Genomic DNA, 72,089 nt, shown 5'->3' with positions numbered 1-72,089 from the left:
TGTGGTGCGAGTGTGGGGTGCAGGGCTCACCTGGTTCCACGGGTTGGCAGAGTAGAGTAGGGCCTCGAACCGCCCCTGCTGCCATCTGGCGAAGGAGGAGGATAAGTGAGGTCCGGTGTTTGGCCATCCGCAACTCTTCGTGCCCTCCTGGGACCCAGAGAGGGAAAAAACTGCTCTCCTGTCGAGATTTCCAGATTCTGGGATTCCACTCGAGCCCTACCCTCTCGGCGGCCCGGTAAAGCATAGCTGCCACTTCGGGATCCGACTCAGGCTTTGTCACCGTCCCAGAGGGCGGTAGCGCAGCCGAATCGTCATCCGACAGCTCTCCCTCTGATGCTGAGATCGACATCTGGTCAGGGGGAGTCCCACTAGATACCGCAGGTACTCTCCTTGAAGAGGGCCCATCGCGTTCCATGGGTTGCTCCACTGGATTGGAGGTGCAAGAGGAGTGGTGGTCCCCAGAGGGTTGGTTCCCTGTGGGGTTTGCCACCACTGTGACCCTCAAACCACCGGAAGTGGTTCTCATCTGACGGCCGCCAGAACGAGCCCCAGATCGCAGCCGCGGCAACTGGTTCGCAGCTCCGAGATGGTCATATTCCCGCAGTGAGAACATGACTCATCCACAAAGGCCACCTCAGCATGCTCGACGCACAGACACGTGAGGCAGTGATCGTGACCATCACCCGTTGCCAGGTAACGCGACCGCACCCAGAAACGCACGGGTGAAACGGGATCCTTAAGGACGATCCGTCGTCTTTATAAAGACGCACCCGTGAAGCTCTTTTAGAGAAATTTGCTCTTTAGGAAATGCTCTTTTAGTGCTGAGGCGCACAGGGGAATTGGCCGTTTGCAACATGACAGGGGTAGTGCAGCCTGAAGTGTGCAATTCACTCGACACAGGAACAACCGCTGCTGAAGCGCTGTCTCGCAAACACACTAATCTTCCGAGAGCGTGCTGAACTCGTAGTTCACAGCAGACACAGTTGAGCAGAGCGATACTAACGCTCGGCTCCGAAGCGAAAAGCTGATATGCATTGCACCTGCTGCCCTCTTATACTCACGCAGTGATCAGCAGCAGCTGGATGCAATAATTGCATGCCTATGTGCATTGGCTCGTTTAGTTAAAGGTGCTGTAGGGAACTTTTGTAAAAAAATATTTTTTACATATTTATTAAACCTGTCATTATGTCCTGACAGTAGAATATGAGACAGATAATCTGTGAAAAAATCAAGCTCGTCTGGCTCCTCCCAGTGGTCCTATTGCCATTTGCAGAAAGCCATGCGCTCCCGGTAAAAAATAACCAATCAGAGCTGCGGCCCGTAACTTTGTTTGTGTTCAAAATGTAGAAAAATGAACATAATAAGCGAGTACACCATGAATCCATTTTCCAAACCGTGTTTTTAGCTTGTCCTGAAACACTAGGGTGCACCTATAATAAGTGTTTATATTCGGACTATTTTAGATTGCTTCGGGGGTACCGCGGCGGAGTAACCCAGTACCTTTGTGATTCTTCATAGACATAAACAGAGAGAAGTAGCTCCGGCTACGATGTTCTTCCGCAAGACGCAAGCAGTTCTGTTTATTAACCGCTAGAGCGTCAAAAGTTCCCTACCACAGCTTTAACACTCGAAGTAGATTAGTCTATCAAAGCGATATCCCATATTCGTCGGTCACCGACGTGGCATCGAGAGTGACCGACTGAAAGGCAACTTTTATTATTATTTGAGTGCAATTAACCAATTTCGGTAACACTTTAGAATAAGGTTCCATTAGTTAATGTTAGTTAATGTATTAATTAACATGAACAAACAATGAATAATACATTTATTACTGTATTTATTCATCTTCGTTAATGTTAGTTAATGAAAATACAGTTATTCATTGTTAGTTCATGGTAATTCACAGTGCATTAACTAATGTTAACAAGCAAAACTTTTGATTTAAATAATGCTGTATGGGTAAATCTTGAAGTTAACATGAACTAAGACTTATAAATGCTGTAGAAGAATTGTTCTTGCTTAGTTCATGTTAAAGAAAGTAGTTAACTAACATGAACTAATGGAACCTTATTCTAAAGTGTTACCCTAATTTCATTTGATTCATTTCACTGTTCGGTTTTACAGTGAGGGGTGGGAATGGGGTGAAAAGCGATTCTTAAGCCTTGCAAACATTATTGGCAGTCTGAGTGTCAAAATGTTCAGTAATTATAATAGTGGAGAATCTGAGCTGGATAATTTATACTCGACCTACGCAGGACCAGAAAACTTTTCACAGTGGTTTTCACTTTATAATTCAACGTTAATGATATTATAATGTCTCTCTGTGTAAAGGGTGTGAGTTCTAGTTCTGTGATTTATGGATATAATTAATGCATCTAACATCTGATTTTGTACAACAAATAAACAATGACATGTTTCTTAAACTGATAGCTGGCTGACTTTTCTTTTCGATTTTTGTTATTATACTTCATGGCTCATCTTAAGCATTACAAATTAATTAAGTTTGCAAATTAAATTTGCTACAGACATGAATAATGCCTCAAATCATATGGTTTTTTTAAAAGTGGTATGCTATCACTTTTGAAAGTGACATACAGCCAAATATGATCCATAGCCTACTCAGAATTCATGCTCTGATTTAACCCATCCAAAGTACACACACACCCATAGCAGTGGGCAGACATTTATGCTGCGGTGTCCAGGGAGAAGTTGGGGTTTGGGCCTTGCTCAAGGCCACCTCAGTCATAGTACTGCTGGCCTAAACAAAAATAAATTAAAATCTATATAATTTATAAACTATAATCTAAACTGAAATTAAAATGAAAATATAAGAATCAAACATATGAAATATTAATAAATATTATAATAGTTTGTAAATGTTTCCTTTATTATGGACAATGTGTCAATGACCATTTATCACATTATGAAATTGCTGAAAGGAACATAAGAATGAAATAATAATGAATAGAAAAATTCCATTAATAAAAATTACAGAAACAAAATTACTAAAAGATAATTTAGAATTTTTAAATATACTAAAATAGTAATTATCAAAGAAGATAATAATAATAATAATAATAATACATTTATATATATATATGTATGTATGTGTCACCTTTATTTTATTTATATAGTGCTTTAAACAAAATACATTGCGCCAAAGCACTGAACAACATTCATTTGGAAAACAGTGTCTCAATAATGCAAAATGATAGTTAAAGGCAGTTCATCATTGAAATCAGTTATGTCATCTCTGTTCAGTTGAAATAGTGTCTGTTTTAATTTGCAATCAAGTCAATGATATCGCTGTAGATGAAGTGACCCCAACTAAGCAAGCCAGAGGCGACAGCGGCAAGGAACCGAAACTCCATCGGTGACAGAATGGAGAAAAAAACCTTGGGAGAAACCAGGCTCAGTTGGGGGGCCAGTTCTCCTCTGACCAGACGAAACCAGTAGTTCAATTCCAGGCTGCAGCAAAGTCAGATTGTGCAGAAGAATCATCTGTTTCCTGTGGTCTTGTCCTGGTGCTCCTCTGAGACAAGGTCTTTACAGGGGATCTGTATCTGGGGCTCTAGTTGTCCTGGTCTCCGCTGTCTTTCAGGGCAGTAGAGGTCCTTTCTAGGTGCTGATCCACCATCTGGTCTGGATACGTACTGGATCCGGGTGACTGCAGTGACCCTCTGATCTGGACACAGACTGGATCTGGTGGCCACGGTGACCTCGGAACAAGAGAGAAACAGACAAATATTAGCGTAGATGCCATTCTTCTAATGATGTAGAAAGTACGGTGTTATGTGAAGTGTTCCGGTTCCAGTTTACCTAATTAATGCAGCCTAAAAATCCTTTAACGGATTTGGATATTAAAAGCATATTAGTATGTTATGTGTATGCCAGGTTAAAGAGATGGGTCTTTAATCTAGATTTAAACTGCAAGAGTGTGTCTGCCTCCCGAACAATGTTAGGTAGGTTATTCCAGAGTTTAGGCGCCAAATAGGAAAAGGATCTGCCGCCCGCAGTTGATTTTGATATTCTAGGTATTATCAAATTGCCTGAGTTTTGAGAACGTAGCGGACGTAGAGGAGTATAATGTAAAAGGAGCTCATTCAAATACTGAGGTGCTAAACCATTCAGGGCTTTATAAGTAATAAGCAATATTTTAAAATCTATACGATGTTTGATAGGGAGCCAGTGCAGTGTGGACAGGACCGGGCTAATATGGTCATACTTCCTGGTTCTAGTAAGAACTCTTGCTGCTGCATTTTGGACTAGCTGTAGTTTGTTTACCAAGCGTGCAGAACAACCGCCCAATAAAGCATTACAATAGTCTAACCTTGAAGTCATAAATGCATGGATTAACATTTCTGCATTTGACATTGAGAGCATAGGCCGTAATTTAGATATATTTTTGAGATGGAAAAATGCAGTTTTACAAATGCTAGAAACGTGGCTTTCTAAGGAAAGATTGCGATCAAGTAGCACACCTAGGTTCCTAACTGATGACGAAGAATTGACAGAGCAACCATCAAGTCTTAGACAGTGTTCTAGGTTATTACAAGTAGAGTTTTTAGGCCCTATGATTAACACCTCTGTTTTTTCTGAATTTAGCAGTAAGAAATTACTCGTCATCCAATTTTTTATATCGACTATGCATTCCATTAGTTTTTCAAATTGATGTGTTTCACCGGGCTGCGAGGAAATATAGAGCTGCGTATCATCAGCATAACAGTGAAAGCTAACACCATGTTTCCTGATGATATCTCCCAAGGGTAACATATAAAGCGTGAAGAGTAGCGGCCCTAGAACTGAGCCTTGAGGTACTCCATACTGCACTTGTGATCGATATGATACATCTTCATTCACTGCTACGAACTGATGGCGGTCATATAAGTACGATTTAAACCATGCTAATGCACTTCCACTGATGCCAACAAAGTGTTCAAGTCTATGCAAAAGAATGTTGTGGTCAATTGTGTCAAACGCAGCACTAAGATCCAATAAAACTAATAGAGAGATACACCCACGATCAGATGATAAGAGCAGATCATTTGTAACTCTAAGGAGAGCAGTTTCAGTACTATGATACGGTCTAAATCCTGACTGGAAATCCTCACATATACCATTTTTCTCTAAGAAGGAATATAATTGTGAGGATACCACCTTTTCTAGTATCTTGGACACAAAAGGGAGATTCGAGATTGGTCTATAATTAACTAGTTCTCTGGGGTCAAGTTGTGGCTTTTTTATGAGAGGCTTAATAACAGCCAGTTTGAAGGTTTTGGGGACATATCCTAATGACAATGAGGAATTAATAATAGTCAGAAGAGGACCTATGACTTCTGGAAGCACCTCTTTTAAGAGCTTAGATGGTATAGGGTCTAACATACATGTTGTAAGTTTAGATGATTTAACAAGTTTATACAATTCTTCCTCTCCTATAGTAGAGAATGAGTGGAACTGTTCCTCAGGGGGTCTATAGTGCACTGTCTGATGTGATACTGTAGCTGACGGCTGAATGGTTGCAATTTTATCTCTAATAGTATCGATTTTAGAAGTAAAGTAGTTCATAAAGTCATTACTGCTGTGGTGTTGGGAAATGTCAACACTTGTTGAGGCTTTATTTTTCGTTAATTTAGCCACTGTATTGAATAAATACCTGGGGTTATGTTTGTTTTCTTCTAAAAGAGAAGAAAAGTAATCAGATCTAGCAGTTTTTAATGCTTTTCTGTAGGATATGCTACTTTCCCGCCAAGCAATACGAAATACCTCTAGTTTTGTTTTCCTCCAGCTGCGCTCCATTTTTCGGGCTGCTCTCTTTAGGGTGCGAGTATGCTCATTATACCATGGTGTCAAACTGTTTTCCTTAACCTTTCTTAAGCGTAAAGGAGCAACTGCATTTAAAGTGCTAGAAAAGAGAGAGTCCATAGTTTCTGTTACATCATCAAGTTGTTCTGAGGTTTTGGATATGCTAAGGAATTCGGATACATCAGGAAGATAACTTAAAAAGCAGTCTTTTGTGGTAGAAGTGATGGTTCTTCGATACTTGTAACAAGAAGTAGAATTTACAATTTTGGCTATATGAAGTTTACACAGAACTAAATAATGATCTGAGATATCATCACTTGGCTGAATAATTTCAACACTATCAACATCAATTCCATGTGACAGTATTAAATCTAGAGTATGATTTCGACAATGAGTAGGTCCTGAAACGTGTTGTCTAACACCAATAGAGTTCAGAATGTCTATAAATGCTGATCCCAATGCATCTTTTTCATTATCGACATGGATATTAAAATCACCAACTATTAAGACTTTATCTGCAGCCAGAACTAACTCGGATGTAAAATCACCAAACTCTTTAATAAAGTCTGTATGGTGCCCTGGTGGCCTGTATACAGTAGCCAGTACAAACATAACAGGGGATTTATCATTAACATTGGTTTCTCTGGATAATGTTATATGAAGCACCATTACTTCAAACGAGTTATACTTGAAGCCTGCCCTCTGAGAAATCCTGAAAACGTTATTATAAATTGAAGCAACTCCTCCCCCTTTGCCTTTTAGACGCGGCTCGTGTTTATAACAATAATCTTGGGGGGTGGACTCATTTAAAATAATGTAATCATCAGGTTTTAGCCAGGTTTCTGTCAAGCAGAGCACATCTATATTATGATCAGTTATCATATTATTTACAAAAAGTGTTTTCGTAGAAATGGATCTGATATTCAATAAGCCAATCTTTATCATTTGTTTATCCATATTGCATTTGTTTTTTATTTGTTGAACCTCAATTAAATTGTTAACCTTAACTTGGTTTGGACGTTTTTTGTATTTTCTAGTTCGTGGAACAGACACAGTCTCTATAGTGTGATATCTAGGTGAAAGAGTCTCTATGTGCTGAGAATTAACTGACCTCTGTGACGGGAGGCAGCTAGCAGACGGTCGGTTTAGCCAGTCTGTCTGCTTCCTGACCTGGGCCCCAGTTAGTCAAGTATAAACACTAAGACTATTTGCCATATTTCTAGACAGAAGAGTGGCGCCACCCCAGGAGGGATGAAGACCATCTCTTTTAAACAGGTCAGGTCTGCCCCAAAAGCTCGTCCAATTGTCTATATAACCTATGTTATTCTGTGGGCACCACTTAGACATCCAGCCATTGAGTGATGACAATCTGCTATGCATCTCGTCACCACGGTAAGCAGGGAGGGGACCAGAGCATATTACAGTGTCTGACATCGTGCTTGCAAGTTCACACACCTCTTTAAAGTTATTTTTAGTGATCTCCGACTGGCGAAGTCGAACATCATTAGCGCCGGCATGAATAACAATCTTACTGTATTTACGTTTAGCATTAGCCAGCACTTTTAAATTTGCCAAGATGTCAGGCGCTCTGGCTCCCGGTAAACATTTGACTATGGTGGCTGGTGTCTCTATATTCACGTTCCGTACAATAGAATCGCCAATAACTAGAGCACTTTCATCAGGTTTCTCAGTGGGTGCATCACTGAGTGGGGAGAACCTGTTTAATGTTTTGATCGAAACAGAAGAGCGGTGTTTTGACCCACGACTACGCTGCCTCACCGTCACCCAGTTGCCCTGCTGCAGGGGCTCTGCTGGAACCGGACAATGTACAGGAATCCCTGAGCTAGACGCATCCAAAGCCATATCTAGAGCCCTAACATTCTTACTGTCCTCAATTAAAGTTTGGATGCGTGTCTCTAATTCTGAAATCTTCTCTGTCAGCCTAACTGTTTCCCTGCATTTATCACATGTGAATCCCTCATCAGCGACAGAGATAGATAAACTGTACATGTGGCAATGTGTGTATGTATGTATGTATGTATATTTATTTGCTGTAGTGTTTCAGTAGGAAATATCAGTTTACATTTCAAAACAGTCCTTTGGCCATTCATTGTAATAATCCAGTGAGATTTTTGTATTCACAACACAGCCAGTCCTCCACACAGTGATCTCAACATCTGTCTGGGATAACAACAGAAACAAATTAAAAATAATGTAAAAAATCCTGAGACAGACTCAATCCAGAAGAACTGTGGCAACGTCTCCAAGATGCTTCAAAAAAACTTTCTACAAAGCTACCTGAAAAACTATGTGCAAGTGTACCTGGGACAAAGCTGTTTTAAACGCAAAGGGTGGTCACCCCGAATGTTGATTTAATTTAGTGGATAGAAGTTAATTAATAAATAAAATTTATGTTAGCATCTTCACTTTACAACATTTTTACACAAGTGCCCAAAACATTTCACAGTACTGTTTTTCAGCTAGGTTTCTAGAAACTTCTTGGAGACTCCTTGTGCATACAAAAATCTCACTGGATTATTAAAATTAATGGCAAAAAGAATGTTTGGAAATGTAAACTGATATTTCCTACTGACACACCACACCAAAAGATAAAACTAACTGGCTTATTTTTTTTTTATTTTTTTTTTTTTATTGTGAAAATACTAATGGCCTAATCCTTTTGCACAGTAGTGTATGTCACAGGTTTGAATCTCAGGGAGGAGAATGTCATAAATACTTTTTTGACCAATTACAAACACCTTAACAACTAGCAACTGAATAGCATTGACTTGGCAACCATCCAGAAAACTGCATTGTGTCATTGAGTTTTGCACAGGTAAGCACTATGTGATTATCTGTTTTGTTGTGTTGTGTCTTAGTATGTAAACCTTTAAACAAATTGAATGTATTGCCAACGGGCCTAATTAATACAAACACTATATCATAATTATTCTAGCACACAAATGATCCACGTGCAGACAGAACATAACTGGGCTAAGGGAATCCACTGGGACTGTAATGCAACACAGTTATTATTATATGTGTGGTGTGTGTGTGTGTGTGTGTGTGTGTGAGATGTGTCATGGTGAGAGAGCCGCTCAGTGAGTGGAGCTGCAGTCCTATATTTCTCTCAGTGCTTTATGGCCGCAGTGAAACGAAGGTTGTAAATGCATCTCAAATACGGCCCCGCACTTAGACAAAGGTTTTTCTCAGAGGACAAACAAGAAAGTCTGAGCATCTTGTCAGATGAAGGGTGGGCAATAGGAGTCTAAATGAGATCATGTCACCTTGAATCTATCACTTTGTAAAACTGCCCTCTATATAGGATAATGTGACCCAGGCTTGGTCGCTTCTGTCTGGACAATTGGGTGGAAAATCAAAGGATTACTAAAGACCACATCTGGGGGATGTTTCTGGAGGAGGGTTATTATGAGAATATGGTGACCAATCTGTGATTTAAACTTTCAGATTTTAAAAAGATTTCAAATAATTTTTCACTTTCAAATAAAAAAAAATAATTCCATATTCTAGGCATATATATATATATATACACCCACCTAAAGGATTATTAGGAACACCATACTTATACTGTGTTTGACCCCCTTTCGAAGTGGCATTGATTCAACAAGGTGCTGAAAGCATTCTTTAGAAATGTTGGCCCATATTGATAGGATAGTATCTTGCAGTTGATGGAGAATTGTGGGATGCACATCCCGGGCATGAAGCTCTCATTCCACCACATCCCAAAGATGCTCTATTGGGTTGAGATCTGGTGACTGTGGGGGCCATTTTAGTACAGTGAACTCATTGTCATGTTCAAGAAACCAGTTTGAAACAATTCGAGCTTTGTGACATGGTGCATTATCCTGCTGGAAGTAGCCATCAGAGGATGGGTACATGGTGGTCATAAAGGGATGGACATGGTCAGAAACAATGCTCAGGTAGGCCGTGGCATATAAACGATGCCCAATTGGCACTAAGGGGCCTAAAGTGTGCCAAGAAAACATCCCCCACACCATTACACCACCACCACCAGCCTCCACAGTGGTAACAAGGAATGGTGGATCCATGTTCTCATTCTGTTTACACCAAATTCTGACTCTACCATCTGAATGTGCCAGGCAATCTTTCCAGTCTTCAACTGTCCAATTTTGGTGAGCTTGTGCAATTTGTAGCCTCTTTTTTTATATGTAGTGGAGATGAGTGGTACCCGGTGGGGTCTTCTGCAGTTGTAGCCCATCCGCCTCAAGGTTGTGCGTGTTTAGGCTTCACAAATGCTTTGCTGCATACCTCGGTTGTAACGAGTGATTATTTCAGTTGTTTCAGATATTTCAAAGTTGCTCTTCTATCAGCTTGAATCAGTCGGCCCATTCGCCTCTGACCTCTAGCATCAACAAGGCATTTTCTCCCACAGCACTGCCGCATACTGGATGTTTTTCCCTTTTCAAACCATTCTTTGTAAACCCTAGAAATGGTTGTGCATGAAAATCCCAGTAACTGAGCAGATTGTGAAATACTCAGACCGGTCCGTCTGGCACCAACAACCATGCCACGCTCAAAATTGCTTAAATCACCTTTGTTTCCCATTCTGACATTCAGTTAAAGCATAAAAATGAAAAAAAAAAGAAGTCATAATTATGAAAAAAAGCAGAAATTATAAATAAAATTGTCAAGTTTGACATAATTAAGTTATGACTTGTACAATTTAAATTTCAACTTAAGGCATAATTTCGAAAAAAAGAAAAGAAAAAAAAACTCAAGAGCAACAAGCAGTCAAATAAGAAAACTTACATGATTAAGTGTTGCACGTCTAATGGCATGACCCACAATAATCATTTTAAATTCATCCAGTATATAGCAGTATTTTTAATACATATTCATTCTGTTGACTTCTAAAGCTGCATCTTAACCAAGATTAAGGTTTAAAAGTGACTTATGTCAAACATTCTATATAGGCTGTTTCTCTGTTTCTCAGCACACACACACACACAAACATTCAACGTCAAGTTTGATATTATACTAATAAGAATAAAAGTGCTTACCACAAACAAATAATGTGTAAAATAATCTATTTTTAATAAGAATTAACTATTTTATAAATATTTAATGAATTATTTTCATAATCCACACTTCCCTAACAGCATCCGCCATCTTTGATTTATTCTGCTCACTGAGCTTGACGCAGTGTATTCTAGGTTTCTGTTCTCTGCAAAGGGAACATGTGCTGTTGCCTTGGAATTCAACCAAAATCAGCTACATCTGGAGGCAGTATAATTATGCTTTATAATTATGCTTCCTTCCTACCTTTTGGAACAGTCTGCACATCAGGTGTGCGCCTGTGAAGAGGCAGCTCACTAGATCTGAGCACATCGCGTTGGTGCCAAAGCAGTTTTTCAGAGAATTGTGTCGGTGAGCAAGCCATGGGCGATAAAGGCAAAATGAGATAATCATACCATTAAATCAGATGACTGAACTAATTTTTAAAAAATACACCAAACTCAGACATATAAGACTTTTGGCTCATTTTACAATACTCCTACTAATTTGGGGACTGGTGGTCACAAGAATAATAGCTGTGCTGGGAGAGATTTGTTCAAGTGGCAAAGCATGGCAAAATGGCTCGCTGCTGTCTCTCAAGACAAATTTGTCTCAATTTCTCCATCAAAGTCTCAAAGCACCCTGACAGTCCTATTAGTGGACCACATTCAATCACAATGACTGTGTACGTGAGGTGTGAATGATTGCCAGAAGATGAGCTGAGAACATCTGAATTAAGAATAATCAGGACCGAGCCAGACTGAGACATCTTTTCATCTCAAACCTCCATCAGTGTGAGCAAACTCCACTTTAGATAAAAGACTGTATTACACAGTTTAACCTATGGCTGCTGTGGGTCTGCTCTTCAACATGCAGCTCTGTGTGTCACATCAAGATTCAGTTAAACCAGCTGTCACGCTGATAATGTTTGAGTTGGTATTGAGAGAGATTTATATTTTGGCAGACACCATGAATCAATCAACCAAATTTCTAAGTGAATTAATGGTGACAGGCTGGCAGCAGACATGATAGATTTTGTCATTAATTCGATCCAGAGCTTAATTCATCTGAAGACTGAGGAGAGCTTTGAGCCCAGGATACCTTTGAGACCTACTCTGCTCTTTACTATAACCAAACCTGTAATTCATTCAAAATGTCTTTACGTCTTTACAACCCTTGTGAATACAAAATGACCTTACATGTACTGAATGTGCACTTGTAGTGTAATTCAAATCTTAAAAGTGTAATATAAACATATATATATATATATAAACATATATATATATATATATATATATATATATATATATATATATATATATATATATATATATATATATATATATATATACACTTAACACACTTAAAGGGGGGGTGAAATGCTCATTTTCACTCAATGTCCTGTTAATCTTGAGTACCTATAGAGTAGTACTGCATCCTTCATATCTCCAAAAAGTCTTTAGTTTTATTATATTTATAAGAGAAAAATAGTATGTGCCGATTTTTTTTGGAAAAACACGAGCCGCTGGAGGTGTGACGTGTGGGCGGAGCTAAAGAATCACGAGCGCGAGTAGGCTTTTGCGTTGAGAGCGTTTGGAAGTTGTGACATTACCGTGAGGAAAAAAAACCATCATCCAAAACGTCTCCGGTTACTATCGTAACCTCGGTTCCCTGAGAGGCGGGAACGAGACATTACGTCAGCTAAGACGTATATGGGAACTCTTCCCTTCTCCACTTTCACTCCACTTTCACTGAAATCTTATTGGCTAACGCCAGCTGGGGACAGCTGGCCAATTGACGCGAAGCATGCAAATACTGGCGGGTAAGCGTGCAGTATAAAATGCATGGGCGCGAAAATTACGTCAGAATCACGACTGAACGCTAGCACAGCTGATCAAACAGCGACCACGGCGGCTAACGTAATGTCTCGTTCCCGCCTCTCAGGGAACCGAGGTTACGATAGTAACCGGAGACGTTCCCTCTCGAGGCGGTAACTCAACATTACGTCAGCTAAGACGTATATGGGAACTGTATAAAATCCCGCCGTGAGAGCAGTGAAGATAAGCCCTGAACGGAGTCAATCACCCTCACACAAGCAGTACAGTTCTAGCCAATGGCCGTGTCGCTAAGAGTGCTTGCATCTGATAGGCGGAACTAGGCCAATGAGACATCTGCTCCGACCCTAACAAAATATGCATAACTTCAAGCAATATAACGAAATCTGCACTAACCAGGGCAGACACAAAGCACTCAAGCATGAGAGTTAAACAGAGTCGACGGCGTTCGCGGTGACTGCTGCATAAACCATTTAAACCATAACACAGAGTTAGCAGCCATGGTAACTACTGTATAGCTGGTTATAACAGCTTTAATGAATAAAACTTAACTCACCGAAAAACATGTGACGCTACAGAGGGTACATCCAGCTTGTAAAACCTGGCGATTGTGTTCTGGGAAGACCAGCCAGCAGCAAAACATAATACTGGACAGACATACCTCTAGACCAGGCCCATCAGGAAGCATTTATAATGTCCTCGCAGAATGAGCTCTGATGTTGAGGGGGTAATCCTTCCCCTGGCATTTGATAGCGTCCACGATCCAGTGAGAAAGTCTCTGTTTAGAAACAGCACGTCCCTTATTACATCCACCAAGCACACGAACAGCTGGTCCGACTGACGAAAGGCGGCCGAGCAATTCATATACATCCGTAAAACCCTAACAGGGTCCCGGCGCTCTGAGTATCAGCGTCGCGCGAGGCTGACGGCTCAACAGATAAGGCGGGCAGGGAAACAAAACGGTGTATGAGTGACTTCGAAACGAAACCCGGTCTCGGCCGGAGAGTGACATTACAGTCGCCAGGCCCGAAACCAATGCAATATCGTTCACCAAACACTCACGAAATTCTCCAAGGCACTTCGCTGAGGCGAGAGCAAGAGGCAAGGCAGTCTTCAGGGAAGCTCCTTAACCGCAATCGAAGCTAATGGCTCGAACGGTAATAAGAGATAGAGCCCTCAAAACTAGAGCGAAATCCCACGGCGGCACGGAGGGCGGCCATGAAGTACACAATCTACTTGCTCCCCTGAGAAAACTGAATACCAGAGCGTGCTTACCGATCGTTTACCCGTAACCGGGGAACGAAAGCGGCAATAGCGGTCACATACACCTTCAGCGTGGATGGTTTCAAACTCCCGCTATCCAACTGTGCTGTAGAAAGCGCAAAACATCCGACACGAAACAGGTCCCCGGGTCAATATAAATGTTCTCGCACCATTTTGTGAAAACTCACCACTTCTGCGCGTAGCAGCGAATGTTTGATGATGCTCGCGTCTCAGTAAGTGTGTTTAGCACTCGTCAGTGCAGAGTGTCCCGCTCATTAGGGTCCCCGCAGCGGCCACACATGAAGGTTCCACAGCTCGGGGCTGGGGTGTTATATTGTGCCATTCGCCTGAGACAGCAGGTCCTGCTTGAGGGGGATTCGCCATGGGGGAGCCCTCAGTAACTCTCTCAGGTCCGCGAACCAGGGCTGATTCGGCCAGTTCGGGGCCACGAGTATAACTGATGCTTTCTCCTCCCTGATTTTGCACAACACAGGCAGAATCTTCACAGGAGGGAATGTGTAAGCCTGGCTTCCGGCCAGCGCGATGTCAGAGCATCTCCCAGCAGGGGGGAGTGAGATAGCAAACGTGTTCTCGCTCGTGGCAAACAATCCACTTCCTCCCTCCCAAATCATTAGATCTGATCTTGGGTGAAGCCAACATCTCCTTAAGGAATCCCGTTCCTCAAAAGCATGCTCACTCCACGGTTCAAAGTACCGGGGATGCGCGACGCTCCTATGGAGATTAAGTGTCGGTCCGCCCACAACAGGAAACTCGCTGCCTGTTTGAATAGAGCTCTGGAGCGCACGCCGCCCTGGCGATTTATGTACGAGACCACAGACGTGTTGTCGGTTTGAATCAGTACATGTTTCCGCTCCAATTTCGACCGAAAGGCTTGCAGGGATATTAGGACACCGCTTCCATTATTCCAAACGGTTTTGTGTCACCTTCTCTGTGACTCCGACCACAGGCCCAGACGCACTGCTCCCCGGCCTAGATCGCGTTCGCAGAGAAAAGAACTCCTGGGCTGAACATATCCGGGCTGTTCCACGGTCTCAGAGTGCTGACGCAACTGTGAATGACCGTAAGTGCTTGTGGACCGAAGACCACGCCCTCGGCGGAACTCGAGTTACAGCCAAAACTGTAGCGGCCGCAATGTAGCAGACCCAGATGGCACACTGAAGAAGCCGCCGCCATCAGTCCCAGAAGCCTCTGAAATTCCCTCAGTGCAAACGACCTGCCCAGTCAGAAACAGCGCAGAGTCGATGAAATGCTCTAGAGAGAGATGGGCTCGCATCGCCATCGAGTCCAAACATATTCCCAGATATGTTACAGTCCGACTCGTAAAAACACGCTCTTCTGCATATTCACACGCAGTCCCAGCGTATCCAAACGGCGAAGCATTGTTTCCACGTGACTGATAGCACATCTCTTGAGTGGGCTAAAATCAGCCAATCGTCCAGATAATTCAACATGCGCATTCCGCTCGATCTGAGGGGAAATTTCGCTCTATCGCTCTCTCTCGAGCAGACTGAGAACTTCCTGTCGCAGAACAGGACGGTTTTGGGGCAAAGTCAGTGACGGGACCACGCCATTGAAGCGGGGAGGTCTGCGTTTGAATTGGAGAGAATATCCGTCGTGAATTATTCCCAGTATCCACGGTGAAACGCCCGGGATAGCCCTCTTACCGTCCATGAGATGACACGGCGGACGCGTTACGTCTACAGCCACTGATGGCTTATTTTAATTAGGGCCCCGCCCCCGCGAGGCTGGAAGCACTGGCGGGAGGGCGGGCGCGTCGCGAAATGGTGTGACACTCTTGCGCCATCATGAGGCCATTATAATCATGGACTGTGGCTCAGCGCTGTTTGAGACAGGGCGAGTGACACAACGTTGAGTGCAAGAATTTGTATATATGCTTCTTTAGTACAATTTTTACTCACAAAAACATCTAAACACATATAGCAATCGTCACCCATAGTGATGTGGGGGACATGATGCATGTGTCTTTGTGGTGTTGGCACTCTCGCTCCTTCGCGAGGCCATTATAATAATAGGTTGTGGCTCTGCACTGTTCTGAGACAGGGCGAGTGACACAGTGATGAGTGTAAGAGGCAGTAAAGTTCTTTCGCTGATTGTATACCTGTTTTTATTGTGGAACTCACACAAACAGCATTCAAACAGACATAGCAATCGTCGCCCGAAGAAACATGGGGGACATGATGCATTTGAACATTGAGGGTGACACCGTGTTTATGTGGTGTTGGCACTCTCGCGAGGCCAGTAATCATGGGTTGTGGCTCTGCACTGTTCTGAGACAGGGCGAGTGACACAGAGATGAGTGTAAGAGGAAGTAAAGCTCTTTAGTTGATTGTAACATGCTTTTATTGTGGAACTCACACAAACAGCATTCAAACAGACATAGCAATCGTCGCCCGAAGAAACATGGGGGACATGATGCATCTGAACATTGAGGGTGACACCGTGTTTATGTGGTGTTGGCACTCTCGCGAGGCCAGTATAATCATGGGTTGTGGCTCTGCACTGATCTGAGACAGGGCGAGTGACACAGAGATGAGTGTAAGAGGCAGTAAAGCTCTTTCGCTGATTGTATACCTGCTTTTATTGTGGAACTCACACAAACAGCATTCAAACAGACATAGCAATCGTCGCCCGAAGGAAATGGGGGACATGATGCATATGAACAAGGCGCTTGGGGGCGGGGCCTCCCGCTCACTCACTCTTTCACCGTCAGGGAGACGGCTCGTATGGCGCGCTGGCTCTCTCGCGGCGCGGGGTCCTCAACTGACCCTGACGTTACCTTCCAGGCTCTTACCACTGCTGGTTTCGGCAGAAACGAGCGTCCGGTTCAGAGCGGGGTGCCACTGCGGGTTATTTTAGCTGGTTTCAGAGCCTGGCCCGGTGCATAAGAATCTCGCAGAAGAAGACTGGGGTGAGCGACGGGGTATCACATGGCTCATACTTTGGCGCGCTTTCTGCGTCTCTGAGAATAGCTCCATGACGTCACCAAAGAGGCCGGAGGGAGCAACTGGAACGTTTAGGAGCGGCCTACGGTCCGCGTCTTTCAGGACAGCTAGTGAAGCCATAGGTGCCTGTAAAGATGACCATGAGCTCCGTGAAACAGCTGAGCAGAGCGCTTAATAGCAATCAGCGCGAGATCAGTTGCCGCGTGCAGATCCTGATGACGTCAGCGCTACTGTGCCGCCGTTTGCCTGAAACACCTTGAGTATTGCCCTGGCAAAGAGCAGAAGCTGCACTCGCTCTTTCTAGACTGTGGTCCGGACCAAAAGCAGAGGGAGACGAGCACAGGTGTGTGGTAACAGTCTCCTAGACGGGGGGGGAGGGTTTCCGTCCCGTCCACGTGCGTGATATGGCCTTCGTAGCAGAGTGGGTGCGCGCCGATTGGGGTGCAGCCCACGATTTCACCACGAGCTCTTGCATGCCTAAATGCCATCTGGTAGCAGCTCGACTGGAGGAGCCACGAGTCTAGTTACCTATCACAGGCTCGTCATGTGCGTTGCGAGCGAGACTCAGCTCCGTGACGACCTTTCCGAAGACCCTGACGAGCTTCTCCTGGAGGTCTCAGGGCCCTCTTGGTCGGGGCGGTCCCACTGAGAGGCCCAAACCTTTTTCGACGTCGAAGCGACATGGAGTCGTTTTCCTCGCCAGCTCCGAAGAGGACGAAGTTCGCGGAAGCTATAGTCCACCACGCCGACGTCAAACTCGTCTTCGGGCGGGGGAGGGCCCACCAGCGGCTCGCTGGCGGCAGTGGGCCTCATTCCCGCCGTCCTCCGAGCCACTCTGGCTCTGAGGGCGCGCACTGGCAGCTCGGTACAGTGGGCGCAAGTGTTGTCCGTGTGAGAATCCCAAGCAGGTCACACAGAACTGGGGATGGTCCGAATCTAGCATTAGCAGCCATCGGATGCGGAGAGGAAAAACAGGGTGAGTAGTCCTCTATTGCAACTTCCACGATGACTTAGATAAGACTTCTAGCGTGAAGAAAGAGATTCTGACGTAATTTTCGCGCCCATGCATTTTATACTGCACGCTTACCCGCCAGTATTTGCATGCTTCGCGTCAATTGGCCAGCTGTCCCCAGCTGGCGTTAGCCAATAAGATTTCAGTGAAAGTGGAGTGAAAGTGGAGAAGGGAAGAGTTCCCATATACGTCTTAGCTGACGTAATGTTGAGTTACCGCCTCGAGAGGGAACAAACCATGGCTAACAGTCAGATTCAGCCATTTATTTATGATCCAGAATCAGATCCAGAGGCTGAAACTGAACGAGAGCATGTACATGTTATGTAACCCCTCTCTCCCGGGTCCTTTCAGACGCACCTCGCACTCGCTCCGAGCGGGGCTCGAACCCGGGTCTCCGGCATGGGAGGTGGGCGCACTAACAAGCAGGGTTGTCTTGCCCTCGCAACCAAAAACTCATTTCTTTTGTGACATTTCGCTCTCGCTCTGATCAGTGAATGTGTCTGCTCTGCTATACGGGAGCGCGCGCTCTTCCGGGAGAAGTGCCCTTAGGACCCATATAAGGAAATTCCGCTCCATCTAACGTCACACAGACCCATACTCGAAAAAAACTTTCCGAAACTTGTGGCAAACCGGAAGGAGTATTTTGGGAACAAAAATACTCCTTCAAACTTAATTTTTGAAACTTTGTCCATGTTTAGCATGGGAATCCAACTCTTTAACAGTTTCCACACGTATATTAATACCGTAAGTTTATGCGTATTTGGCGTGCTGTCCGGGTGGAGGGCTCCGAGCTCGGGATGTGGCCCGAACCCAGAGTACCCCCCACTTTGTTATAAAACAGCATATAAAAAACTCAGTATGCATGAAATAGCATTTCACCCCCCCTTTAAGTAAAATTTTAAAAAGCAAATAATTTTTCAAATTAAAAGCTTTGTTTTCACAATACAATTTTGAAAAATCATGTAATTAACCTGTATGCTTTTATTTTTTACTACACACACACACACACACACATATATATACACTTCATGATTCATCATGAAGGCCTGGCACTTGATGTTCTGCCGCATCCAGCTGCCTAGGATGATGGAGGATCTCAACAGGGTCTACAGTATGGACAATCTGGAGCAGTTTAAGCAAGCCAACACTAACCGCGGCTTCTCAGTGCCACTACCCGTTTGAGGTGAGAACACAGGAAGATACTGGCTCTACATGAAGGCTATAGAACCTAGAAAACGTGTTAGGGGTCGCCCAGCCTGCAGCTCTACAAATATCTGTCAGTGAGGTGCCATGAGCCAGCACCCAGGAGGATGCAACACTTTTAGTTGAGTGAGCTTGCAACCTGAACGGGCAGGGCACACCCTGTGCCTGATAAGCCAGGGTTATGGCATCCACCATCCAGTGGGCTTTCTGCATTGCAGCGATGGCATTCCCCTTCTGTCAGCCTTCGTAACAGACAAAGAGCTGGTCTGAGGTCCTGAAGCTTTGTGTCCGGTCTACGTAGCATCTCAATGCTCGGACGGGACAGAGCAAAGTGAGGGTGGGGTCTGCCTCCTCCAGGGGCAGCGCTTTCAGGATCACCACTTGTCTTTGAAGGGTGTAGTGGGAACCTTTGGCACGTAGCCGGGCCGGGGCCTCAGGATTATCTGGTAGTCATCTGGCCCAAACTCTAGGCATGAATCGTCAACTGAAAATGCATGCAGGTTCCATACCCTCTAGGCAGATGTAGCACCGCATGCGGATGCAGGGGGCCACCCTCGTCGACAAGCAGGCTGGGGCAATGCAGCTGGCGGACAGGTGTATGCAGCAGCTGCCTGCCGGGCAAGATGTGTCTGATCTCCTCAGTCTGCTTCTGGGCAGCCGAGAACTGCTGTCTCAACTGTGTTGCCGAAGAGGCCAGTCTGGGACAGGGGCACAATAGCATCGCTACCGCACACTCCACCAGTGGGATCACCAAATACCCCTTCACTGCACCGAGGGTAGTGAGGGAAGAGCTCACCGGACACTTTCTGGCAGAAAAAGGTGCCTTCCACGACTTAGTGAGCTCATCATGCACTTACGGGAAGAAAAGCACTGGGGCGGGCCGCCCTGAGAAACCAATCAACTAGCCTGGATTGCCCGGGACTTGGTGGAGGATCCCACTCGAGCCCTAGCATCTTGGCAGCCCGGGAAAGCATAGGTGCCATCTCTGGATCCGACTCACGCTTTGCCACCATCCCAGAGGGCGGCAGCGTGGCCGAATCTTCATCCGACAGCTTTCCCTCCGATGATGAGATCGGCGTCTGGTTGGGGGGAGGCCCACTGGATACCACTGGTATGCTCTTCTACATTGGAGGTGCAAGAGGAATGACGGTCCCCAGAGGGTTGGTTCCCTGCGAGGTGTGCCACCACTTGACTGGAGATGGACTACTATTTGATGGTTTACAAAAATGCACCGGTGAAGCTCTTTTAGAGAATTTTGCTCTTTAGGAAATGTTCTTATAGTGCTCTTATAGTACCAATTTAGTTCTTAAATTGGCCACTTGCAACAAGACAGGGGGTAGTTCAGCCTGAAGTGTGCAACCCACTCGATACAGGAACGACCACAGCTGAAGCGCCATCTGGCCAACACACAAAGACTAGAGAGCGTGCTGAACTCATAGTTCACAACAGACACAGTTGAGCAGAAAGATACTAACACTCGGCTCCGAAGTAAAAAGCTGGTACAATATGCATTGCACCTGCTGCCTTATTATACTCACGCTGTGATCAACGGCAGCTGGATGCAATAATTGCATGCCAATGTGCATTGGCTCATTTAGTTTAAACTCGAAGTAGACTGGTCTATCGAAGCAATATCCCAATTTCGTCGGTCATCAACGTGACGTCGAGAGTGACCGACTGAAAGGGAACTGTGCATACACATGTACTGTGTTTTAGATGCTGTTAAAACATCCATATTGCATATTTCAACATATAAAATATAAAGTAAAATTATGCATAGACTTTTTTTTTTTTTTTTAGGCTGTCAGGTTTGAATTAAACAAGCAATCTGTGAGCTTCAGTGGCTCTGAAGCTATTTTACACAAAACTACTGTATGGCTTCAATAGTGAATATAGAGCACCAGTTATTTTGACTACTTTTAAGAAGAAAGTAAATATATATATATATATATATATATATATATATATATATATATATATATATATATATATATATATATATATATATATATATATATATATATATTGGATATTTTGTTGTTGTTATTAAGGCTTGATTTGATAGAAGGCTCAGTGGTATTTCTCATCTTCTAAAGCCCAGCGCACTTCACACAACCTGCCCAAGCTGATCTCGACCCGCGTCTGACCTCCAGCCCTTCAATCAAACACACAGCTTTCCTCAAGCAGCAAGAAAGCAAAACCAACTATAACGATGCCTCATGTTTTAATCAAATCCAAAAGCTTTGCATATGGTAACATTAGATCTAACATTAAGACCTTTTGCTTCAAATGTGCGGCTTCTTGTTGGTCATATCAACTCAACTCAACTCAACTCAACTCAACTCAACTCAACTTTTATTTATAAAGCACTTTCAAAACCATTAGAATGGACCAAAGTGCTGTCCATAAATAGGCTGATCAATAACTCTAAACTACATACAAACATTAATTACATTAAAACAAGACACAAGAGAATCAAACAACAAATCACTCACAGTTCTCAGACCTAATCAAATGTCAAAAGCTTGATTAAATAAATAAGTCTTCAATTCCTTTTTAAAAATATCCACAGTTTTTAAGGATAGTGGCTACACATTCCAAAGTGCAGGAGCCGCAACAGAAAAAGCGCGGTCTCCACTTCTCCTCAAGCGAGACCGCGGGACGGTTAGGAGCATATTCCAAGAGGAACGAAGGTGACGTTGAGACTGATAAGGAATTAACATATCTTTTATGTACTCAGGAGCTTGATCATGTAGTGCTTTAAAAACAAACATCAACACCTTATATTGTATTCTGTATCTAACAGGTAGCCAGTGATATCGATAAAGGTGTTATGTGATCCAGTTTTCTGGTATTTCAGGCTAAAATATCAGTGTTAATAGAACCCTAGTATCTAGTATCATCTGAAGAGGATAGATAGATATATGAATATACAAAATCTAATGTTCATGCTTTCTACTAGTGTTCTCATCTCAAACCACCTGGTGTTACAACCCACCTGGTACTTGACATTAATTTCCATGGTTTAGGAATCTGCAGATTAAGTTGTACATTTTTCTTAATTACATTAATTTGTAGATAAAATGTTCACAATGCAAGTTTGAGACAGTCTAACAGATAAAAAAAAAAAAAAAAAAAAAAAAGTGTTGAATTGCTTATTTCCAGAGCATGATGGTGCAGTAAATTATGTGATTATTTATCACCAGGTTGTGAAAGCTATGATATTATATATGATATTAATCTGTGCAATGCACAGATGCTGACATGGACAATAATTTGTATTATTATTATTATTTTTATTTTTTTTTACATGTTCCTTAATTGCCCTTCTTATTTCCTTAAGGTGCAGCTGTATGGATATCTGATTCATGTAGTGGTGTTTGTGTGTTGGTATTTTTTAATGAGTTTTTCATAAACTAAAATTCCCAGAGGCTTCAGCTGGTGAACATTTGAATCCCCTACAGTTTTACTCAACCCTGATAACAGATAACACGCTGCTGCTGCTGCTGCTACTGCTGCTGCTTTAAAATAAAAGATTCCATTCAAATTATCTTTAATAAGATTATTAAATATTCTCTTCTTGGCTTGCACAGTGCTCATTTTTATGCCATTGTAAGTTTGGCTTTTATATTTTGTTGTAGCCAGTGCTTTTGTTGAATATAATAAGTGCTTTAGTCAGAAGAAGCTGCATAATTCTTTCAGTGGAGGTTCTAATGATATGCTGTTTGATGGGGCGTGAGCGTGCATTTGCATAATGCTCTGTTGGTGTGAGTAATGCGTAAATAACATCCTTTTGCTTGGTTTTCGTCATTACTTTCAGTATTGTATCATTCTGAAGAAGAAAGAAAAGAGACGAGGATGAACATCCTGATGTTTCATGCTGAGCTGAATTCTCTTGAGGGTGTTTGTACAATTGTTCTGAATTCACATGCATAAAGCAGCAGCAGACAGATTTCCGAGCTGTAGTGACTACCAGTCAAAATTACTTCGACTTAAGTTTCTTATGAGCTTTAAAACCTATGAATGTGCCATGCCAGGACCAGCTGGAACCAAAATGTTTTACCAAGATCGTGCTTATGGCTATATACTGTATGAACAAGTTTTCTACTACTGGCTAAACAACAGCTCCACATTCATGCTTCAAAATGCTGGACAGACTGCAACTCTTCCTTCCTACTTAATGCTGGTGTGACTAAATGGATGGATGCAAACTTTTACTGACACAAGTTCACAAATCTGAAGTGTGATGTATACTTCATTTTGACCAGAGGTGAACTGGTCGCCTGACTGAGCCTGGTTTCTCCCAAAGCTGTTTAAACAGCTCCCAAAGCACCACAAACATGAAGGTGACTTGACTCGAAAAAACGTAGCTTAATTAAAAGGTCGTCACCATTTACTCTCATGTCGTTTCAAACCCTTATGGAATGTTTTTATTTTTGTAATACAAATGAAGATATTTTTATCAAATATGAAAGATTTCGGTGGCACTTTATTTTACAGTATGTGCACTTGTATGTACTTACAATGCACTTACAGTGTACCTACAAAAGATAGTTCTGGTAATATAAGGTAACTACATGGGGTAGTATTAGGTTTAGGAGTAGGTTTCAGGGTTAGTACCTGTTTATTGTAATTGCTATAATAAGTACAAAGTATGTACATGAGAAACAGGACTGGAAAATAAAGTGCTACCAAGATTTCTGTCCCTCCATTGACAGTCTGTTCACCCAAAAGTCTGATGCATCAAAATGTTTGTCGAGATCAATAAATCCATATGAATTTATCCGTTTATTCCAAGTCTTCTGAAGAGACACAATCAATTTGAATTTGCATCACATCACATTTACCCTGAGAATCCACAATTTATTCGGATGTAAGTTATATGATTTTATCTGCAACAGTTTAAGTACTAAACAATATATAGTTTTGGTAAAAAAAAATACATTCTTACCTTTTTTTTTTTTTTTTATTTGCATGTACCAATTTAGAGCCTTGACAATCATATAGTATCTGGGTAGAAATGGATAAAAAATGAAATGATCATAGGACTCCTATCCCTTATAGTTATTGTTACATCTCTCCCCATGTTACAGCCATACTAAGTCTCTCCCTATATGATGAACAGATTTAGGCTTTTGTTCATACGTAATTATTAATCAGCAAACATAAGCTCATCTATACTTGCTTTTCGCACAAGAACAAACCTCACTGGTTTAATTCTTAGTTTTTTTTATTAACGTTTTATGTAGAGTTTTGGATGAACAGATTTTTAATGGAGGGACAGAAATCTCTCAAATTTGATTAAAAACAATCTTAATTTGTGTTCCAATGATGAACAAAGTTATTATGGGTTTGGAACAACATAAGCGTGAGTAAATGATAAAGAATTGTAATTTTGGGGAGAACTAAGCGTTTAGTTCTAGAAATTGAGCTGTGTATGCATCTGACATCACTCTAATTGCGGGTAAACAAAAAAATCAGCAAGAACTACAACAATTTTGCATGTGTGATAGTACTAGAAACTAACACTACAAATGTTTGGTGATTATTTTTTGTGTGGACGAAATCCTGTCATTATTAATAGGAACTCTGAAAGAGGAAGAGTGGTCCTTCTTGCAAAAGCATCATCATTTTTGCCTGTCCTTGCCACCGAACAGAATCTCAGCTCGACTCTGAAGAAGATCACATACAGTATAAGATAGTTGTGATTTATTTTTGGTCACTCATTTCTACGCTTCCATTTGATTTATTCCTTAGATCTGATGACTGTTATGTGAAACGTGAAACATAGTAATAATAAAGAATTAATGAGGTGTCCTGCCTTTTGTCTGGCAGAGACGTTTAATTACAGAGATGTTTTTTTTTTAAGTTCTTGCTAATGTGTTTAATCAAAATCACTCACGTTTTCCCACTTCAAGGTTGTTGCAGATGAGATAGTGCTCTATTTTTAAAAAAACTGGGTGCATCGCGCCTGAAAGACTGCTTCACTTGCATACAATGCCAGAAAAATGTTCTTTCAAACCTAACAATAGTCCTCATCTGTTTTACTTCAAGGACTCCAAGTCTTTGTCACGATTGTTTTGTATTGTGCCCCATTAATGTGACAGAATTCACTGAATATGTAGTTCACAGCAAGGGAGCTACTAAAACACCCAAGTATCACCACCCGTCTGCTGCACACATGCTTGTGTGTGTGCCTGCTGATTGTTATATTTTCTCTCCCCTGTTTGTGTGACAATTGCAGGACATCACTGACATTCCTTTAAGCAATGGTTTTATTCAAGGATATGGCAGAATGACTTGGAAACCAGTGGTGAAAATCCAGGCAAGACATTCTTTCCTGGTTTTGCACTTTTTTTTCTTCTTTTTTTTTTTTCTTTTTTGTATCGATCATTTAGGCTTTTATCAGTTTTACAGCTCAAACTGTTCATTAAAACCAACACATGCCTTCTGCCCCCAGGGAAGCATCTAAACCCCAGCAAACAGAGAAAGCCCACTGAATAGATTTGTTTGCTTCAGCCTCTCAGTGTAAAAGCAAGTGTTGATGTTTCAAAACGGAAAAATAACATGGAATAATATTTTTGGTTTTATAGCATTTTCTTCTTGATTTCTTTCACCATTTTCTTTTTTTTTTTCTTTTTGAGAGAAGTTACAGCCTTTTAAGATGCATGTAGGGGGCTGATACTCAAAAATCTTAAAAATCTTATCAAAAACTATATATGCACATGTACAGTATCTACAGTCACATCATTGTGACATTCCATATTTCATAGATGACTCTTTGTACTTAACCAGCCTCAAGAATATTCAAATAGTGTTTGGGTTAAGCTCACAGAACCTGTCAAGATGATGTCAGGGTCATATTTCATCCCAAAAACCAATGGAAAGAAAGAAGACATTATATTTTGCTTAATGAAAATGAAGTCTATTTTTTTCTTTTCATTGCAGCTATTACATAATGCAGAAAAAAGGATAATATAATAATATCATAAAAAAATCTATTTAAAAATGGAAATGCTTTAGACATTTGTATTGCATTGTAATATTTATTGTACTTCCCTAAGTTTATGCTTTTCATTTTAATCAATAAAAAATGTTTGTATTATAGTAATAAAATGTCATGAGAATTTCCATTGAGAAATTTATATATATATATATATATATATATATATATATATATATATATATATATATATATAAATATATATATATATATATATATATATATATATATATATACTTTTTTTTTTTTTTTTGCTTGTTTCTTTGTTTCTTTCGTGGAAGAACTTTTTTTATGTAGTGGAGTATTGTTTGTCTTTGAACTTTGAACATAAACACACATAAAACACAGTTTCTAAGTTTAATGCACCTTTTTTTTTTGTCCTGAATGAATCAACATTTATGCTATTTGTCTTGAATGTGTGTATAGACCTGTGGACGCTGAATGGGATATTTGTTTGTCAATCAGCAAATATTGTCTGAGATTTTCTTTCTGATCGTGATGCATATTTAATTACATTGTGATATTAGCATAACGTGAGGTCCGTTTGGAAGTCTTTCATTTTTATAACTAATTGGTACTTGCTTGTTCTTTTCTCAGAGCATTTTCAGAACAGTCCACATATAGTCATCATTTGATCATTCTGTGGGTTTTGTTAGTGTTGTTATTCAGTAGAACCTGTGTCCTTCTGTATTGTACTGTCAATATGGGGTTTGAGAAATGTCAGTTTTGTGGTCGGCTTAATCTATCAGTAACTTGCCATCTTTTGATTCTGTATTTCATTTTCACTGTTTTTGTACTCCCATACAAAAGATGTGAATATTTTTGCATCCCTGAGATGAGAAGAACAGATGTAAGTAAAGGTTTGCATGTTTTATATATATATATATATATATATATATATATATATATATATATATATATATATATATATATATATATATACACAGTACAGACCAAAGTTTGGACACACCTTCTCATTCAAAGAGTTTTCTTTATTTTCATGACTATGAAAATTGTAGATTCACACTGAAGGCATCAAAGCTATGAATTAACACATGTGGAATTATATATGAAATTATATACATAACAAAAAAACAACTGTGAAACAACTGAAAATATGTCATATTCTAGGTTCTTCAACGTAGCCACCTTTTGCTTTCATTACTGCTTTGCACACTCTTGGCATTCTCTTGATGAGCTTCAAGAGGTAGTCACCTGAAATGGTCTTCCAACAGTCTTGAAGGAGTTCCCCGAGAGATGCTTAGCACAAAGAAAAAAAAAAAAAAAAAAAAAAAAAAAAAATGAATTTCGTGGTACTTTGGTGTCATATACACATCAAGTCAAACACAACTAGATATGAGCATTCATGGTTCACCCACTCAATTGCGAGTTAAACTGCCTTTCCACTGTCTCCGACATATGTAGTTTCATAACAAGGTTTGGGAGAAGCACGTCAGATACTTAACCTAATTAGCACAGGTGGAACCACTCAAGATAAACAACCTTAGGGTATAAATACAGCTGAATCTGCCTACCTGTCTCCATTGACGGTTTATCAGCATCCCCCCTCCACCTCACCTCCTCCACTAGAGTTCATTTTACACTTTTATATACAGGGGGGTACTCTAGGTTCGGGCCATTCCCGAGCTCGGAGCCCCTTCCCCGGACAGCACGCCAAATATGCATTATAATACTTCAGTTAATTATATGTAAGTGTGAACTCGTGAATAGGATACGATTGTCGCATTTCTCCCCCTAGTGGCAGTCACACAAAACTGGTTGTGATGCAATTGTTTCCCTCGGCTTATTTACAATGGTAATTTTTTTTTTTTTATTGAATATAATAAATGTATATTCAGGCCAAAAAATGGCCCAATAAAGACAGAGTAGGTTTCATGGGGCTAATCAACATACATAATGATTTAATAATTATAAAACAATTATTTCTGCCATAATTATTATAAACGGCTAACAGAATAACTTTAGAGTGACAAAATATCCATAATTCTGTCCTCGCACTAATAGTTTTGATTAGAATACATTACATCTGGTGGTCGCATACAATCTAGCAACTGAAATTCAAATATTTTAACGCATCCGAAGCTCAAATCGGATCCGAATTTTCCACATACAGTCGGAACTCCACACAGATCCCACACTACTCTACATTGGAAATGAATGACTTCTTCTGGTCTATCGCTTGTTGTTTGTGGACGATAGTGGAAAGGATTTAGTCAACTGTCATTACGGTTAGTTACTACAGAGTTTGCCAGCTAGCTATGCCTTCGACATACAAATGCATATTACCTGGGTGCGGTAATTTACAAAACAGCTTGGTCTCCTTTTTTAAAAGAAGCTAAGTTACTAGAGGGTTACTACAATATTGATTTCTAGAAAATAATTAAAGATTGTACTAAACTACTTAAGATTTTCTCTTCAAAGAATTTAATCCTTTTAATGAGGTGTTTTTCTTAATTGATATCAGGTCTATTGTAACACCCTGATTAAAATTGGATTTTAATTCAATTAAAAACATGTCCATCGTATATCCAATTCAAAATCAATGTATGAACTGAGTTTTAATCTATTTTTGAATAATTTGATAAATGCGTGTCACACCATTTTTATGTTGTATAAAAATAATATGCCAATAATTAGCAGCCCAAAACATATTGGGCTTTATCATACACCTGGGTGGCGCAATGCAGTGCAAGGTGCGGCGCAAATGTTTTTGAGAGTTTCAGCCTGACGCAGTTCTCATTTTCCTGTCCTGCGCCTCATTGTTTAAATAGCTAATACGTTTGTGCCCATTTCTGCCCCAATGGGCATGATGGTCTAAAAAAAGAGGTGTGTTCAGGTGAATTGTTGCCATGTTGCTATTTTGAGGAACTGAAAATAGACTGCGCAATAGACCAACTCATACCTGATCTAAAGTCTGGCGCAATATTTTTTCTTTGCTATTTAAAGGTCACATTAGTTATATGCACCTATAGTCAGGGGTAAAACACATGCATACTTTGCTTATTACATACACAGGGATTTGCAGCAACACACAAACTTTTTTAAAACTGAAAAATTGCATTCCGCCATGTAAATAGCGAACCCGCCATGGTGCGAGTGCAACTGGCTTTTAAAGGGGATGGAAGATGAAACTTACTGAGACGTTACACCCAAACAACACCCATTACTCATTAATAGAATAGGGACAACCCGTTAAGGCCATTTGCCCGGGCGCATCGACCGTTTACCCATCATTAAAGTAGCTAAATTGGATCAGGGCACGCCTTGAGTGCACCTGTGCCCTGCTCATTAGACCATGTGCTTAGATTGTTAAAATAGGGCCCATTGTAGCAAAAATCATGTTTGTCCTTATAGCAAGTAAAGCCTTCTTTAATGTAGTCGGGTTGGTAAATGTCTTATACCTGTGTTAAGGGGGCAATTACATGACACCTTTTTTCAACGTAAACATTTTTTGCATTTTGGCTGTTCATTTTCATTTCATTTTTGTGGGCCTGAAAATACAAACATTTGAAAATGGGTTTCAAAGTGCAAATTTTGGACAATGATACCATTGTCTGTATAAACTACTCAAACACAAAGGAAAAACATTTTAGTACTACGTTTCTGGAATTCTGAGTATGTGTCACCATACTTGGCTGCATGTCACGTCACTTTCACTTTCACATTTTGATAATGAAGACATCACACCAGCCAGCCATGTTGACTTCTGCCTAATTTGACTAGAGCTTCTACCAAATGATAGATGAATGTGTGGCAAAATGCCATACAGCTTAATTGAATGCACGGCCTTTGACGTTAACAAGGAGATATTTTGCATTTTATTATTTGTATTTAGTGTTCTTTTGCTGCTGTCCATGACCCTGTCAGATCAGACTTGCGGTGCACAACCTCAGATCACTGCACTTTCATGATTTTTCCAGCATTTTAGCATGCCATAATTTTTCGGCTTGTACCCACAATGAACCGCATTGACACATTGGAAATCTGGTCACCTTATGTGGCAACACGAGTCACGATTGTCTGTGAGATAAAAACATGAGGAAATTTACTTCTTAATGCTGCTGTCAATCATGACGCATAACTCTGGAGCAGCAGGTGGTTTCGCAGATCCAAAAACAAATTCATCTGAACCCCAGCAGCCGAGGTAAATCATTTTGAACAGACTCCTGCAGCCGTGGAGAAGGATCTCAGATAATGGGTCCTGTCCAGGGTGCCAGCCTTTCAAGCTCCGCACGTCTCCATCTCCTCACTGCTCATCCATCACACCAGGAGTGATGACGGAGCGGAGGACTGGGGGAGGTCACTCTGCTCATCGTTATTCGCCTGCCGATAAGTGCCAGCACTTGTCTCTTGAGGACCGTGCATTTAGGGCACTAAATCTGCCACAGATAAAGTAGGAGGAGACCATATGCTGTCAGTCTTTAGGGGCTGTTAAGAGCCTCTTTACATGTTCAGGTGTGATGGAAAGTTGAAGGATGAGTTGGAGTATGACATGCGAATTAGGCAGGAAATAATGTTTATTAATGACCATGTGTCTGATGTTTCAGAAGCAACTCTGCTTTTGATGTGGAATTTAAAATGAGTCTCAGGAAAGGTAAGATATTGAATGTTGCTAAAGACATGTTCTCTCCATTGACATATGTACTGTATGTATTTTAGCAAATTCATTTGAATATCCTGAGTACACCTGAAGGTAGCACTTGTTTGTCTGCTTCACATGATGTCTTTATGTAATAGAGCCAACCAAATTCACTTGGAATGACACATTTGAAGGAATAGCTGCACCTCTGTGTCAGTGCCAATGGAAATGTTCACTGGCGCATTTCAGTAGTCTCTTTGCAAACTTGTGTACAGTACATGTACAGCTTTTATATAAATGTAAAGCAGTTATAAATCATGGTTAAATAAATCAATATGCTTATTAATGCTGATTAAATAAATAATTGTAGATATATATATATATATATATATATATATATATATATATATATATATATATATATATATATATGTGTGTGTGTGTGTGTGTGTGTGTGTGTGTGTGTAAATGTCTAATGTAAATGTCTACTGTGAATAATAAAAATGGCAACAACAACAAAACATTATACAGTATATACACCCAGGGGCGTAGCACCAAATTTTGGGCCCTGGGTACAAACCATCTTGCTGGGCCCCCGTACCAAATAGCATAGTGATACCAATGGGTGGGATATTTTGAAGAAAGTCGGTAACCAAATGACTGATGGACCCCATTGACTTCCATAGTAGGAAAAAAAAATACTATGAAAGTCAATGAGGACCAGCAACTGTTTAATTGCCAACCTTCTTTAAATTATCTTCTTTTGTGTTTAGCAGGAGAAAGGAAACCATACAGGTTTGGAACAACTTGAGGGAGAGAAAATGATGACAGAATTTTCAATTTTGGGTGAACTGCCCCTTTAAAGTTTAAATGTGTACAATAACAATGTACCCATTTTGCTTATTTCCTCTTAACACTTAATTACTAATTACTAAGTGTTAAAACAGGCAATTCCGCTAAAAGCTCACCTTGTCTCACTGTCACATCCACCTCACTGTCACTGCTTTCACCTGGCCATGATGAGGGGCCTGCTGCTGCAGGGTCTGAAACTGAAATATATGGCTTCAAATGGTTGCTAAAATATCCTTTATTGTCATAATACCCTTTTTAAAGTGTAGGCTAAGTACAAGTTAATTGCTGATTATTTGTCTGTTTAAAATAAATGCAGACTATATAATCACAGGGTACACTAACCACCAAACTAGACATTCAGTCTTTACGTTTTAAAATAAGTAATTTTAGATCATTAAGATGTGCATTAAACTGATAACAATCCTGAGCGTGCGCGAGCTAATTTGATCTGTGTTTTCGCGGGTGTTAGATTTTGACAATGGAGGGAAATATAGTGTTTTCATGTAAACTTCGGACTCTGGGGAGAACTCCTCCAAGAGTAGATATTTATGTTAAAACAATGTCAGTGCTCGATTATGCATTTGGAGCTCACCTTTCTTTTAAAAAAACCTGAGTGAGCAACTGCTTTGCCTTTCTCTCTTTAATCTTCGTTTCTTTTCGTTTTTGAGCCCCTGATTTTCCTTTCTTAAGGAAAGACATGACTCTTCCCCTGTCTTCCTAGTTCGCTAACTCCAGCTCCTGTCTTATTTTACTGTCTATGCTCCTGTCTCATTAACTGATTCACCGCTGGTCCGCAGCTGAAGCACCTGAACTGCGGGTCGTACCATTTACAATGATTCGAGAGGGGTGGTGGGACCCTGCACAGAATGAAAATGACTTTGTTATACCAAACCAGTGCCTAACTACAAGTTTAGTTTTGCACAGGAACTTTTGTATTTGTACATAAATGCTATACAAATGTTAGTGCATGTATATGTATGTATAGAAAACTGACTTTTAAGGCCCCCCCCTGCCTCGGGCCCTGGGTACTCGGTACCCTTTACCCCCCCAGTCCGATGCCCCTGTATACACCATTCAAAAGTTTGGAGTCACCAAGGTTTATTTGACCAAAAATACAGTAAAATGGTAATATTGTGAAACATTATTGCAATATAAAACAACTGTTTTCTATTTGAACATATTTTAAAGTAAAATTAACTCCTTGTGCTTGCAAAGCTGAATTTTCAGCATCATTACTACAGTCTTTAGTGTCATATGATCCTTAGGAAATCATACTAATATGCCAATTTGAAACTTTTGGTGAAAACAGTTGGTTCTTATTTATTTATTTATTTGATGGACCAAAAGATTTAAAAAAAACAACAACAACAATAACAACATTTATTTGAAATATAAATCTTTTGTAACATTATAAATTACTTTACAGTCACTTTTGATCAATTTAATGCATCTTTGCTGAATAAAAGTAATCTCACCAACCCCACTTTTTAATGGAAGTGTATAATATATGCTTGTACATTATTTATTTATGTATGTATGTATGTATGTATAACTTTTATATTGGGGTAAAATATGACCGTGACATGTTCTTGAGGAGTTACATTGGGTTCACTTTTCTAAATAATGTGAATGGAAAGTTTTCTACTTTTATTAAATAAATAAAGTCTTAAAATGTTCCATTGCACAGTTGAGATCCAGCCAACTGCAATTGAGTGTGCTACAAAAACATAACAAAAAGTTTGGTTTCTTAAACTAGGTCTTTTTGCCTATTTTAATTAATTCAAACATGGCAGAATTGATAAAATTGTGCAAAATTTTGTTTCATCTGAACTACCATTTGAACCAAAGACATCAAACATTGAAGAGTAATGACTTCATATCAAACAGCACAAAACAGTGCCCCTCCCCCTGCCCCTCCCCCATAAAGGAATTTTCAGCGAAAAAAGCAAGACATCAATGGCAAAAATAAATTGGTTTGCTTTCTAACTACAAAGTTTTGCAGCTTCGTACTCTTTGTAGAACGGCTGTTTGGCACTAAAAATCTGCAGTGTGGTGAGTATTCTCTGTACCTCGGAGCTGGACAGTTTGAGCCTATGTCGAAGTAGGCAGGAGAACAGATCTAATGGCAGTGGTCCAGGAGGCGACAGTCTATTGACCCGATATCGGATCTCCATTAGCTGCAGCAGAGCAGAGTCTTGAGATCCCTGAGTGTACGGATAGTCCAACTGCAGGATCAGATCCTGGATAGCCTCGGGATCGAAGTGCATGCTGTAACCATACAGCTGCATGCTGTTGATCTTCATATATCCAAAGTTCTGAGAGGCATCCGTAGCCTCCAGAGGCTCGAAGTAGACCGTATCGTTTCCCTGTGAGGACTCGGTCTGAATGCGGCTCCTCAGGTAGAAGTGAACAGTCTCAAAAAAGCTCTTCCACCGGTTTCCCAAAGTCAAGGTCCAGTTGAAGCAATCCAAAGGAATGTCCAGCTTGGTTTTTTCCCAGTCCGGGTAGCTATTTTGATTAATGGGCATGGTCCAGCTTTCTGAATGGCTACCGCCAAAAGGATTGACATAGACGGACAGCACAGGCTCCAGGGTGGAGTTCTTGGTCATGCAGATCTGCAGCGAGATGCCCAGGAGCATATGGATGCGATTGGATTTGAACTTGTTGCTCTTTAGAGTAAGCAGCATCCTCTTTCTCCAAGATGGGTCAAACCAAATGTTGAGGCGAACGTCGTTGCTGACGAAGATTGCGTTTGCAGTGATGCGGCTGTCTCGGTGTTGCAGTAGGTAGCGTAGCTCCAGGTCTTGTAGGTCGGTCTCAAAGCCCAGGTAGTGGTCTGTAGGGTTGGGTACAGCGTATTTACAAATTCCATGACTGAGAACGTAACCTGGGTTGCAGCTGGAGCAGCGGGTGAGGTTGTCCACCGAGCAGGAAGAGCAACGGTGGCCGTCACCCACCTCGCACGGGATGACACCCTGGCACGAGGGGCTTCCGTACGGACATGCACAAGTCTGTAATTCCTCTGTGTAAAACCCAAGTTGGTTATTCTCACTGCAGTACAGGATGGACAAAGTGAACTGTAGCCAGTAGCTCAATGGCCTGTGAAAACAACAAAAAGAGTGAGGAAACAAGGCTAAGCAAGATTTTATAGCTTGTAATGTATGCAAATAATTGCTGCTTTCGTACGGCAGTGATTTGCAACAACCAGTGTCTGTCAATAAACAGCTTTGTTTAAGCAACAGAACTAATTGGTTTTTAACCTTGAGCTCTGCTAATATCTGCCTTTGAAAGCACTGTTAGGGCAAAAGTAATCCATTAGTGCAACAGTAGCCTCAGAGGCTGTAGTGGGTGGTTAAACAATAGATTACTCATTAGTCTTTTTCACCCGCTTGGAGATCGGGCTTGACTAAACAATAGCGCTTTTCAGTAGTGTAATAATCATTCAAAGTGATTTCACAATCCCAGAGGAAAACTGTATTGCTCAGAGGTTACCCTTTCAAAGCTCAAAAGACTTTAGAGATTTTAATTTTGTTTAATTTACATGTCATGAATTGATTAAATAAAACTTTCTGATGCCAAGTACCCCTAATATGAAGGACTATCTTTTCTAAAATGTAAAGACATATATATATATATTTATAATAAAAAGACAAATGTTGTTTGCAAAATGAAATAACTGGCTATTTTTGTGTCATTTTCATGAAGCCGAAATAGATTATTAAAATATCTGGAAAATACTATCTGTGTTTTATGAAATTGAAGAGATATTTTCAATTAAAATGTATTTACATAATGTGTTTCACAGTACATATCATTCCAAAGCAGTTTAAGGCCTGGGACACACTAGATTTGAAAGCCATTGGAGACCACAGACAAGACAGTTTCAACTTATTTTTAGCATTTTAGTCCTCTGAATGCGCAAACTGGATGATTCCACCAGATAGTGAGACCACACAATTGTTGATTGTAGGAACAATTTTTCAGTGACTAGAGAAGAAAAACACATGAAGGACAGTCAACCTTGTCAGCTAGCTTTCCTGATGAGCGTTCTGGTGTACAGTGAAAAACAAAATAGAAAAATAATAATGATAATATAGTTCTTTCTCAGTACTCCACTTCCATGGCATGTTTGTGCCTGCTAAGTTTCAAGAAGCATCTGGTAGGTGACGTTTGCTCACTCTCATTGGCTATCAATGTATCACGTCAGAGGCAGCCCCATTAACAGTCGTAAATATCTAATGTTTGATATTTACGAATTGAGTTTGGGGATGCTCCATCGTGATTGGGAGCAGTTAAATGATCCTATTGAAACCACACAATAGAGGGTTTTTGACAAAAAAATAGTTTGGGATAAGCCTCAAATCAGGCCATGTTCACTGAAAGATAAGACAGAAATAAAAATAAGCTAATTTGGTAAACTAAATTTTTCAAAATATCAACTGTGTTCCACAGAAGGAATAAAATCATTGGAATTAATTCTGTTATCATTCGTCATTTACTGTCCTTTCAATTCCATCGCTATCTACAAGAGACAACTGAGATATTAACTGAATCTTGTGACATTTCTTTACTGTGAGACTGCATGGAAAATCACACAATTTCAACTCAAATCCTGTAAACCTCAAACTTTTGCTGTTTAATGATGCACAAACATTCAGAATTCCTTATAGACTTAAACTTTGCAGCCTTTCATGTATCTTAATTTGCATAGCTTGCATAATTAAATAAAAATATTCAGATTCACAGGTTTAATGTGTGCCTATAAATATGATTTACCTCTCCCTTAGAGACACTATTTTGGGCTGTGTGCGGCATCTCTTGCTGAGGCTGAAGAGCTTGTTAGCAGTTTGTCGGGTCTTGGAGAGCAGGAGGCTAACGCGACTCTCTAGCTGCCTGTAGCGTTGCTGTAGAGTGCTGTCTGTCCTCCACAACTGCTGGATTCTTGAAGAATTTAGAGCGCTCTGTGTTGGTAATTTACCCAAGAAGTTCTGGAACTCATCTGATGAAAAAGTAGATCTGAATGAACACAATGTTTTTCTGATTTTCAAAAACTAGGAGCTAACCTCTTAGCATTAACATACATCCACCATATTTGGTTTCAAATTAGTTGAATGCTAACTGTTCATGTTAAATAAATATATAAAAAAGTAATACTTTTTTTGTATGTCCTATATAACAGGGTCTGGACAGGGTGTGAGACTTGCACACAATTGTCAACGTTATTATTGTCAAAATATGACACACATCTTAACCATACCATATTGGTGAAATGACATAAAATATAATATAATATAATATAATATAATATAATATAATATAATATAATATAATAATCTTTTTAGCCATTTTTTTATTGTATAGTGGTAATCTGCAAACCTGAAAAAAAAAAAAAAAAAGAATGTGAGTGATGGGGTGCTGCGCCAGATGACCTGGCCTCCACAGTCACCGGACCTGAACCCAATCGAGATGGTTTAGGGGTGAGCTCATGGGCGTAGGTTTAGGGGGGGACGCTAGGTACTAGTCCCTATCAATATTTTGAGATGACAAATTTGTCCCCACCAATATTTGGCAAGCTCCTTTGAACTGCTTTTTGAATCTTTGCACTGCTATTTGGATCGATTCTAACGGCCAGGACGACGACAGTACAAGAAACGCCGTAATTTGATTGGCGGCAGGGTTTCTGACAGGCTACACGCGCGGGCCGGGACTACATTTTTGCTTGCACTAGGAGCGAGCGGGTGGTTTGTGTGCGCGCGCATGTTCACGACGCCGACGGTAAGTTACAAGGGCTTTCTCCCTGCCACATACAAAGGCCAGCCGCCAGAGTAAAAACATTTTAATATTCCGTTTTTTTTTTTTTTTGCCCCTTTTTGTACTTTGTAGATGCCACCCAAGAATAAGAAAGGGGACATAAGAGGCTTTTTCATAAAGCAGAGTCAAGAGTGTAAGTAGGCAGAATAACTAGCTAGCCACAAAAAAAAAAACTAGCAGTAGTGACTGACCAGGCTTTCAAATGCATATTCTGTGGAAAATAGTATTAACTGGTGATAGTGTTACCCAGGATGATAGAATGCTACGTTAGCAAGTAACTGAATGTCAATTAGCCTGTAAGTTACCTTGACTTAGAATCTTGCAGTCAACAAACGTGAGTGTACTGGAGGGTAAATAGTGTTTATAATAGAAAAAGATTATTATATTTATTTATTTAGATTTGTTTCCTTGTGGCAGAATGTTTTTTGTTAGTGTAAATACTAATGTACATAGTAATTTATCTTAATAAAGCGTTTGGTTTGGTCAAAGCTGAGACCAAACCTACACCCATGGGTGAGCTGGACCGCACACAGAAGGCAAAAGGGCCAACAAGTACCAAGCATCTCTCGGGGAACTCCTTCAAGACTGTTGGAAGACCATTTCAGGTGACTACCTCTTGAAGCTCATCAAGAGAATGCCAAGAGTGTGCAAGCATTAATCAAAGCAAAAGGTGGCTACTTTGAAGCTTGCGTCTGAAACATGGCAGGGAGCTAGAGGACGCAGTGTCTTGTTCCCTCCTTAGGGAACCATGGCTACATTCACAACCTGAGACGTTCCCTTTCAAAGGAACTTTGAACTGCATCCTATAGGGGGCGCTATGGGAAACAGTGTACCCACACTGCCATGCTGAGGGGAGTGCAGGCCAGAATCATGGCAAACACTAAGTACCAACTCTACCATTTCCATGGGAGTTGCCCCTGGGATGTTTAGATGGCTGTCCATGACATTATCCCTTACAGCCAAAGGCCTAAGCTACATACCCAGTTATTTGTTAGGCCCTCGGCCCAGGGTAGAGCTAAAGGCTTGGAATCAGGAAGGATTTCAGGAAGGGATACGGCTAAGAACCCAGTATTTATATAAGGTCTTGCCTGTCACACAGGGGCTACCGCTTGCTTCCACATAGGCTTGCTGAAGGAGTCGTCTCAACAGATCCCTAGTAGCAACAACCTGTTTAGATAGGTATCCAAATACATAAATGGAGTGGTGCCCAAGATGAACGGGTCTTTTATCAACTCAAGAAAGGCATGAAGCAACCGCGCGAAGCCCTCACTATATAGGATTTTAGAAAGAATGCAGAGCACTGGTGTGCAAACTTACCACAGTGTGGATTTCAGAAAGTGTGCAAAGACTTCACGTGCACACTTACCATAACATGGATTTACAAATAATGTTCTAAGGAGGGGCTCTCATGTCACTCTGATCGAGCAGCTCATAGATGGAATCATGCATCTCAAACAATATGTTTGAGAGTCATCAACTCAATCTGTGGAAATAATGCTGGAGCACTCTGGGGAAAAAAACTGAGAACTCAGTCTCATATGAGAGGAGAACTCCGGATCCAGAGTAGCACACTCATAGGCAAACCCTTCCTGGAAAAGGGGAGTGCTGCTAAACTACCACGAGAATCGCCCAGATAGCCCCTCACGATGAGGGAAGCGATGCTTGAAGTGTTTAACAAATACACGCTGGCTGAATGGAGCCCAAGGAACCAAGGTCTAACCATCTCGAAAAGGGAACGAAGCTGAGTGCGTAACCCTTACCGTACAGAATTTCAGAAAAGTGTGCAGAGTCTGCAAGTGTGCACTTACCACTTACGTAGATTTTAGAAAGTGCACAGAGCTTAGCGTGTGTACTTACAGGTTCCTAAGCTTCGCAGAGGCGCTGAACCGCAAGGGAGAGGCAAGCTAAAATTTTGCAAACCTCTGGCGAGGGGAGCATCACCTGAGGCAGTACATACAGGGAAACTTCCGTAACTACTACCTTCACTTCCCACTGGATTCAACACAACTAAGCAGCCAGGAGGCCCCTCAGGGTGACCTGGCTGGACATCCATGAAATTCTCTGCAGTGCTGTGCCAGGTCTGATGATCAGTGAGGCTCCCACAAAATTCTGTGGTCTCGGCCATCAGTAAGGTGGTTGCTATGAACATAGACCAGCCAAAAACTTCATAGGTCCAGCATAGGGGACTGTTATGTGAGAATTTTCCTACCTAACCCAGGTGGAGAGCTGGTGGTTACAGGGGAATTAGGGGGAAGGATAAAAGCAGAAATGAAAAACACCCAAAGGGAATGAGTAGCTACCTAGGTATCGCTCTGATTTGGACGAGAATGCTGCCCCATCTGAATCACATCCCTCAGGTCCTTCGTATCTCCTCGTGACACACAATTCCTCTTTCCCTTGCCCGTAGGTGGGGGAGGAGAGCGAGCCATGACCCTAGCCTTCTGCACCTGTCTTTGATCCTCAGATCGAGACAGTCCAGGACACCTATGTTGTTCGTGCTCAGACATGGACCTTCGTGGAATGAAGGATTAGAAGGCAGTTGATCATGCCCTTGTCTCCATGAACTTCTCGACCACCATCTCGACAGAGGTACTGAAACGTTTGGAAGGCAAGACCAGAGCTTCGAGAAGAAAGCCCCTTTCTTTCCTCACGATGTCTTCCAGGTTCACCCACAGATGTCTGTGGTGAGGGCGCAGCTCGGCTACCTGGTCAGCTGAATGGCCTTCGCCCTTTATCCATGTCCTTCAGCAGATCAGCTTGATAAGCCTGAAGCACTGCCATCGTGTGCAACGAAGCCACAGCCTGACCTGCTGCTGCGTATGCTCTGCCATGTAAGCGGGATGTATCCTGTAGTGGCTTAGATGGCAAAGAGGGACGTTTAAGAGAGGATGTTTTCCCCATAGAGAGATAGCTAGCCAGCGTCTCTTCTACAGTGTGCATCCTCTCATAGCCGTTTTCATGCATCGTCTCGATATTAACATAACTCGTATGCTGAAACCGATGGATGTGAGAAGAATTCTTTTTTGACTTCTGCATTCTTTTTCGACTTCTGCATGTAAATCAGGCAAGAATGGAAGGTTCACCTGGGCTGGAGGACTATGGTCAGACAAATAAAGCTCGTCAAGCTTACCTTGCGGCGTCACTTTGCTGGCACGGTTCCATGGCAAGTCCAACTTTGCAGTGGAGCGATCCATATCCTCTAACAGCTCCGCATACACAGGGCAGGAGGATTGAGAAAGCTCAGCCTCAGCTTCTTCACCACCCTCAGACTTATCCTGCTCTTCCTGGGCAGAACCCAGCAGAGAACTATCTTCAGTATCAGAAAGTGTTAATGACAACACATCTTCCTCCTGAAGTTCACTCTTGTCTGCCGCTGAAGAGCGCGAAAGGGAAAGTCCCTCACTTAACTCCTCAGCGAGATCCACCTGCGATTCCCATGAGCTCACTCTCCTCCGTGCCTCAGCAGTGGCGGGTCCTGAACCGCGGGAAACAGATGGCTGTCCCTCTTTCCTCGAAAAGAAAGACAGACGAGAGCTGAGCTTTTTCATCAAAAACGCTCGCAATGCACGCAGATCGCCCCCTCAAGGACATCACGTGCGTGCTCTTCGCCCAAACAAGAGACGCAAAGACTGTGTGTGTCATCAGGTGTTAAATAACGCTGACATGGATGTACACACTATCTTAACGCCTTGCTAGTGGATAACATGATAAACAGAGACAGATCGCTCTTACCGTGGTCGTTTTCAGATGCACGCTTCAATCAAAACAGTCAATGAAAAGAAGAAGAGAATGACGTATTCTCCGGTAGGGATGGGTAATGTGAAGGTTTTAATGGTATTACTTCTCTTACCGATACTGCTTAACGATCCGGTACTTTAACGGTATTCTTATCAGTACTTTGTGTTGTGTTACTTTGTGTTGTGTTAGGCAGTCGAAAATTTTGCATTTCTCTGTCTGCACATAATGCACTTTTGAAAGATGCTTTGACAGATTGCTTGTGTTTCCGCCCTTACATGCAAAAATGTTGTTGCACTTATGACAACCAGCGTTGTCTGCATCAACTCTAGTGAAGTATAACCACACTTTGGAACATTTTGCTCTCTCCGCCATAGTCACTCTTTGTATTAAGCGAGAGTTTTTGTACTGTAAGGGGCCGCTTTCTGATTTTTTTTCCCCCAAAGCCTTCAGGCACTTGCACTCTTGAGGAGACTGCCGTTGCTAAGCAACCTTGACCTGCTCTCTCCATGAAGACGCGAAAATTTCAGCAATGGATAAATGGATTTGCAGCAATAAAAACTGCTTGCAGTAGCTCTGCTACTAAATTAATTAAAAAATCCACATACAGCTATCAGCTGTTCCTTCATCTTGGCTAAGCTTTCAACGTTGTTACGGAATTGGTGAGGAAGTTACATGACCTGCGGTGCGCTTGCGGCATTCTGAAAACTTGAGATGTTTTTAACTCAATGCGGTGTGGACGCGCCTGGAAAAACGTGTTTAACTGTACGCGTTGCGACCGCGTCGCTTCCATTATGAGCGCGCATACCACGCGCCTACATTTGAAATAACAAACTTGAGTGCGCAAAAGACGCGATATGTGAACGGCCCCTTATGCGTGTGTGTGCGCCGCGCTCGTTCTTGTGTGTGTGTGTGTGACTGACAGACAGCCTCCGCGGCGCGCAAGAGAGCTCTCGCAGATTTCACAGACATCTTAATATGATCGCACATTAGAAATGTTTGGTAGGATAAAATGTGCACGATAACATTAAGCAAATCTCTTCGCCATCGTCACTCTTTATTATTAAGCGGGAGTTTTAATACTGTTATGTCTGTGTGTGCGCTGCGCTCGTTGTGGTGTGTGTGTGTGAAGCAGGCTGTCTGTCAGTCACACACACACACCACAACGAGCGCAGCGCGCATGAGAGATCTCGCATATCTCACAGACAAACGTCTTAATATGATCACACATTAGAAAGGTTTGGTGAGATAAAATGTGCACGATAACATTGTTAAGCAAAAATACATAGTACATTAATTTTTTCCCCTCCAGTACCAAAAGCAGAACCGATACCGTCAGATCTTACTGATACTACGGTCTTTCATAATTTAGCCTCGGGGCCATTTTAATACCAGGTTTCGGTACCCATCCCTATTCTCCGGGCACTTATTTATAGTCGTGCTAGTAGTGACATCAGAGGCTGTCGCCGGCCAACCCATTGGTGTTTTTTTCAATGTATGTTTCAGACAAGGGTCACGACGAGATGTTCCCCATAGCGCCCCCTAGAAGACACAGTTTGAAGTTCCCTTGAATGGGAACTTAATAAAAAATATACCACATCCAGCTATGCTGACCACATCTCATTAACAGCAGTCCTGTACATATTTTTGGTCTATTTTCCATTCTAAATAAACATGTATGAAACATGTATGAAAATAGAATTATTATTTATTTATTTATTTTCAAAAATACATATATATTTTGAACTTGTAAATAAAACAGATTACTCGAGTATGTTTTTACAAGAAAAATCGATTTCAGTTTTTTACTTCAGAATTTTATATTTTATTAACTGTTTTGCTTGCTCTTTATTTGTAATTGTTTGTGAAGTTACTAACAATATCTATTTTTGTAATGTAGGTCGATTGTACATTGTAATAAATTATGTATTTCCTAGTGAACTAAAAAGTTTACATAACACATTTATAATTGGCAAATAATTTATATAAATATTTAGATTTATAAATGATTCGACTTGAATCAAATCAATATTTATTTATTTTCACGAGAAGCCATCAGTGCTATTTTGATTAATATTTTAAATGAGCTTTAGTTTTTATATTTAGTTTTTATTTAAATTTCAGTAAAAAAAATATTTTTTTGTGCTCTTGTAATTTTTTTTAACAAATATTTCTGTAAGCTTTTAAAAATTTTTTTTTGTAATATAAATAATTAAATTAAATTAAATTAAATTAAATTAAATTAAATTAAATTAAATTAAATTAAATTAATGCATTTAGCAGATGCTTTTATCCAAAACGACTTACAGTGCATTCAGGCTTGTAATTAATTTGCAGTCACTTACATTTACTTTATTTTAGCCAGTTTGTAACATTTGCAATCTCCATTATATATACATTACAAATATATATACATTTGTAATTAATTTTATTATTGCAATATTAGGATTTTAAAAATGAAAATTGTTAGCTTTACTTAACAATAACAACACTGGTAGATGTGTAACGAGCAGAAAAATGTACAGTCAGCTAGTTAGTATTGCAAAATAAACCCCTTACATAATAGAATAATTGGTCAGTCAGGATGTGTTTAGTAAAGTTGGTTGCTGGTTAAACTATTTAAGCAAGCTGACAGCCTAATGGGGATGGAAATCTCCCGCAAGAAAGACAGAAACACAAGAAGTTTTGGCACCTGACTCTTGAAATTCCTGGTTCTCCTGCTTCCAGGCCTCCCTCATGCGCTCCAGGTAGTTTTCCTGGGAATGGATATCAGACTCAGGGCAGTTACACTTGGGAAACTCCTTACTGCATTGGCACCAGCAGTCATTGTCTTTGCACACAAATCGGCCTTCAGCATTGCAGCCTATGTAGCCTAAGGCAGCCTGAACAAAGTTGCTCCTTAAATAACTAGGCAGAATAGCCTGAAGTCCTGTAGAAATACAGAAGTGTGAGATAGTTCTCCAGTACAGCAAGCACAGTCAACTATCAACATTCAAGATTTGTATATAATTAGCACTTTAGCAGGCTAATTATAGACAACGGCAGCATCGAGGCTTTGATCAGCTACCATGGCTCATTACACAAACACATCCTCTGGAAAACACTTTAGAATTACTGTAGTGTCGGAAGTAGTAAGTGTGGGATTGTCTATCTCTCTACCTTGCAACTGAACTTTGTTCTCCTGGCTGTGAACCAGAACAGAGCTGACAGAGTCGAGGTTGTCATAGTTACTGCAGCCCAAAGGACCAGTCCTGGTCTCTGTTACCTGGAGAGAGAGACAACAGCAATTACGTCTTTGTCTAATAAATTAATTAAAGTCACTGGTAAATCTCAAACACACCTGACCACTGGGTAAATCATTGTCAATGTAGCCATAAACCAGGGATGTCAAACTCAATTCCTGGAGGGTCGAAGCCCTCCGATCCTCCGGGAATTGAGTTTAACACTGGGATCCTATACACTCAGATTCAGGGATTTTCACTCAGAAATTGCTAGTAAATTTCACAAACAAACCAACAAATACTAAATAACAAACTGACTTAAAGATGAAATTCTGAATAAGAAAATTGAAAAACTTGTTATATTATGCATTTTGTCATTTAATTTAATGTCATATCACATATGACATAATTGCAACATTTCTGTTTTAAATGCTTTCTATTCATTAAAGAATCCTGGAAGAAGTGTATGGTTTATATATATATATATATATATATATATATATATATATATATATATATATATATATATATATAATGCAGTTTCTTTTTAACTTTATAACTATAAAAAAATAAAAGTTTATTATTAAAAATAGAAGTCTTTACTATACGACCTCAAACGTTTCAATGGTAGTGTACATTGTTAAAAAAGATGCATATTCTTTTTAGCTTTTAATTCATCAAATCCTGAAAACATTATAAAAAAAAAAAAAAAAAAAAATGATTTCTGAAGGTTCATGTGACACTGAAGTAATGATTACAGGATATTTATTTATTTATTTATTTATTTACTTACTTGCTTTTTCAGCACTGGAATTACAATTTTTACCAAAATTCCTTATTTCCCTCATATTTTTTTTCCCCGTAATAGTCTTGCTGCACTCATTCACCTTTTAAAATATTATCTAAATTACTTTATTTTAAAAAGTTTTGCCCGCTCCCAAAAAAAAACAACAACAACGAAAAAAGTCAGCACTTTTTTACCTTTGCAACTGCAACAACAACTATGTAGGCCTACTTCTGTTTGTGTAATGATGCAAGAGTTGGTTGTATCTGGTCCTAATTCATCATGAAACTAATTAGGTTAACACCACTGTATTTAATTAACATTTTATTATCTTTGCATCTTTGTGCAGCCCAGCGAGCACTGTTCATATCTGTATTCTGCTGTGGCATAACATTATGGATTTTATCCAGCAAAATAATTCAAAAGCTGAGGTAGTTTATCATTTATGAAAAAAAAAAAAGCTATAAAAAGTATTCAGATGGCATGAAGTCAAGGGCAAGAATCAGCAGATTGTGAGAGAGACAAAGAGAGAAAAATCACAACTTCATTACACCCGCAGCAGGCTCTTACGCTTCTGGTAATGCTGCTGGAGGGCAATTCATTAAATCCTAAAACATCTCTCTGAGGTACGAGCCAGCTCATTGTCCCTGCAAAGGCCAAAAACACAATAGGCCTGTTGTTGCACTCTGCATCTAATTGCACATCAAAGAAAACACTGAGAAATACAGTATTGTATTCAGGACCTAGTAAAAGATAGAAACAGAAGATTTGTTGTTAATTGTCAATATGGAGGAGATATTGTTGAATATGCATTATTAATTTATAAACAATTCATTAGTATACATTTTGAAGGGATTTTAACAACATGATATTTTACAAACTGATGTGCCAAAGGTAAAAAGGTCATAAAAATAAAATTATCTGATATTTCTGAGACTTATTGACTTTGACCAGTACAGTCATGATATAATTTTGCCAGGCCCAAAATGTTTTTTATTGGGCTCATGAAGTATTCTATTTTGTTGAGATCATGAATTCGTGGGTTTTTGTTAAATTAAAATTAAAAGAACGAAAGACTTAAACTTTGTTTGTGCACCTTACTTCATTCTGTGTGCGTTGAATTTATTTAATACACGAGTTTCACAATTTGAATTGCATTACTGAAATAAATTAACTTTTCCACAACATTCTAGTTTATTGAGATGCACCTGTAGAGGTAACCACTGCATTTAAATCATGATCAAAGCAAAGATGCTGCATACATGCAACATAAGCAGTTTTTAATCTAAATCACTTTATTTAGTTTCACAATTTGAAGAAAAACAGAATAGTTTAACTTCAATTTTGTAAAATTATGCATAAAAATATCTGTATGAAACAGAAACAGCAGATGAGCTGAATGAGACGCATATTCACTGTCTGCCAGCAGGTGGCGCTTAAAGCATTTCCTTGGTTTCCACTGTAAACAAAGCAGCGCTGCACTTATGAACTTTAATATGCATTATACTGAGGCAAGAGGAAAAGAAAAAAATACCTTGAAAGGACAGTAAGTTCCCCTCAGACATACATTCATATAAACTCCTACCCCTAATTGAATTGTGATTTATTTAGCATCTCAAACGATTTTAATCGTCACATTTTAATGCGCACTTTCGCCGCATAAATTGCCGATTTCAGGAAGCAAAATATGCGGAGGTAGCATGATTTCATAATAATAATAATTTTCGTTGCAAAAAAGTCACATATATCTTAGCAGAAAGTTGAAAAATGTTGCATTTACTTCACACAAGTAAATTGCCATTATTTTCCAATGGGAACCTTATGAAGTGACGTAATTGCGCGACGTGAACATCATCTGTGAAACCCGCGGTGAAACCAGGGTGAAGGACACAAATCATTCTCATCTGCCAACAAAAATAAGCGCAAAAGACCGCGCGAAGCAGTTACCCGGTGTGTTACATGACAGTGGGGGCAAATTATTTTGAGAGAGGGATGAGGATGAGGATGGCGAATGATAGACCAGTGTTAAAGGCTACGCAGTAAGTTTTCATTTTCACAGTGGACTGTTGTAGTTTCATTCAGAAGTTGATGCACCTCTACAGTTGTAAGATTGTACTTTTTTGTTACAGAATAGTACCAAAACCTTACAGTTGTAAGTATATTAGTAGTATGTAAAATAATTTATGTAGCAGTAAGAGATTGCACTTTGCAATTCCTGTAAAACAGCATTTGTATATTTGTGTTTATTTGTATTCATTTTTACAGAAGTTGTTGAATATTCCTTTTGTAAAGCTAGATAACTTGTTTGACTCAATGTTTTTTAAGTTTGAGCCATGTGTTAATTAAGGTCTGAAATAAAACAGAATGAGAACTTAAATATTATGTTATTTAGTATGCTTGCTTATAATAGGAAGTCATAAGAAATGACTCTTTACAGTAAGGTAGTATCCTAGTGAGAACAGGGTTTTTTTTTTTGGGGGGGGGGGGGTCACCTTTTTTTCTCTTTTTCATCAAACCATAGTTTTTGCAAGTTCCCGCAAATTTCATCGCATAAGATTGCAAAAATATCCTGCATATTCCATCACATTTTTTAAGGAAACCTGCCACGCAATCAATGATTTTTGCCCGCAACAAACACAAAAATAATCCACGTTTTTCTGGAGGGACTGCCTTATAGAAAATGTCACTTAAGTCACTGTATGTATAAATTGCTCATTTTAAATTACATTTGTATTTTTATTATTATTTTATTACTATTATTATTAATGTAGCTATTAAAGCATCACATCACTGACCCTTGGAACAATATGAAGGTGACTAAATAATGACTGAATCAAAAAAAATTGTGAACTGTTCCTTTAAAAGCACTGATTGACAACAGATGACAATATTCAGCCAGACACTGGGAAAACAACACCAAAACCATATTTATTTATTTTTTTTCCTGGCGAACTCAGAGTCACTTTAGTAGTGAAAACTGATTTCTTGTATCTAAACGATGGCATCCTGTGGTCAAATTTAATTTAGGTGCCAGAAAGAAGCATCGTGAGTTCATGTGAAGGTTAATGTTCTTTGGCCTTCTCTTTTCTGCTTTACTGAAAAGTAAAAAAAAAAAAAAAAAATTTGAATAATGCGACTGTGATGTTAATGTCTCTCTCCAAACAGGCAGAGTGAGTATTTCATCCCTACTTTTATTGTCAATGTAAAAAATTAAAAGCCAATACAAACAGCAAGAAATCTCCACCTGATAATCAATAATCTATAACATCAAAACCTATTATTGCACAAATGCAAATAATTATTTTTCTAAACACATTTAACACCATTAAATAGTGTAGAGACAGATAATTGTTCAAACCACCGCTGAGGTCAGTTACTGATGCCATCTGCGACTCAACTAAACCCAGCTAAACTAATGAAGCATTGAGATTCAGCAGCAGTGCATCACAATCAAACCTCTAATTTATGCTCTCAAATACTCTTTGAATACAGTCCTCCCTCACCTGCTTCTCCATAAGACTAACACTGAAGAATCACCCCACTAGCTCCATTTAACACCTTGGCTAACCTTATAATACATCTTCCATACATCTGTTTTCTTGCCTCAGAGCCCACTTCATGCTAGATGCAACTAATGAGTTGAATTACTCAATGCAGAAAGGTATCTAAATGGAAGAGCCAGGCTGATCCATCACCGTGATGCATGTTGTGACTAACGCAGACAGGCGTTTTGTCCTCATTAATAACAACTTAGCCTGGGATCCCCTTAGCAAACGGGCTCAGACCCCAAAACGGTTCGCCTGGCTGAGATTGTGAATGACTGAATGTGGCAGGACAGAGTTCGAAAAGGCTTTTTGGGTGTAAAACTGCTGCCTGGGATTAAGTCGCTGCTTTACTGATGACTTTTTGAGAATTCTTCAAAGGAAACCTTGGGTCATTCGTATCTGAAGCACTTGAGTGGTTTAAGTATGGATTTATATTTAAAGGCTGTACTTGGCGCTGATGCTTTGAACAAAGCCTGAGCAAATGAGATCAGTGTGGAGTCTATCATGAACGCCACAGGCGCGAGGTTATGCTGCTGATAACTGTGCATTGAATAATGAACTCACCTCTGAGGCATTAATATTTTATGCAAGAGGAAGGCGTTTGCTCGTATTGCCTGTGGTTATACGCATGAATCTAATGTAAATTCACATAATTTCCGGTTTTCCTGTCTTAAATTACAACGATGTTGATGTGAGACTTGACTTGAACTCCAATTTAGAGACTTTTGCAGGATATGAGTCTTTCAAGAAAGATATTTTCTCTGAATTGTGACACAGTTTCTATTGAATTTAACAATTCCTTATCTCCTTATTATTTTTTCATTAATTACTTTTTATTATCATTATTATTATTATTATTATTAGAATCGATTCACATGCCAAAATGTGGCCTTAAATATGTATTAAATAACAATACTAAACAAACCAAAAATACAAACCTTTATTTTTATTTGTTTAATATTGACAAAATCAAAATTTGAATCCGAGCATGTTGTCATATGCACAACAGTCAGTAAGATCCAGTGTTATTTTACTATCATTATAATATTTTGAATTGTAATTGCAATATTTTTTCTGTAATAATAAAATATGTATAATAAATAAAATAATGAAATAACTATAAAATCATTATAAAATGTTTGTATAAAAATAATCTTCACTTTAATTTTAGTTAAAGTTTTAGTAAATTGTTTTGTGTGTTATCTTCGTTTTTTTATGTTTGTAGCATTTATTAACTTCTATTTATTAGTTTCAGTTTACTTATAGTTATATTACTACTTTAACTTGAGAAATAAATTAACTTAAAAATTACATGAAAATTAGAAATGTTGGCAACTAGCTGAAATAAAGCTGAATATTTTTTTACGGTTTCGGTTAATAACCCTGATTACTATATAAGCCTTTAAGTGGTAGCCCACCCAAAATTGAAAAAAAAAAAAAAAAGGATATTTTGCAGAATTTTTGGAGAATTTCTTTTTATTTTTATTTTTTTCAATGAGAGCCATCAACTGTTTGATTACCAACATTCTTCAAAGTGTCTTCTTTTATGTTTAATAGAAGAAAGAAATTCATACAGGTTTGGAATAACTTGAGGGTGAGTAAATCATGAAGAATTTTAACTTTTGGGTTAACTATCCCTTTAAGAACAACATTACACAGTAAGCTGAGCTGTATTTGTTTGATTCACCATATATATATAAATAAAAGGACCAGCTCATATAAATAATTTGTTTGAGAATGAGTGGACTACATTGGATGCGTTGTGTCTTCGATTCACTTAAAATAACAAATTCATAACAGTCATTTATTCAAGAACCAAACTGTGTTTTTGATTTACCTAAAAGAGTAATTAATTCGGAAAACAGACCATTCTGATTGTAATGTTTATTTCTGATTCACTTTACAAAACCTTTTTTATTATTATTTGTTCAGGAAAGAGACCACAGTGGTATTTTAAATTAAATGGAAATGATACGTAATAAGTTGTTCTTGGTTCCCCACCAATCTTCTGTTGGCCTAACAGTGGAACATGTTAGAAATAGAGAATTATTCATAATGTTAAATGTAGCTGTTGATTCAACGATATACTGGTTTAGCATGAGGGAAAATAAATCCCTGTTAACACCTTTATCCATTCATTTACTATGAGGAAAACAAAGAAAGATTATGAGTGGGCATTCAGGGAAAGAAAAGCCATGTCTGAACATTTTCATTCTTAATAGCTCCCTTGCTGACTTTGATGATGGGTAATGAATAAACTATCCATTTTAAAAGTGCACAGTATTAATACAAAATTATCTATTGATTCAAATAAAACCTCCTACACTTATGTTAAGATTAGAATGACTTCATGAACAAGGACATACTGTGAAATAATGTTGTATTATACCTACATGTACAACACAGAGAAAATCATTACTACAAGACTTGAGTTCTGGCATGGCCTTTTATACGGTGGCCGAGAGAGCTCAATGCGCTGCAATTTAAGAAAACACATGCAAATTGAAAAAACACCAGCAAAAAAAAAAAAAAAAAAAAAAAAACATTTTCATCAATTTGACAACACAAGTGTTGCAAATCATCACAACACATGCATATAATTAAACGCGCTGCAAAATCTCACAACACATGCATATAATGAAACGCACTGCTAATCCATCACAGCAAATGCATATAACGAAACGGGGTGCAAATCCATCACAACACATGCATATAATGAAATGCGCTGCAAAACATCACAACACACGCAAATTACAGTCCCTCCAGAAAATCGCAGATTATTTTTGTGATTGTTGCGGGCAAAAATGCTTGATTTTGCGGCAGGATTTCTTAAAAAATCTCATGCGATGAAATTGCGGGAACTTGCAAAAACGGCGGTTTGATGAAAAAGAGAAAAAAAGGTGACCCCCAACACCCTGTTCTCACTAGGCTACTACCTTACTGTAATTAGTCAGTAAGTTCTCATTCTGTTTTATTTCAGACCTTAATTAACACATGGCTCAAACTTACAAAACATTGAGTCAAACAAGTTCTCTAGCTTTACAAAAGGAATATTCAACAACTTCTGTAAAAATGAATACAAATAAAATATACACACAAATATACAAATGCTGTTTTACATGAATTGCAAAGTGCAATCTCTTACTGCTACATAAATTATTTTACATACTACTAATATACTTACAACTGTAAGGTTTTGGTACTATTCTGTAACAAAAAAGTACAATCTTACAACTGTAGAGGTGCATCAACTTCTGAATGAAACTACAATAGTCCACTGTGAAAATGAAAACTAACTTCGTAGCCTCTAACACTGGGCTATCATTCGCCATCCTCATCCTCATCCCTCTCTCAAGATAATTTGCCCCCACTGTCATGTAACACACCGGGTAACTGCTTCGCGCGGTCTTTTGCACTTATTTTTGTTGGCAGATGAGAATGATTTGCGTCCTTCACCCTGGTTTCAACGCGGGCTTCACAGATGATGTTCACGTCACGCAATTACGTCACTTCATAAGGTTCCCATTGGAAAATAATGGCGATTTACTTGTGTGAAGTAAACGCAACATTTTTCAACTTTCTGCTAAGATATATGTGACTTTTTTGCAACGTAAATTATTATTATCATGAAATCATGCTACCTCCGCATATTTTGCTTCCTGAAATCGGCAATTTATGCGGTGAAAGTGCGGCGTATTTGAAAAAATGCGACCCCTGCGTAAATATGCGGCCCTTGGCTGATTATGCATTAAATCACGCGATCGCATAATCACGTTTTTCTGGAGGGACTGAAATTAAGAAACGCTGCAAATCATGCTGCAAATAGCTCTGACCACAATGGAAATGTTTTAAGGAGACCCCAAAAAATGTTGGACCCAGCTGGGATTTGTTTATCGTGCAGTGGCTACTGGTACTTAAGATGGCTAACGTTAATATACTCAGCTTAATATAATTTCAAGGTTAATGAAAATAAATTTGCAATGCTTCATTAATTGTTTCTTAATGTGCATGTGCTGTGAGGATTTGCAGCGTGTTTTGTTATATACATGTGTTGTGATGATTTGCAGCGTGTTTCGTTATATGCATGTGTTGCGATGATTTGCAGCGTGTTTTTTATATGCATGTGTTGTGATGATTTGCAACACTTGTGTTGTCAAACTGATGAAGATGTTTTCTTCATTTGCTGGTGTTTTTTCAGTTTGCATGTGTTTTCTTAAGTTGCAGCGTGTTGATCTCTCTCGGCCACCATACTTTTGACATGGAACTATACAAGAATTACAAGAATTAAAAAAGAAAGAAAAAACAAAACTTCAGGTTCCCATCTTTGGTTGATTGATTTTCTGTCAAATAAATCTAAATGTCTAAGTGAGGCAATTACAGAATGGACTGAAACTCCAGGTCCTCGTCTTTATACAGTATGTTAAGAATGAAGTTACAAATTGTTTCAATTTCTGACTATGCTGAACAGATGAGTTTACTGCATTTTGTGAAATTGTAACATTAAGGGCTAGATTTACTAAGCAGGGCAAATTAGCATGAAATTGCAATCCCATAAAAGTGCTGATGAAAGTGTAAAATTCTGCAGTTGATATACTGACAATGGACAAATGAAAAAAAAAAATATATATCACCCGGATGATTTCCATAATGACCAATTCCATCTACCAATAGCAGAGCAAATTAGCCACTATCGCAGTCATGTCAAGTGAAGAATGGGTTAAGAAAGTTTCTAGACGTTAACCCTCTGGAGTCTAAGGGTATTTTTGGGACCTGGAGAAGTTTTGTCATGCACTGATATTAGTGCTTTTTTCAGTTTCTTATAAATATCTAAATGGGGAAAAGTCTAATCTCACTGTAATGACCTAAATACTGTACCAGTAAACTGACTTGCGCAAACCTTAGTAAATAACGTTGATTCAATGCTCTCCTCTGTCTGATATGTGAAACTCCTACTAATCTAAAAGCAATAAAGTTAAATACCTGTGTTCATGCCTTTTCATCCCTAATTTTTCACTCCTCTGTAGTAAATCCTGATAGTAGTTTTTTTAATGCCAAAAGAGGGTTTACACCGGCACGAGCTGTTAACAAATCTGTCTCATTGTTATCTACAGCTAGTGCATGATTAGTGCATGAGTCCTCTACTGATCTGATGTCAAATAATGCTGGGTGCACACCAAAAGATTTTTTACATCTTATAAGATTTTCAAAATGTGATAAACCACATACATGAGGATAAAAAAATCCTAGATTTAACCGTTTTGCTCCTATAGTGTGTGGCCGTGATGTGAAAAAGACAGCACACCACACGCAAACAGATTTTCAACTGTGAAAAGAGTCTCGACTGTGAACACAGGAAATATTGCAAAATCTCGCGAGACTTCAGAATAAGCATGGCGGATGATATGCAGAAAGAAATTATAATGATAGTGTTTGAAATTATTCTGTACATGACACGTTGTAAAAACATTCGTGCTGTTGCCACAAATCAACAAGCTGATCCTCCATCTCTGCTGTCCACATCAATTTCACTTTGTGCTGTGCCATGATTGCTTCTGTCTTCCATCATCTCGCTTTCTGATTGGATATTGTTTCGTTTCACGTGATAATCTCCAGAGCGTGTGCGCGTTTGTCCTCAGGGGTCACCCACACATCAGGATTTCTGATCGGAAATATTAAAGGAGCATTGCATAGGTTCTGAAATGTCTAACCGTTACTGACACCATTGGCCGTTAGAGGAACTGCAGCCAGTCTCATCCTCATTCTCAGTGCGCAGAGGAGCACGCTCTTTTTTCTTTTTTTTTTTACTTCGAGGAGTGTCCGTGGGTGTCTGAATTGTGCTGGAGGCTGGTTGCTTCTTTCCATCCGCAGAGTCCATTTGAAAACACTATTGCCGCTGCTTACTATAATGGCTGGCGTGCCGTACGGTTGTAAGCCCAAGTAGACGAGAACGCGCATGACGTCAAATTTTATGAATTTTCGCTCCAATTCGGGCCCGACTCCTTCACAAACAATTGAGCCTACAGGCTGATAGAGGCAACCGTGGTGGACAGTCGAGGTGTCATTCTTTTTTTTACATCATGGTTGGCTCATACATGCACAAATGAAAACTCTATCTTAAAGATTTTTTTAAGTAAAAACCTCCACATAGCTCCTTTAAACATGTTGAATATTTTTGATTCGCGATCTGGGCTGCTCCGACGTTCATCCGATCAGGTTCGGACACTCTTAACAAACCTCACACCAAGGGAACATCTAATAAAATAATCTGTAGAACCATCAAGATAATCGGGAGATAGATAGGATTGTCAGAAGGGGGGAAATCAGCCTGATTATCTTTTGGTGTGTACCCAGCATTAGTCAATCAGTAAGAACACCAATTAAAATGAAGCTAAGACAGACTAATGTGTTGATATGTACTAATGTGGGATTTGACCCCAGGACGATTTGATCAGGAGAAAAATGTCCACCTCTGGTTTGACTAACCACATATTTCTCATGATTCACAAGATTATGGAAAAAGTAATTAGTAGATGTGTGTTTTTCCACATTTTATTATTTAATATTATCTGATTAGAACTGATATATTACTAGGGCTTAGCGATACAAAAAATATGAAATATAAAAATATACGAAAATCATTTTATTTTTATTTTTTTTCCCTAAAAAAAGTTGTGGTTGCTACAATGCCTGAGTAAGTTATTTTAAAAACAAAGAAACACATGAAGAAGAAAGAAACGCATTACATATTGTAATCCAATTAGGAACAAGTACGGTGGCCGAGAGAGTTAAAAACACTGCAACTGAAGATAACACATGCAAAAAACACCAACTAATTAAGAAAACTCCATCAGTATGACAACACATGTACTGGAAATTCTCTAAATCCAAAATGCTAAATAAATTAAAATGCACTGCAAATACTTACTGCAACCAAACATACTCATAACGCAAACACACACATTTTTACTTTCTCAAAAAAACTCATTTTGTATGGTTTATAAGCGTTTTAAAAATGGGGACCTGGGTTATGTCGTCATAAGTCACCATCTCCTTGTAATACCTGTGTCATACCCATGTCATTATACAAAGTTGTGTCCTGATATGTCACAAAAACACACATATTTATAATAAAACATAATGCAACCAAAGACAGAAAGGCACTGCAAATACTTTACAACACAAACAAATACAGAAACACTGTGACAGTGGAGCTGTCACAGCTGAACTTAAAAGTGAGTTTTTGGTTTATTTATACATCAGTAAGTTCTGATTGCTTAAAGGGGGGGTGAAATGCTATTTCATGCATACAGAGTTTTTTATACTGTTAAAGAGTTGGATTCCCATGCTAAACATGGACAAAGTTTCAAAAATTAAGTTGTATTTTTTGAAGGAGTATTTTTGTTCCTTCCGGTTTGTCACAAGTTTCGAAAAGTTTTTTTTCGAGTATGGGTCTGTGTGACGTTAGATGGAGCGGAATTTCCTTATATGGGTCCTAGGGCACTTCTGCCGGAAGAGCACACGCTCCCGTATAGCACAGCACTGGGAGCACAACAGATGTTCACTGATCAGAGCGAGAGCGAAATGTCACAAAAGAAGTGTGTTTTTGGTTGCCAGGCCAAGACAACCCTGCACAGATTCAGTGGATGGACTTTATTTTTACAGAGCATCAACAGAGTTGTGCAAGTGTTTGTGTTTGTTCCCTGCATTTCGAAGATGCTTGTTTTACAAACAAGGCCCAGTTTGACGCCGGATTTGCACATCGTTTATTTCTTAAGGATAATGCAGTCCCAACGAAAAAGGGTCACGATCGTGTGTTGGAACCGCAGGTGGTGAGTAAAACTGCTTCAAATATCTCTGTGTTGTTAACTTAGCTATCGGCGCGTAAGCACATCAAGTAAACAACATGCGATGTTGTCATCAAACTGCACTTTCCACATGTACACCTTAGTTATGAAGGAAGCAGTACTACTCTACAGGTACTATAGATTAACAGGATATTGAGTGAAAACGAGCATTTCACCCCCCCTTTAAGTAATGGTTAAAACCAAGTCAAAATTGCACACTGACAGTATAAACAATGTTTTTTTTTTTTTTTTTTTTGTCCGTGCTATTTGCAACACGTTTCTGTATTTGGTTTGTTGTGAGTATTTGTATTTTCAAACTGAAGATTTATATACCTGCATATTGTATAGGCTTTCTTAATTTGTGTGGGTTTTTATTTTTTTGCATTTGTCTTTTTCATTTACACAGCTCTATCATCCACCATAAACAAGTGTCAGGTCTATATGTTTGTTTTTAGACTTCAAGACTTTATGCACAGATGTATTTTGACATACAGTCTTACGCTTTCTGTCCCCTTTATTGCTATGGTTATCGCTGCCAGTCGTCAGATTTTTTTTTATTAAATCCTGCATTTAAATGTGGTTGTCATCCCCGAAAGCATGACAAATAATTATACAGAAAGTGTGCAGAGAGAAATTTCGAAAGCAGCCACCTATTAGCTATGGTAGTCAATATAATAATATACAATGTTTAGCCCAGCCCTTTTTGCTACATTGATTTTTGCATGTACTATATTTACCCCTGCCATCACAATTCAAACCTGATTTTGCTACCATGGGGGTCGTACCTTAATGGCGGTGGAGGCAATCTGGAGGTGATGGAGCTTCCGGAGTGTGCTGTCTCTGTCGATGAAATAGGAGGCTGCCAGTTGGTGGAGGGCTTCGAGGGTCAGCGAACCGGCTGTAGCATTGGATGCACTCCCATTCTGTTGACCTCTGCTAAGCTTACTTTTGTCCACGAAAATGGTCAAGGACTCCTCGCCTGATCAAAAGCCAGACAAAAATGATCATCGCAGCTGGAGAAGCTAATCAACCCTAATCATCTACAGCATGAGCTCGCCACATCTCAGGCCGTCGGGGCCCACAGAGCCATGCAGCTCTTTCCCATCTGATGCGTCAGCTCTCATTACACGCAAGGTACAGATGAGAGTATCCTTCATCTCCGAGTGAAAGGGATCCTATGAAAATCAATTGACTCAGCTGGTGGGTTTGTCTGGAGAGAATAAACGTGTAAGAATAAAAATGGTAGAGACAAAAGGTGTCCTGTGGAGCATAAGCCAGACCTTCAAATGATCTCTACTTTCAGCCTCAGTCATGGTATACAAGCAGTTTATTTATGGAGTGAGATATTGATGAATGAGAATGTTTCTTTAAAAGAGATGTGTACTGTAAACAATCTCCCAGCAGGCAAGGTATAGAGAACTGAGAGACTACTTTTCTCCAGTATATCTACAAATGAAGATGAGTTCTCAGAGCTGAAAACCAGTTTAACAAACAGAGATGTCCCTGTCTACACTTTTCTTCTTGCCTATAGAAACTGACAAGGCAGTCGCAATCCATTAAGTATTTTTGTGAGTGAAACCGAATATTCAGAGAGAAAAAAATGTATTCCCGGGAAACTGATTGGACAATGAAAGGCGGGTGTATTGTATCAAGATCACCCCTCTCCTGATACGCCACCAGCCCTTTTGAGGGCCTTTTTGATGTTGGTGCTAATGTTACTGAAGAGCATCTCAACATAAGCCTAAGCAAAACAGTTCCATGTACATCTGGCATTAGCATACATTTTCTGTGATCCTATCATGATCAGATAACACTTCACCACCTTATGCCAGATGAAAGATCGGATCACAATAAATGCATCTTTAGGTGGTCTGGAATGGATTTTGACTACATTTAAGGTATAAATATGAATGCATTTTGGTTAAACCTGTATGCAGCGCTGAAAGTAACATCAGACGAGGTCATGCTGAAAGAAATTAAATTCATAATTTTTTACACCCAGACACTGCACTCTTTTGCTCTCACCCAATTCAATCAACAATTTCCCATTATTTATTGAATTATCTCTCTGGATTACACTTGGAATCTCATTTCTTTCAATTATGTCCATATAATAAGAATTTTAAAAACGAATAAAAAGAACAACAACAATCCCCTCCCCTTATCTTTATTTCAAAAACCTACTAACTTCTTGAGAAGTCGTATATGAGAAGTCACATAACATAATATTAACAAAACCATAACTATAATATATATGCATTACTTATAGGTGTCAAGAACTAAAGTTACTGAAAAGAAAATAGATTTTATGTCTATTTAACATTTCAATCAAGTTAGATTGTTTTAGTATATGAATAAGAAGAAGAATAAGAAAAAGAAGAACAGTGACACTTTATTTTAAGGAGAAATTCTCACTATTAACTTATTCTGCACATATTAATCTTATTCTGCATGACCGTATTTTAGATCTCTTAATCCTCCTCCATACCTAAACTTAACAACTACCTAATTAACTATTAATAAGCAGTAATTAGGAGTTTATTGAGGCACCAGTTTTAGTTAGTTAGTGTGAACAGGACTTTAAAATAAAGCATGACCATAATAATAATAATTTGACTTTATCCTGCAGTCCCCTTGGAATTTTGCAGAGGCCCCTCTAGTGGGCCCTGGTCCCCTGATTAAGAAACACTGGTCTAGCCTGACATCCACCAAAAAGGAGTGGTTAAAGGCAAAACTATTTATTTAACAAAACTGCATTTTTAAAGAAATTCAAATTCTTTGGAATAGCATGCACTGATGAAATGCACGTTAATAAACTTAAACATGGTGAATTTTGAGTTTGAGTTTTAAATTAATCCAGGGACTGAAGTTATGTGTCATATCCATTAGTTAACACTAATCCCAATGTTCAATAATGGACAATGTCATGTCAACCTCTACTGAGATTGTATAAAGATGTCCTTGCAAACTCAGGAACAAGAATGAAAATATATTTTGCAGGGATAATAACTAGCTCACACATAAAATAGTTCTCTTACCTCCCAGAGTGGCAGAGAGCAGGAAATGAGTCCCGTATTTCTTAATGATGGTGTCAGTAATTTTCTGCAGGCTCGGCCGTCTCCCCAGAAGCCTGATGTTATGGATAAAGTCGGGGTCAAAGGGCACGGCCACCCCGTTGCCTTCTTGTCTCTCCGCGGCAAGGCTGTTGACCTTCCATCGGCCGAACTCCCTGTGAGTTCATAATCATTTTTAGGGATTTTGATATGAGCTATTATTGGAGCTCAAGTAATCATCACATCCTCTCGCATTAGTCATTACAGTCACATTCATGTTGTCCTCTCCTCAATCTGGCACTTCACCACATCTGTCCCTCTCTCCATGTTTGTTTGCTCTATTCCTATTCCAAAAAGCTCTTTTTGGCTCAACAGAGCAGCCAGGATGGTAGGTGGTATTTCATTGTTTTGGGGCTTGAAGAGCCTCCATAGGGAGCCAGGTGCACAATCTGAGCACATTTCCACAAAGCACTGAGGATGTAATCCCTTAAGATCCTTCTCTAAACTCTGTGTGGTGCCTGTGCTTCTCCAATTGCTCATATTAGTACGCTGAACAAGGTAAAGCTTGTAAACCTCTGTTTAATTGTTCCAACAAACGCTGAGGTGGCTCGGTGTGTTATAATGTCGGTTCTTTGCAGAACCATTATCTGATTACGCCCACACACAAAATAACAGCAATCCCTTCCTCGACTAAAGGAAGTACTGTAAACTAAAATGCATGATGTACACCCACTAAACTATGAAATAGGCATTGGGATGGAGAACTGAATCTAGTGTCTTTCCATTTAAATACATTTGCATCTATTATTACGCAGTGAGAGACATCGGTTTCAAAGTTTAGTTCTCTGATATTCGGTTCTAATCTGGTCTGACAGAATTTATAGCATTCCCTGAAGCTAACGCTCAGATGGTAGATTTTCAAACAAAGCATCCCACTCACGCGTCACTAAAAGCTGTACCAAATTTTGAAAGAGAATGTCAAACTTTTCTTTTTTTTTAATTGAAACTATTTTTGTGTGTTTGGAAACACACTCATTTAAAGCATCATATTTCAGATTCATGATATTAAAAATAAAAAAATAAAAAATAATTTAATACCAGGGATTAAAGAATATATTAGATATCAAGATAACTTTTTTGCTTTTGGGGAAAATATAATAATTTTTGCATGCAATTAAATATAATTATTAGGACTGTCCATTTAGTGTGTTAATTTAGTGTGACTAATTATGGAGAAAAAAAATAATGCAAATTTTTTTTTACACATTTACATCACCCTGTGCTTGGCTTAGACTGGCTTAGATGTCATCTTACATTGCATGCAGTTGTTTAATGATGAACATGATGCAGAGCCCATGAGGATGCAGTTATATGGATAAAATATAAAAATAGAGTTTAGCAATATCACACAAGCAAGAGTGCTCTTACACTGCAAAAAAATAAATAACAAATAATAAAAAAATAAACCCAATTTCCCATTACAAATCTCTAAACATTCTTGAATCAAGATTAATTTATCCAAGATGCAATTTGACTTATGATATTAAGCTTTGTTTTCTGAAAGTATCAAAGTATCAAAATGTAATTCGTTTTTGCTTTAAATAAGTAAAAAATATATCCCAGTGGGGTAAGAAAAATAATATCTTCTTTCCTTTCTTTTTTTTCAGAAAACAAGACATATTTTTACTAAAAACATAATATATATATTAGTTTAATTTATTTTTTGCAGTGTATTTTTATCTATGCAATATTGAATCAAAACATTTCTTTCTAAGGGTACTTTCTGTTATGTCTGTTAAATGCGTTTCTCATTTAACATAATGAAGCTGATGTATTGGGGGTAATTCCTCAGCCAAAATTAATGTGCAATTAATTATATTAATTGGCACATCATGTAATTAATTTGATTGCAAATATTAATTGCTTTACAGCCATAATAATTATGCATGGGGTCAAGTTCTGTCTCTGTTTGCACAGTTAAAGGGGTCATATGATGCAAGTTTTCCTTTCTGTTTAGAGTGTTATAAGCTGTTCGTGCGTAGATAAGATGCCTAAAGTTGCAAGGACTGAAGTCTCAAACCCAAAGAGATATTCTAAGTTAAGACTCACCCACACCCCCCTAAAATGGCTTATTCTAACATGCCCCCCCACATATCTATATCACTGTGTAGGAAGATTTGCATAACACTGCCCAAATGTCCACGCAAAGAAAGAAGGCATAACTTTGATTCTCGCTGTAGTATTGTTGCTGCCGCAACTATGTTGTGGAGACGCTGTGTTTCATTGTGAAAGTAGAACTACTTTGTTTGGCCTTCCAAACGAGGACACAACTAGAAATCACTGTTCCAGAAAAGTTCAACCCAAACATTTAGATGTGCACAGAGCATTTTACAAAAGACTTTTTCCTGAACCTGGGAGAGTAGCCTACAATGCCAGCTGTTCTGACTCACAGCCTGTAAGTATGTTTTTTATATAAAAAAAAAAAAAATTGCCACTGACTAAAAGCAAGTTGTTTGTTGTTTCTCCAATCACAAATACAGACATGGCTTTATGTTTACATTTTTTGCCGCAGAATTCTAGATGATTATAAGTGTCATTTTCCTCTTTATGTCAACTTCATATGATCCCATTAAATTCTTCCCGACTGCTAGATAAATGCTATTTAAAAGTAAGGGACACAACAAGTTCAAGAATTTACAAATAGTCTTAATTTGTATTTGATACTAAAATACTCATTTTAAGTACTGAAGGATGAGTAATATCAATACGTTTTGATAGTTTGAGACATTTTTGACTGGTTGTAGGCAAAAATAGAATGAGAACATATACGTTTATTTATTGATTTATTATTATTATTATTGTATGTTCACATTCCGCATTCCAAAAAGGTACAATATCTTGAGAAACATTCAGTCAGTCAGTTGTTTTTTTGATTTTAACAGTTTGGGGTTGGTAACAGTCATTAAGATTGGGTAAGGATGAATCAAATTGATCAAATGTGGCTTTTAATGTTACAAAAGGTTTATGTTTCAAATTAATGCTGTTTCTGAACTTTCTGTTCATCAAAGAGTCCTTTAAAAAATGTATTACTTTCCACAAGAGCAGCACAACTGTGTTCAATGCTGATAATAATATTAAATGTTTCTTGAGCACCAAATTAGCATAAGAATGATTTCTGAAGGATCAAGTGACACAAAAGACTGGAGTAATGATGCTGAAAATTCAGCTTTAAATACAGGAATACATGAAATTTTAAAATATATTCAAATAGAACATTATGAATAATGTTTCACAATATTACTGTTTTTATTGTATTTTTGATCAAATAAATGCAGCCTTGGTGAACATAAGAGTCATATTTCATAAATGTTTACAAATCTTCCCAACATCATACTTCTGATCTGTCTTTTCATTCATCACATACAGTAAAGGATTATTTAATATCAGCGTGTCAAATATCAGCAAATTCGATTTGTAGCCAGTACCTTTCGCCATATTGGAAAATATCTCATAATTTATCTAAAAATCAGTTACTGGTATCCAAGCAGTGTACAAATTGCACAGCAAGCAAAAAACATGCCTCTTCTTCTCAGGTTCCGGAAGATCACACCATTAGATCAATATTTATTTTCTTTCATCCTATTTCCCACATTCCCTATCTCCATTACAAGGTTATTACTCTCCACAACAGAGAAAATACAGGATGTTCTCCAACCTCGGTTGCAGAAATCTGTCTTTGGAGATTAGCAATTAAACCACAGCCTTCTATACCAATGACAGAGTTTAAAACTCATGGGAACCAATCCAATCACTTACATGAAGAGCCCTATCCAGAGAACAATCATGAAAGGAATGGAGGATGTCATTATCACCAATCAGCCCAACAAAGGATGGTGTAAGTATCAGATGAGGTGCCTTATGAGCACTAGCGTTGAGCACCTAAGCCACTGATCACCACCGACAAACCAGAGAGGGCAAAACGCTCCTTTACTGGAGAGCTCTCTGAGAGCCTGTGGTGCAGACCTCAGGGCACCATGTAATCAAAAGCCACAAGCTATTTTGTAATCAGAAACAGAAACCAGAGGGCATAAATGAAGATGAGCTCAAGAGGAAAATGACACTAATAATCATCTAGAATTCTGCGGCAAGGCTGTGGAGGTGTGTTTATGCATTTTTACTTATAGTTTGGAGAAGGTATGTGTTAGTGATTTCTGAGGCTCTACGCTGAGTTTATGACACTTGACGTCTTTTCAGCAGGGATGTTATATAGAATTTTGTTATGTTTTATTTGGTTATGGCTAATATGAGCCAATGCGAGCAAATACATCAGTAAACATTAGGAATGGTGCCACACTGGTGTGTTTTCTTATCATAAGAGAGAAAAAGGGCATAATATGGTTCCTTAAAATCATGCAAAATCCATTTGTTGCATATTGAATATGAGATGGCAAGTACTTTCTTGATCAGGCAAGCTCTAATCTGATTTTTTCTGCATGGCTTTACATAATTTTCAGGAATTGTGGTGCACAGAAAGTTATTTTTGGAAGGAATAAGGTTGCTAAAATGAACTAATCACTCAAATTGCCAAAGTTTGTAAGGCTGTGGGATAAAATATTTGCAAGATATATGAGCTTTATTTGAGGATTTTACAATCAAGTAAACTAGACATCTTTGACTTGTATATTCCAATCTGTTTTATGATTTAGTCTATGGCTATTTATTGGCATTCATTGTTCAAAGAAGAAACTTTATCCTCAATGGAAATTTTCCATTTAGTTTCCATTAAAAAAGGTTCTTTATAGCTGAAAAGGGTTCTTTAGATTTTTAAAATGTACTTCTGAAAGGTTCTTTGCGGAATACAAAATGGTTATTTTATGACATCTTTATGAAAATCCCCCTTTAGAACTTTGTGATCTTTCAGATAATTTGTATTCATTAACATTTCTGATTATAATATCTACACACATATTTTAAAGTCCTATTCTACAGGTACATACTCTGTACTAACTCTGGATGTACCCCTGCACCTAACCAGTACTTTTTTAGATAAGTTCCCTGTCAGCACAAGTAAGTGCATGTACTGTAAAAGAAAGTGCAACCCACATTTCAGATAACCCAGCTCGAACAGCTTGTAAACAAGACCTGTGGTTGGTTGATTTCCATGTCAGTCAGACAGTGGCTTCATTTTTGAGTGGGCAGCTCTTGGCTTGAATATCATGCTTGGTTTTGTGTGGGGGGAAGCAAATCCTAGTTACTTAACCATGAATTAATAAAAATATCCAGTAGATTTTGTATTTTTAGAAAGAAAAACACTCCACTGAAAGGCACATGCACATGTTCAGATGTGTCCTTTCAACAACATACTATCATAAGGAAACATCTCTCTAAAAATATGTACCTCTGGGTACGTTTCTGCAAGACCATTTTTACGTACCTCACTGCATGTTTCGCAACAGTTTCAAAGAGAAATGTCCACTGAGTTGCGCTAAAACACAGGTTTAATGTGTGAACCCTGGCATGTTTTGATTACGTTATTCTAGTCACGTATGGCTGTGTTTTTATTATGTTGCTTCTGGTACGTATTGCAGCAGTTCAGAATTCAAAGATCCGGGGACCGTCGCTAAAACCCAACACTAAACCCAACACTAAACCTACCTAACAAATGCAAAACTGATATAAGAACGCATTTGTTGATGTCGTTTCAACTAACTTATAAGCAGATTTGAATGACTTTGTCGAACTGTGGTTACATGGGATTCGAACTGGAGCTCCTCACAGCTAAAGTCCATCTCCGAACTCCATGACCTACCGACCAAACTTACCGCCTCTGAAAACCCGTAGATATAAAGCTGGATATGTGCGATATTAATGTTCAAAAGCATCAGTTTTCAAATCTCCCAGCATATGAATATTGTTTTGAAGTCGCAACATGATATTCTTCAAGTAATTCTGCGAAAAATACGCTTTATTAATTGAAACTCTGTAAATTTGTGTGAAAAGGAATAAAAGGTGTCAGTTTTACTGCCTCTAGTGTTCATTTATTTTGGAAACTGCAGTAATATGTACTTATTGGTACGTATTTTGTGTCTCGCTAAAATGTGCACCCAGGTACGTTTATGCCATGAGCCCTGGTAGAAAATCTCAATCTGGTACTCATTCCAGAGGATCCTATTACTTTGGCTATTTTAATTAAATTAATGAAAACTAATTATTACTAATTATTATTTACTTTTAGTTTTTCATTTTTGTTTCAAAAGGTGGATTAAAAAAAAAAACTGAGCTGTGGTTCCAAGAATCTAAAAAAATAATAATAATAAAAAAATAAAACAGATGAACATCACCGTGAAATGAATCTAAAAGTAGTCCAATCAATTTGTGTAATTGTTTCTAAAGTCTATAGCCATAGCCAGGGTTTGAAAATTAGTGAGGTCTGGTGTGGGGTCAAGAACTGTACAAATATAACTCATTATATACACTAAACACTTCAGCGACAGACATGTAGGTGTTTGTGAAAGATGTTTTCTCTGTTTTGGAGGAATGAACATTGTACCACAGTTATACCAGATTTATGCATCAATATGTGTTTATATTTTACTATAGGTTAGAGGTGGATAATTGTATCAGTTGTTTCTTATCCATGCATGCAGTACATATTACCGTCATAGTTTTCATTAATAACCATTGCTATATAGATAATTACTTTGTCTAGTGCTCTTATGAATATTTTTTTGCATGCTTTTGTGAAAATGTATACTATACTCAAATAAATAGCATAGACTTATTCAGCGTTTGCTTATTTCATTTCATTTCACTCTCTAACCCACTGATATGCGTAGCCTATAGTGTTAAATGCTACTGTTTTTATATCATTTGTAACAAATAATATCATGATATATTTTTTTAATTTGCCTTACCGAATTTGGTATCCTGGCAGCAATACCCTGTCTGTGAGCTTTTTTTTATTTTTATTATTATTATTGTCAGTTTAAGTGCCAGCAATCGGTGTTGCCAGATATTGCTATGAAAACAAATAAAAAATAAACTAACATTATTTAAAATACTTTGCAAATAAGATATGATAAATATGTTGCCAAACCTCAACTACAAATTGCCACTTTTTAACTTATTCAAAGTGTCAAATTAAGTGAAAAAGACGAGTCCAAGGATGCTTATAACAACTGGATCTGGCGCCCGCGCCCTCACTCACAACTCTCTCCAGACTCGCTCTCGCTGTCAGCTTCTAGCAGCAATTAATTTCATACCACGGGCACTAAACAATCTTGCAAACCATTTTAACATGCAGATACTCATATGAGGAGTTTTAAATAGCAATAGTACATATGTTATTTTGACGTCATTTCCACGCCACGAAACATGACGATGAACGAAACGAACTGTGATTGGTGGTTCGAGGCCATTGGCCAATGAAAGCTGCCATGGACCTTCAGCCATCAGTCTCAAGTCTGAAACAAACTGAAACATTCAAAAGTGTCATGAAGTGTTGTGCCACGTTGGATAACAGTGACGACAAATTCATTGGTGACTAACTGCGACATGCTGAATTATCTTTTTGAATGGGAAACATAAATTACATTTTGCCCTGTTCCTCACACAAATATATATATATATATATATATATATATATATATATATATATATATATATATATATATATATATATATATATATATAATTTTTTTTTTTATTTTTGAATAAATTATTGTGACCTCATATTTATCTGCCTGTTACATTTTGTGTGCTCTTAGAATTTTATTAGCAAATTCAATAAAAAAAAAGCTACTACTGTTTTTATTTCTATTAAATTCCAATTCTATAAGAAAAAAATAATTAACGTTACCTGTGATTTGTTAAAATTGTCTTAAAAATTGGATGGTTCTGTGAAGTAAGACTCTAAGCGAACACTATCTGTTATCATTTTCCAGCTTCAAAGCTTGAAGCTTGGGCTTCGTATGGAACTATTTTCACTGTCAGAGAAGAAATACACGAACCAACTCAACTGCTCATCTTTCATTATTTATCGAATTGTTGTATAAGAATGTGATACGAATATGAGCAACTCTTTCTAGTGAACTGAATCGATTCGAGTCACCTGTGTGTTTGATCTTAAAACGAATCAGTCGTGTTGATATTCAGTACACCATCACTCTATCCCGGGTTAAAATAGACACCTCAGAACGGGTTAAAGGCAAAACTAAGGGGCTTGGAATCTTCCTGTGACCTTTATACACTTCGACGACGGTTCACATAACAAACGAATTAAACGCGTAAATCCATTCTTTCACATTACTGTTTCTAAGACCTTTCGTACCTGTAAATTTTGTATCTGGTTGTAAAGCCGTGTTGGTATCTCTCGGTGAACTCAATGAATTCCTGAGAGCGATGGAAAGGACCTTTATCGGACAGCAGCCACTCGAGCGGTTCCGCGGAGCCCACATACACCGCCAGAGAGACGAGCACACAAGCCCAGCGGAGACAGATCACCATCCCCTCCCATAAGAGCATCAGGTCAGGCGGTCTAGGACCAACACTCCGAGCCCACATCCTTCAGCCATACATGCTTCCTCCTTGCAAATCCCCTTTGTGTCCTGCAACTCAAAATAATAGGTGTTTTCATACGGCGATCTCAAGTTAACATCACCATCACACAGATTTCGGAAAGAGGGGCACTACCTGACACGAGTTACACTTCGGGTATCCGAAACAGAGGAAATGCTCAAATACAACACTTGGAAATCTTCCGACCAACTGTCCGCAAAGGAAAGCGGACCTTCCTCGGAATAGGTCTAAAGAATCTCGATAAATTGGTTTCTCATATCAGGTGAAAGCAAGTGCGCGCGCGTTCCCAAATCCACGCTCGCGCGCAATGGAAGAAGTTGACGCACATCTGACAGAGGTAGGAGAAAATGTTCTATGGGAAACGCTTTCCACTGGAATAGAAAGTAAGATTTCTTTAGATCCCTCTATTTTCTGGGGGGAGCAGGTTGGATGCTCTCTCGGTCTTGATCGGATGTAAAATATGATTGAGAATGAATGCCGGTTTCCCCACGAGTGCATCTCCTGCCTTCACACTTTCACACTGAGCAATACATATAAAGAATAACTCTTGTGCCCACACCCTTTTCTATTTCTCTCACCCTGTATGCCCCTCCTTTTGCGCATTCACTTCTTTTTTGGAAAATGTTCCTTGTAAAATGTACTATGATATAATACATGACATAGCTATTTCAGCTAAGTTACAGAATTTAAAAAGGTAAGTCAATTGTTTTAATTTTATTGTACAATATGGTGTTACATAGATGGTCATGTTCTGTTGAGAGTCTGAGACTGAGACCAGCTGTTTTAATAGCCCAAAGGAATGCTACAAAATGACTTTTTCTGATAAACATCCTCCGAAATTAAACAAAATAAAAAATATGAATAATGACATGATTTTCTTGTATATATAGGTGTACATTATAAAGAGACACACATTTACACTCACACAAATGTACAGTAACTCTCAACAGAACATGAAAGCTCTCTTTTCTGCTGTGCACTGTGGTTATAAATAGTCTCAAAAGCATTGATTATGATGAGGAAAAATCTCAGAATATTAGGTTTGTGGAGAAAAAAAGGAAGTATTAGAGAAGAACGGTTTCATATTCACAAAGAGACTAAATCAATCATGCAAGGGATTGTAAGTGCTGGAATATCATGGTTCTATTTTAGTGCTACTCTGCTGTATATTTGATTGGAAATGTTTTGACTTCCAAATGTATGATGCATTTTAGATACAGTGTTACCATATACTGTCTGGTATTATTTATATTTCGAGTGAGTTCCTGTCAGATGCAGTGGGATTTAAACATCTAAGACTACAGTTATTCTATTTTGAATTTGTCTAATTTGATTTTTAATTTTCTTCAGGATACTTTGATGAGCAGAAAGTAAAAGCATTGATAAAAATTGTGTGGTTTGGATGGATTGATTGCTAATGTACGGTCATCATTTAAATTAAACTGCACACATCTTTGTACTTTTCTGTTAACAGCATTCTAGTGATCATCTCTGATTCCTTTCACAGTGGAAAATTGGACATTTTAAAAATGAACCGCAGATAAAGTTGTGTCATGTTTAATAGTTTAAGAATCTGTGAACTATGCGCTGTTACCTAAAACTCCAAGTGAAGCTCCAACCAATTACAAAAGCAATTACAACATTATTTAAAGAGAAATAAAATAAATAAAATACTCTGGGCACTTAGAAATATTCTCCACGAAAACTTAAAAAGTGATCTGAGCTCTTGGGAATGTTGCTCACATTTAATCTTAACAGGCAATTCATTACCCTCAAGCTTCTGAAGATAATTTTGGATGTAATGAAAGTCTGTCAGCAGAGTCAGAACATCAAATGTTTGCTCTGTGTGTCTCTGACATTATTTCTGTGAAGAACAGAGCTGAAGTGGGGAAATGAGTTTCCCTTGAGGCTAAAGACTGTTATAGTTTCTAGTCTTCTGGGTCTTTGTTGTCTGTTTACACAGTAATTGAAATGTTCCTAAACCTTTGCCCTATCTTACTCTTCCTTTTTCCCTCTATTTCTCATTACTTCTGTCTGTTCATTTCGCTCTCGGCTCCTCACCTTACCCTTTACTCCCGTTCCTTCTCGTCCCTTTGTTGCTCCGTTCCTTTTATTGTTTTCCTCCTGCTGCCTGCTGAGCAGAGGGATTCAGTCACTGTAGCTTCAGTCACTTTTTTTTTCTTTTTCAACCAACCCAAAAGACTGTGGAGATGCATGTATCCTTCAATCTCTAGGAAATAGGTTTGTTGGTTTGGATGAAAAAAACTTTATTATTATTTTTTTATTATTATCATTATTATTTTTAAGAGTGTATGCAATTTTAATAACCAACACTTTTTTAGGGCAAAATATATCTCTGTGCTGAGAAGTATTGTAAAAAAAAAAAAAGTTAAATGGTCAGAAGGAACTTTACTTTACTATTAAATGATTTTTTCACCTAAAAAATCAGCATTCTATCATCATGTACTCAGTCTCGTACCATTCCCAATGATATTGTTTTTTTTTTTTTTTTTTTTCTGGGAAACACGACTACTGAAGAAACCACTAATATGTGGAATCATTATTATGTGTAATAATCCTGAACCCCCCGCAGGTAGTCCAGGTGTCAATCTAGACAAGTTTCCCTCTGCTTTAAATCGAGAAATCCTCTTACATTAAGGATGTGATAAAAATGAACATGACTTTTTGAGAGATTACATACTTTTTAGGAAATCTGTGATTTGGAATGCATGATTTAGTTACAGTGATAGCCACATAGAAGACCTGGTCCTAGGAACATATAATTTATTAATGGACAATGGAAAAACAGCCACAGTAAAATGCTTTGAAGCAGATTTTGACCTCTTATTTACACTGAAATCACGATATGGCATCACTCGATTACTAAATAGCTGATTATAAAATGTAATTGGCTTTCACTGCTTTTTTTTCTTTTTCTTTGGAGTGTTACAAGCTCTTGGTGCATAAAGAAGATCTGCAGAGTTGCAAAGAGATGCTTTTTTTAAATATAAAAGTTAAGAGTCAACCACACCTACCTAAAATGCAGAAACTACTTTGTTTTACTTGCAAAAGAGGAAATAACTAGAAATCAGTGGTTAAGTTGTATTTCAAACATTGTTCCAGAACAGTTCAACTCAAATATTCAGATGCATTTTATAGAGGACTTTTCCCTGATCCTGGGAGACTACACTACAATGCCGCCTGTTCTGACTTACAGTCTGTAAGTACATTAAGATATTCAAATAATTTACCACTGATGATTCAAAACAAGTTTTAAGCAGTGTAAAGTAGGCTTGTTGTTTGTTGTTTCTCTGATCACAAATGCAGACATGGTTTTATGTTTATGCGGCGCGTTATGCAACATAACGCTTAAAAAGGCAATATAACTCATTATAATCAGTAATTATGTCCCCACTGGATGCAATATATGCCTTGTTTGTAATGGGTTTTAATGTTTTTGTCAAGTCATGCTGGGAGACGGCATCACAGTATGGTGAGGGGCGTAACATTTCTGTCGCACGCTTGAGGTATCCGGCCAATCACAATGCACTGAATGGCTGGCTAATCACAGCACACGTCGCTTTTCAGAATGATGAGCTTTGTAAAAAAATGACATGTTTCAAAAAGGCAGGCCATAGAGGAGAAACAAGAATGTGCAGTACGTGGAAAATATGTTTTTTTTTTTGTGTGTGTGTTTTTTATACCTTAAACCACATAAACACATTTCATTACACCAAATACACAGACGTGACTATAAAGTGACTATAAAGCTCCTGAGTAAAGTTTGGATTTTGTATGTCTGTGCAAATCCACACTTTATATGTTATACAGACAAAGGTATATGTTTTAATTAGACCAATTGCTACAGGTGTATAAAATCAATCACTTAGCCATGCATTCAACAAATTAGCTCTTGTGAATTCAACAA

The 72,089-nt window shown here is 38.9% G+C and overlaps 1 protein-coding gene across 1 annotated transcript; it reads right to left on the bottom strand.

Annotated features, from left to right (window-relative positions):
* Positions 1 to 33,510: 33,510 nt before the first annotated feature.
* On the bottom strand, positions 33,511 to 68,660 carry LOC128025622 (BMP/retinoic acid-inducible neural-specific protein 3-like). Its single transcript, XM_052612120.1, has 8 exons — positions 68,276 to 68,660; positions 67,914 to 68,190; positions 59,570 to 59,760; positions 57,317 to 57,510; positions 44,297 to 44,402; positions 43,830 to 44,066; positions 36,368 to 36,590; positions 33,511 to 34,690 (listed from the first exon to the last, which is right to left on the bottom strand). The coding sequence occupies exons 2-8, from the start codon at positions 68,144 to 68,146 to the stop codon at positions 33,574 to 33,576; spliced, it is 2,301 nt and encodes a 766-aa protein (XP_052468080.1). The 5' UTR covers positions 68,147 to 68,190; positions 68,276 to 68,660; the 3' UTR covers positions 33,511 to 33,573.
* Between the last annotated feature and the right edge of the window lie 3,429 nt (positions 68,661 to 72,089).

Source organism: Carassius gibelio, chromosome A2, assembly GCF_023724105.1.
Source record: "Carassius gibelio isolate Cgi1373 ecotype wild population from Czech Republic chromosome A2, carGib1.2-hapl.c, whole genome shotgun sequence".
In the NCBI taxonomy this organism is placed as follows: Eukaryota; Metazoa; Chordata; class Actinopteri; order Cypriniformes; family Cyprinidae; genus Carassius; species Carassius gibelio.
Note: the sequence above shows the minus strand (reverse complement) of the source record. Positions and strands in the feature narration are given on the sequence as shown.

Coding starts and splice junctions, on each gene's coding strand:
- LOC128025622 (XM_052612120.1), bottom strand. CDS start 68,146: ATGTGGGCTCGGAGTGTTGGTCCTAGACCGCCTGACCTGATGCTCTTA. Junction 44,067..44,296: donor GAACAAAGTTCAGTTGCAAG/GTAGAGAGATAG, acceptor GTATTTCTACAG/GACTTCAGGCTATTCTGCCT. Junction 36,591..43,829: donor CCAGGAATTTCAAGAGTCAG/GTGCCAAAACTT, acceptor CTTTTTCATCAG/ATGAGTTCCAGAACTTCTTG.